At 38.3% G+C, this 72089-nt stretch overlaps 1 protein-coding gene across 2 annotated transcripts; it reads left to right on the plus strand.

Moving 5' to 3' along the window:
- Positions 1 to 19743: 19743 nt before the first annotated feature.
- LOC145768466 (nuclear pore complex protein Nup98-Nup96-like) lies at positions 19744 to 57903 on the plus strand. 2 transcript variants are annotated; one of them, XM_082579962.1, is made up of 36 exons: positions 19744 to 19936; positions 20816 to 20920; positions 25917 to 26153; positions 28892 to 29107; positions 29607 to 29710; positions 29938 to 30111; positions 30546 to 30653; positions 31081 to 31234; positions 31694 to 31837; positions 39455 to 39612; positions 39994 to 40068; positions 40517 to 40728; positions 41220 to 41516; positions 41841 to 41925; positions 42697 to 42984; positions 43593 to 43731; positions 43805 to 43943; positions 44151 to 44328; positions 46326 to 46496; positions 47484 to 47651; positions 47751 to 47845; positions 48239 to 48328; positions 48801 to 48887; positions 49287 to 49457; positions 49586 to 49756; positions 50034 to 50377; positions 51417 to 51695; positions 51849 to 52006; positions 52171 to 52311; positions 52729 to 52871; positions 52954 to 53178; positions 54050 to 54116; positions 54937 to 55108; positions 55526 to 55680; positions 55856 to 55979; positions 56344 to 57903. In XM_082579962.1, the coding sequence occupies exons 1-36, from the start codon at positions 19894 to 19896 to the stop codon at positions 56589 to 56591; spliced, it is 5865 nt and encodes a 1954-aa protein (XP_082436088.1). In that variant the 5' UTR covers positions 19744 to 19893; the 3' UTR covers positions 56592 to 57903. The 2 variants fall into 2 exon arrangements, with proteins under 2 accessions (XP_082436088.1, XP_082436089.1); XM_082579963.1 differs by lacking the exons at positions 19744 to 19936; positions 20816 to 20920; positions 25917 to 26153; positions 28892 to 29107; positions 29607 to 29710 and having other exon boundaries at positions 30072 to 30111; positions 30465 to 30653.
- Positions 57904 to 72089: the final 14186 nt, after the last annotated feature.

The raw sequence follows: 72089 nt of genomic DNA on the forward strand, positions 1-72089 counted from the left end.
ACAAAAATGAAATAAGGTTTTGGTGGTATTGATGCATTTGTTGCAACTTATGTTTTTTTATGCGTCGTGCGGGTCATTCTGACCGGATGCAACCTATTCCGTTCTCTGAAAAGATTGAGAAAAAATAAAACAAAGCCGATGTCGCTAATCAGTTTCTGCAAACATTTTAAAATTTTCCCTTTTAGTTAATCATTGACTTTTTATGGGCTACCACAAATAAGTGTGATTAACCCAAACTCTAACCCTACTGTAATCTTAATACGATATCTCTAACCCAAAAGTGAGGTTCGGTTTATCAACTATTATTTCAAGATACTTAGCATGGTCAACTGTTTCGACAACTCTGATCAGCGTCTTCGGCACTTCTGTATATTTTTCTCTCGATCTTTTCAGGGAACAGAGTAGGTTGTATATATCCGGTATTATGCATTTTAACATTTTTTGCATATCATCTAACTTGGCTTCAGAGTAAACTGTAAAACTATGGCTGATAAAGTCATTGGCAATGCGGAAAAGTTTGAAAATATGCAGACATAATTTTTTCAAAGGACTTATTTTTAAAAATTTAAATGATTGATAAGTGTTATCTTCTCAATAAATATACTATCTTTGCACACAATTATATGCAAATTTGATTGAATTTAGCCTGTAGTGTAAGCCTAACTTTAGTTTTACCTTTCATAAAATTTTAAAAAAAAATCCTTTGCACCAGTGTTGTCAGGTTGTTTTATGAGTTTCAGTGCAACTTTCAAAGTCTAGTTGACATTTTGCATGTTGGCAGTGGCAAAAAGGGAGTACAAAATAATTGTATAAACATAGTCAATCTATGTTTTTTAAGTAAAACTCAGACAAGCAGCTTCCTTTACTATTTAGCTTGCAAACAATTTTGCCTTGAATCAAATTCAAAGCTTGCATGATGAATTATTGAGATGTGTATTGAAGGCTGCCATGATTCTAAGCTGCCTTGTTTCAGACATTTTTGTATTCAAACACAACAGTGATTTTTGTCACAAGATTTTATTTTAACCTTCATCTTATTTTTGTTGAAGCTGCCATAACCAATAAATCTGGCAACCTTCGTTTTGTCACTTCTATTCTGGTAGTAACTTCTGGGTCTGCTACTATTCGGCGAGTCCGATTCGGCGAGTCCGATTCGACTAGTCCGATTCGGCGAGTTCCCTATTCGGCGAGAGCCTTTTTCGGCGAGTGCCCTATTCGGCGAGTTTTTGAAATTTGTGAAAGGAAATTATCGGATACCGTAGCGTAATTACAATTGCCGTTTTTACATCGTTTTAACGTCGCTAAACGTTGAAATCGTGCAGAAAGGAATAAAAATTAAATGTTTAAACTATTAAATTACAATTCGTCATGTCAGTTCAGTTGTTTTTATTTCTGACCATCATATGAAAAACAATACACGTCAACATAGCAAAGGCGTAGAAAAAGGTAGAAGCGACAAAACACGAACGTTGAAACGTGCTTGTGACCGAAGTAAGTTATTGAGTTGAAAGAAACATACGCGCCGACTTCCAGGGGGCGGCGCCCCCCGTAAATTTATGGTTGAAGGGCAACAAAAATGGTGATGACAAGTGGTGTTTCAAAGATAAAACACTTCGTGAAAGAGATTTAGATAATTTAAACGGTCTTAAAGAATGCCGAAAGCAAGAAAAGCCTACGTTGCTCTTGCCCGCAAAACAGCAGCTGATCGCATGGCTTTCTCATACGGTATGGAAGTTTCAAAGTAGATGGTAGAGTAACTTGCACTGCTGGAATAGTCACGTAACTATTCACTGCAATATTAAGTAAACCAGCTAAATTAGACGCGCTATTTTCAACGAGGCCTTCCCGCTGTGAGACAATTATGATTCAACAGAACGCATTGTTTTCTTCGCAATGTGTGAGAATTAAATCGAAAACCGATAAAAGAAAAGGTGTTTAATGGTCTTGGTCGCAGATATTGCCTGCATTAACGACGTCTCTTACCGCTATTATCACCTAGCTAACCTGACATCATTGTTTTATGCGGCCGCTAAGGTTTGACATCGACTTCAACGATCATGGAATGTTACGTGAAAATAATAACGATTATATCCTACACGCAAAAATAAAAAAATGATCTCCTCTTTCTGTTTTGTCTCGTGAGCTTTGCATATTGCTCAACAAGTGCATAAAGTTTAGAATTGACAAGAAATCATTGAATTTGAAAATTAAGTTTGAATCACTGCAAATAAACGTATTCAAAAGTTTTACTTAGGCCGACGCGATTTCACACTTACGTAATCTACATCGACAATGATTTTTAGTGCGTTCATTTTGAAAATTGCCGAGCTGGAGACAACAGCTTGTCCCGTGTTAGTTGAACTTGTCTTTTTGAGGTGAAAATCACTTGCGAACATCTCGACCTTTACTCGAGTCTAGGCCACGCTCGAGTATAGCCTACTGTATTCAATAAAAGACTATAAAGACTTTCGATAAAAAACAGAAGAGAAAACACTTCGCAGTTGTTAACGCTTTGAAAGTAATTAGCGAAACGAGGTTAATAAAACTGATAGCGGGTTTTCACTCTGCTTGAGATCATGATTTTTTGCGTTTTATTTCGATAACTTCACTGTCTTGATCGTTGTTATTCACTCGCACGAAAAGGAAATGAATCGGCTTGTTTTCCAACAGTTCCAATTATGAGCTAACAATATCAAAATTTTTACGACTAGGCGTACTGCATGCGTAAAACTAATCCTTTCAAGCAGCGCTTCTAATAAATTCAGTTTGGGACCTATTTGTTCATATAAACAAGACACTAAGCTTAATCAAAGACTATTTTAATTGAGTAAAATAGCGTTATGGTTATGACGTCATCACCTTTCTCGCCCCCCAAGGTTTTTTGAAAAGTCGGCGCCTATGGAAAGAAATTTGGCACGGTCGCAACTAGAGATGTAAATGCAAAAAAAACGAACCGTTTTTTTTAAAAAAAAACGTGTTTTTTTTCAAAAAAAACTTGAGCCAAAAAAAACACTCGTTTTTTGGTTTTTTTTGTTTTTTTTGTTTTTTTTCATATTTTTCTGAAAAAGTTGCAATTTTTTTGCAATTTACAGCTTAGTTTCATTATAGTGCTCTTGAAAAACATTAAATTACTAAAAATAGTTTTATTGGTGTGCTGAAATTCCTAAGTGTTTGTGTTTGGCAGCATATGTTCTTGCATAGTCCTATGAGGACCTATGTTGTTTCGCTTTCTTCTTCATTCTCTGGCATGTTTGTGGCAGTAGACCTGACAAACATTGAATTAATGAAATTTGATACATGACATAATGTAGATGAGTTAATTTCTTTTTCCTTTTATGGAAGTTAGCTTATGATGTTAGTATACTGTGGTACTGGTTATTCTTGTACACACACAATGGGTTGACGAAATTTTGACAAAACAAGGTGGCAGTATTCAGTACACACATTTACCTTGTTTGTGGACGTGGTAATTTACTAATGCAAGCTATTGCCAATAGCTTGTTTAAACATGTTTTGTAACTGATAGCTTGCCAACGATGTATATGCTTTATAAATGTTGAAACAGAAGTATTCTTTTCGTGTGTTGTAAGATCTTGGATTGGACACTTCGTCATTGATGCTTCTTGCAGATTATTTGGGACATATAATGCAAGAGACCTTATCACTGATATTTTTAGCTGTCAAAAGTTAGTGCATTTGTCAGAAAAGGTTTAGGTTAATGTTCCTTTCAAATGCCCACCACCCATGTTGACTATTGCTAGTAACTACCATTCTACCAACCTTGAATGAAGAAATTTTTCCTTTAAAGTGGAGTTTTTCAGCACTGCTCAGTGTTCACATAGTGAATAAATGCTTTATAATGCTTTTCCTGACAAGAATAAAGTTTTACCCATATTCCCACAATGCAGGATAAAGATACAAAACAAACATCAAAGATGAAAACTTATTTTATTTGAGAACTAGGCCTACTGTTTTTTGAGATAAAAAGAAATTGACCTCTTGTCGTTACGCACCAATAAAACCATGATGCAAACTTTAATTTTTTTTATTGGGCAGAGGAAAGATTGACGAAAAGTTAGGCAAAAACAAAAAAAGTGCTAAAGTCTCAAAGTTCTGCAAACTAGTTCAAATTGGATGGATTAAGTGCAACCAATAACCATACTTCTTTTAAACATGTCTATGACAGCACAATGGTGTGATTAAGGGAAAACAAACATGACTATGACGTCACAAAGGATTATTGAATCTCTTCAGGGAAAATAAAAAAACATCAAAACGTTTCCATCTTTCACTACATTTAAATGTGATTTGGGCTAAAAGTTGGGACTTTAGCACTACACTGCTTTTGCCAAACTTGTCATCAATCTTTCTTCTACCCAATTATTTTTTTTTTTAATTTACGCACCATGGTTTTATTGGTGCGTAACGACAAGAGGTTAATTTCTTTTTAGCTCAAAAAGTAGTAGCCAAAACTTGTTTTAATATTCATAAACAGATAGCCCACCCCATAAAACATGGGGGTAGAGCTAAAACTTATGTAAATATGTTGAGCGGTTCTTGAGATATGGCCGTTTTTCTATTGCTCCTTATCTATAAAGCCACTTAGTGGCTAAGGTTATTTCACTTATAACTCGAGAACCGCTTGTGTGATTTTCATCACGTTTGCACCAAATGCACATCAACTGGAACAATCTCTTGACGTTGTACTGGTAATGGTGTGCTGGTGAAAAGTGCCTTTGTGAAGTAGAGAAACAGGACCCTGACCACCTGGTCCTAACGTAACATGCCCATTAACCAAAATCCCAGGTGGCTTCGAAACTGTACACGAGTGTGGTACTGCATTTAACAACTGGCTGAACCAAATTACAGACAATACTTGAGATGTGCCAACCATAGGACACTGTGTTACTATTTGAGACGATGAGAAACCTTTATGGCTCGTGTGTTGAGACTTGAGAGACATATTGTCTCATTTGAAAGATGTTATACGAGTTATGAGACTATTTTTTTGTTGAAAGAGACGCTATTGCAATGAGTTCACCCTAATTGCTGCATATTGTGACATTTAATAAAAAAATAGGTAAAAAAAACAAAAAAAACGAATAAAAAACAAAAAAAACGATAAAAAACAAAAAAAACGAGCTCGTTTTTTTTAAAAACAAAAAAAACCGTTTTTTTACATCTCTAGTCGCAACACCTTCAGAAAAATTTAAGATATGAAGGGAAAATAAAATGAAGAAAATGTTACAAAAAAAAATAAAATAAATTTTGTTTATGTCTATAAGTTAGTACTTTTGAATAGTTAAAATGATTAGTTTGGATCAACAAATGTGTGGCCTACAGCTTGGATTGAAAGGAAATTATCGGGTACCGTAGCCTAGTTATCCCGACCAGCAAAAATTTGTTCCAAGAACACAGTTCATTTTTACATTGTAGTAACAGAATGAAAAGGCTAACCAAATGTGTGGCCTATCGTGTTAACGTCGCTAAACGTTGAAATCGAGTAGAAAAGGGAGCTTTTGCTGACTAGGATACTTTGAAACTGAGAAACATTCACAGAAGCCTTTCGATTTGTTCCAAGAACCCAGTTAGCCTAACAGTTCATTTTTACATTGTAGTAACAGAATAAAAAGGCTAACCAAATGTGTGGCCTACTGTAGGCCGCCTACAGCTTGGATTGAAAGGAAATTATCGGGTGCCGTAGCCCAGTTATCCCGACCAGCAAAAATTGCCGTTTTTACATCGTTTTAACGTCGCTAAATGTTGAAATCGTGTAGAAAAGAGAACTTTGCTGACTAGGATACGTTGAAGCTGAGAAACATTCACAGAAGCCTTTCGAATTGTTCCAAGAACCCATTTAGCATAACATTTCATTTGTACATTGATTCAACGTCTGGATACATTATCTTAAAAATGCAACGTATCGTAGGGCTTCTGTGAATGTTTTTCAGTTTCAACGTATCCTAGTCAGCAAAGTTTTCTTTTCTACACGATTTCAACGTTTAGCGACGTTAAAACGATAGGCCACACATTTGGTTAGCCTTTTTATTCTGTTACTGCAATGTAAAAATGAACTGTTAGGCTAACTGGGTTCTTGGAACAAATTTTTGCTGGTCGGGATAACTAGGCTACGGTACCCGATAATTTCCTTTCAATCTAAGCTGTAGGTCACACATTTGTTGATCCAAACTAATCATTTTAACTATTCAAAAGTACTAACTTATAGACATAAACATGATTTTTTTTGTAACATTGTCTTTGTTTTATTTACCCTTCATATCTTAAATTTTTCCGAAGGTGTTGCGACCGTGCCAAATTTCTTTCAACTCAATAACTTACTTCGGTCACAAGCACGTTTTAACTTCGCGTTTTGTCGCTTTTACATTTTTCTCGACCTTTGCTATGTTGACGTGTATTGTTTTTGATATGATGGTCAGAAATAAAACTAACTGAACTGATATGACGAATTTTAATTTAATAGTTCAAACATTTTATTTTTATTCCTTTCTGCACGATTTCAACGTTTAGCGACGTTAAAACGATGTAAAAACGGCAATTGTAATTAGGCTACGGTACCCGATAATTTCCTTTTAAAAATTTCAAAAACTCGCCGAATAGGGCACTCGCCGAAAAAGGCTCTCGCCGAATAGGGAACTCGCCGAATCGGACTAGTCGAATCGGACTCGCCGAATCGGACTCGCCGAAACGGGCCATTCCGGTAACTTCTGGACTGCGTATACATTAGGGTGTTTCATTTTTTCACCATTTTTGAAATTCAAAATGCCTGGGGTCCCATCTGGTGGTATTTGGGGAAAAAAGTTTACACCCCAAATTTTTTTCAATTATGACATCATATTGAGGTGGTCCACAAAGTTTGAAATTTTTAGGCCCCTCAAAATCTCGAAATTTGGCCGTATCTCCGGAACCGCTCATAGATCGACAAAATTAGTATCAAAATGCGCAGAAGGGTCGGTTTCCTATACCTGATGTAGAGAATATTAAGGTCTATCTGCTTCAGAAAAAAAGTTATTTCAAAAAATCTGATTTTCGGTCTATTTTCTCCTGATGAACAGAGATCAGGTGATCAAGATAAAAGTTTTTCTGTATTTTTCCACTCTTGGAAGCTGTTATTGCGTAATAATAGTGGGTAGTAAGGTTTCAGTACTGGGCTTGTCTAGTCTTGCTATCTGGTTAAGCAAAGCCCCATCTTGCATTGCTCCGGGACTCTTCTTGGCGCCGTCCACAAAAGAAATGACATGGGAAAGATATATTTCGTTCATGTGAAACATGCATTAAAGGGTATGAATATCATGACCAACTTCATCATTAAAATAATTGACCAGTCGAGTATTGACTCCGGACTTTTTTCCTGTGTTGAGAGCAGTCGTATCAGCCATGACTGAATATACTTGGGATAGGTGAACTCTGCAAGCCTACTGGATGATGGTGCCAAAAATCAGTTCTGCAGTGACCGACACACTTTTGGGGAAAGATTTAACAGCAAGCACACTTTCGTGCTTCATGCCATTATCATCAACAAGTTGACCCAAGAAAACGTATTGATCTATTTTATCGACAACGCGCCCATCATAACCTAACTGCATGGCAGAAGCTGAGTTGAGAAGGTTCTCACTTTCCATCAGAGATTTTTCTCTCATTTTTTTGTCGTTGGCGGTACACTGTCGAAGGTGATGCAGCATTGCAGCTACTGATCTTTTCCAAGAACCGACCTCATAAGATTTGACTGCTGGCGTACCGAAGTCATCCTACGATCAGCAAGTACACAACTTCTATCATTTATGGAAAAAGAATGTACTTTCTTGTACACTTTTCCCCAAGCAGCTGGTTTCAGAGGCTTGTATTCCTTATCATTTTCCCAATTCATGTCACCATCAGAGTCGCTTTCGCTACTGTGTAGACATCTAACTACTTCATTTCTTTTTCTCTGTTTCAAACATAGTAGTGCCGATGCTTTGGCAGATTGTATGCCAGAAGTGCTAGGTTTCTCTGTTTGCTAAGCACTGGAAGACCAGCTTTGTTCCATATGCCAACTACATCTTTCAGCAGTTCATCTTTTAAATGGGGTATTTTCTTCAAAAACTTAGGATTAGTTTCGGCTACTTTCTTCCTCAAGTAAAAATAGTGACTGACTATATCTGAATTCAGGGGAAGCACATTTCTCTCCAATTCCTTGAAGTTTTGCATCGACTTACTAATACCTGACCTGCCATAATGACACTTAATCTAAAGCAGGTGAGCAGCATACCTCTTCCTCAACGGTTACATTAATATTATAATATAAATATTATAATATAAATTATGATATATATATAATATATATAATATAAATATATAATTATAAATAGTAATACATTCAAATTACCATTTCATCTCTTGCAAAACGAACAAGGACTATTATTACGCAATAGCAGCTTCCAAGATGGAAAAATACAGAAAAGTTCTTACCTTGATCACCTGATCTCTGTTCATCAGGAGAAAATAGACCGAAAATCAGATTTTTTGAAATAACTTTTGTTTTGAAGCAGATAGACCTTAATATTCTCTACATCAGGTATAGGAAACCGACCCTTCTGCACATTTTGATACTAATTTTGTCGATCTATGATAGCGGTTCCGGAGATACGGCCAAATTTTGAGATTTTGAGGGCCCAAAAATTTCAAACCTCGTGGACCACCTCAATATGACGTCATAATTGAAAAAAAATTGGGTTGTAAACTTTTTACCCCAAATACCACCAGATGGGACCCCAGGCATTTTGAATTTCAAAAATGGTGTAAAAATGAAACACCCTTTACATGGTCTGAAAGTTACGATAACTTATGACCGCAGTAACTCCGGGTCTACTATTCGGTGAGTTCCTAACCTCCAACCCCTAACCCTAAAACGGCAATGATAATTAGGCTACGGTACCCGATAATTTTTAAAAAAAAATGAAAAAATCACCGAATAGTAGGGTGGTCCTAAAAACCGAACTTTAGAAAATGCAATGTGACACTACCCAAAACATCTCCAAATGACGGGTCTGCTACTATTTGGCGAGTGCCCTATTCAGCGAGAGCCCTTCTCGGCGAGTTCCTTATTCGGCGGTTTTTGAATTTTTTTTTAAAATTATTGGATACCGTAGCCTAATTATCATTGCCGCTTTTACATTGTTTTAACATCGCTAAACGTTGAAATAATACCCTAACCCCTAACTCCCAACCCCATTGGGTCTTATTTCAACGCTTAGCGACGTTAAAAACGATGTAAAAGCGGCAATGATAATTAGGCTACGGTACCCGATAATTTAAAAATAAAAATATTTCAAAAAATCGCCGAAAAGGGCTCTCGCCGAATAGGGCACTCGCCGAAACGGGCACTCGCCGAAATCGGCCATTTCGCCAAATGACCAAAAATGGACCCTGTAAAAATTTCAGAGAGATTGAACTTTGTTTAAAGGTGCCAGATTTACCTTGAAAATTCAAAGTTTTTTCCCTATGTGAACATATGGGAAGCTACAGTCTGTAAAGCCATACTTGACACACTGAAGTTGTAATTATCCAACTCTTGATATGGTAGTTGTAGGCAATGTCCTCTTTTAAACTGGGTTAATCTCTTTTTATCAGCATATGATGTTGTTCCATTTCACTGACCACCATTAGGCTACTTGGCTGCCATGTTGATAGTCTTAACTTGACCTGTTATCAGACGTGGTCAAATGGCCACGCCCTTCACTAATTTTGAAATTTTATATAGAAGGAATTTCCCTAAAACGCTGATATTTTATGACTTTTACTTTTATCATTTGAGCATCGTTTAATCCTAATTTGGTTATTTTTGGAACACTATGTGGTTCACAATAAGCATTTTGTCACAGGTTGTTCAGAAATTTTGTCTAAATTCCTAGATTTTGGCAATCCGCATCGAAATGACTCATCGCTTCTACTATTGTATACACAGTGGCCGCAGTCAACCGCGAGTCAAGTCATCAATGGGTCATTCCATGTCAAATCACCCAAAAAAATTGAAATTTTAAACACCACCTTCTCCGATTTTTATGGAATTTGGCACGTTTGTTGCATATGGGCAGAAACCCCCAAATTTAAAATTTTATCGCGATCGGACCATTTGTTCTGGACATATTGACCTTTGAACTTTTGACCTTTTCGACGAGGCGCCAAGTTATAAAATTCAATATCTCATTAACCACTTGACCAATACCCATGTGTGAGGTATCATATTAAAGGGAATTGACTCAGGAATTCATTTTTGACACTAAAATCTGAATTTAACTTTGTTTAGAAGTAATGACCTTTTCACCTATATTTTGACCTTGAATTTCACCTTGTGGAACAAGTTCGATTTTTATTTTGAAACACCCAAATTGTAGTCAAGGTAATGGACTATTACTTCTGTAAAAATCAGAACACTATTATTTTTCGTTTTTGAGATATGTGGATGTAAAAATTCTGTATTTGGTAAAAAAAATATTTTTTCGGTAAAAATTTTTGCAAATTCAAATATGGTATCTGAATGATTGCTAACTTGAAGTCTAGACTTCAGGACTGAATCACAAAATTGTCTCACAATAAATACATCAGAAAAGAGCAAGCAAGACATTAGATAGTGAGCACAAGAGTTTATGATCATTTTACCTCACTCAGAGCATGTAGTTAGACTTAGGAAAATTCACAAGCGCACAATTTGAGAAAGTAGTTACTGAAAAAACAGTTTTACTCTTCTGCAATGGAGGAATTAAGCGACCAATTTGGGCAAACTTTGGATATTTGCAATAAATCATATCTGCTCAGCATGTAGTTGCGCGATGATGAAGGAGTCAAAGATGGGGTATTAACTATGCACAGAATATCCTTTTCTGGTAGCCAACATCGATCTACTTGTAATGGCCACCGGAACTGAGTGGATGGTCCGTGTAGATGCATAAAAATGATTAGGAAATCACCAAACTCTTCAGATGCCTTCTCCACCATTCCTATCCAGGAAAACTCATCATACAACACACATAAGTTCGTTCCTTTATTATGAAAGGAACCTGCAACATTTCATCATTGCAAACCATAGGTTCAACATCTGAAATCGGAACCAGCTTAAGAGGAGTAGATTGAGAGCTGGATTTAAATGCTTTAAGAGTTGCCCTTGCAGAAACAAAGCGATGGTATTTGAGTGTACCTGGAAAGTGTACCTTTGAGTGTACCTATCTGTACCTTGAAAATGTACCTATCTGAGTGTACCTTTGAGTGTACCTCTTCTGAAATAGCTACTTCAGCCATGTCAACATGGAAAAAATAAATGCCAGAAACGTTGTGGAGGCACCATTCGAACATTGATGTAGCAGTTAAAATATGATCAGTGGAGGGTCTTTGGAGGCTTGCTTTACAAACAAGTCCTTTGACTGTACCTCCAATGCCATCGCAGGCACTCTTGCCATGCGAGGTGGCAAAAAAGTTCCATTCGCACTCTAGGTCAAAGTCTGCTTGGTGGTAACACAAATTGATAAAATTGTATTTATTCTTGTATTGACCACCGCACCCATCTGTAAAGTAGTGAATTTTTTCAACTTGTGGAATTTTAAGTTTCAGATAGGGGATTACATGCTTCAGAAAGTTTGCTAGGGCAACTTTTACAATAGCCTAGCCCATCATGTACGCTTCATTTTCAGTGGAACAGACACAACTTGCCATTAATTGATTTGTTGAGAAACTGAATGATTTCACAATGAGTTTTGGATTTTGATGTATCCTACACACACACACAGAGTGTGTCCCTGAAGTTCCAGCTAATACGCACCATTTTGGTCGAAGAACTGCAAATGTAGAAAACCCAACTTTGCTCAAACCAAACTGCATTTGAGTCTCATTGAAAACTGCTTGTAGCTCCTTCAAATTACATAGAACCAAATGTTTCTGGTGTTCTTCTTTTTCCCCATTTTTGTTACAAACACTTACTTTCTCCTTCGCTCCTGGACACATACGACTGTTGTCATCATTTCCATAAAAATGTATTATTTTATCCCAGAGTGTCAAATCCATAGCTTTTCCCTTCTTTCTGTCACATTGGCCTAATATTTCTATTTCATTTTTGACAGTCCTGCTCTTTTTAACCATGTAGTTTATTGCTTGAAATAGTTGCATTGTGCGCTCAATGGTGAACGGAGAGAGAGTCAGTAATTGATCACGTTCAGCGTAGGAATTACTTTGTTTGAATCTATTTATCAGCTCACCGAACATAGAATTGAAGAGTTGAAGATCGTGGTTTTCATTATCAGTCTCTGATTCTGATGATTCCAGTTGAGTTTCATAGAGCTTTTCCAGACCACGCCTTAGTTTGATTGTCACTCTTTTTAGCTTCTGTTTTCCTTTCAATTTTTTGCTTGATGGTGCCAAGCCTCCAGTTTTGACGGGTGTTTCATCGAGCCGAACTAATGCAGCATTTATGTTAGTGAAATAAGCGTTTTTTTCTGGTGAACTAAACTCTGTTGTACTCATCAGCTCACTGCTTTCGGTGTCAACTGATTCATCAATTGACCCTAAACATTATATATATATATGTTGCAGAGCGATCATCTCCAACAGCATGCTTAACATAACAGTTTCTTCCAAATTAACCTTTTCCAGTGATATATATTTCTCCGTAATTAAAGTAGTATATACCATAATTAATTTTAAAAATGGTTGATCTGATTGTTTTGCAAAAAAATTCGCACGTATGGCCTGCGCGCATCAACTGTAAAATGCTTGCACTGATTGTGAAATTGACGCAGATGCATGCGTGACGGCATTACGTCATACACGAAGAGAAATAAAGAGAAAATCAATTTACCACTGCTATGCAAATTGAAATTGTTTTAGAATTTTTGTCTTTTATTTTTTGGTCAATAACAACATTAACAACATGGCCATTTCTTTTTTTAGGTCACTGCAAAATCATTTTGGCCTAAGGTCGAAAAAACGAAAAGCTTAGATATCGCTTCACGCCTGTTTTTTTATTGGTCAGGACTTGAAATAAGTTTGGTCACTTTTTAAATGCAGTCTAGTAACTTTGAGTCATACTAAATTATACTGCAGTTCATGATGCTAATTGTAAAATAAAGAATATCAAGCTCCAAAAGCCTAAATTTTAAGTGACAACCAAAAAAAGGTTACTTTTCATGAAATACAGAATTTTTACATCCACATATCTCAAAAACAAAAAATAATAGTGTTCTGATTTTTACAGAAGTAATAGTCCATTACCTTGACTACAATTTGGGTGTTTCAAAATAAAAATCGAACTTGTTCCACTAGGTGAAATTCAAGGTTAAAATATAGGTGAAAAGGTCATTACTTCTAAACAAAGTTAAATTCAGATTTTAGTGTCAAAAATGAATTCCTGAGTCAATTCCCTTTAAAATGATACCTCACACATGGATATTGGTCAAGTGGTTAATGAGATATTGAGTTTTAAACTTTACCGTCTCGTCGAAAAGGTCAAAAGTTCAAAGGTCAATATCTCCAAAACCATTGGTTCAATCACGATAAAATTTTATATTTGGGGGTTTCTGCCCATATGCAACATACATGCCAAATTTCATCAAAATCGGAGAAGGTGGTGTTTAACCCATTGGGTGATTTGACATGGAATGACCCCAATCACACATTAAAACTAAGAACGAAACGCAATGGGACTTATACATAGGCGTCGATTTTTTCTTAGAAAAGAGGAATTCTGGGTGGGCGAGAGTTTTCAAACAGATTTCATGGAATGTGTTTTGTATATGTTTGCAAATTCGCAATGGTTCAGTCTTCGAAATTAGCATATTTTTACTTCGGCAAAAACGTTGCCGAGGCCAAACGGCAAAAGTTGAAATTGCCTCGGCAATTGCTGTGAACACTTAGTAGGAAAAGATTGTACTAAAACATGTAAAACGAGAAGCGAAAAATATACTAGAGTAGCCTAGTCTATCACGAACGCATTGTTTGATTTGTTGTGATGTAATAATACCAAAAGTAGTGATAAAGCGAGCAACGCGATACGCATGCTGTTTCGGTAATCCACGTTGAAAAAACTCACGGGGAGGGATATGTAAGTTAATTTTGGGTTGATTCAACGATCGAGTCAGCACAAATCGATTTAATTTTCCCGGCGGGTTATATTGCGTAACAACAATGCTCAATAAGAAATTTACGTTTGTTTTACATTAATTCGACATCTAGCGACGTTGAATTATCATAAAATAACGTTAATTGCTCAACCAGGTACAGGTAACATATCAAGAGCTCCCTGCGAGAAGATTGCCTCGATTTACGTAAGCTTATAAGCCAACATAATTTCGGCACAATTGGGACACTGCGAGCAACACAAAGTCTGTGATGAACTAGTCAGAATCGGTATCATCAGATGCTGTATCAGCTGGACGAGATAACGGAAAGGTGCAGGCGCAACAAGGAGTAGATGCTTACAATAATTTGACGTCTACTGGAGTTAAATCAATGCAAATAGGGTGATATTTTTATAAAAGATTCTCCCAGCTGGGCACGTGTCGAAGCGCCGGCGAAGTAGGAAGTAACCCAAATAAAACATCCAGCAATAGTAAGATTGAATCAACATCCTAGTCTGGTGTAGTCTAAGAAAATTAGTTTTTTCTTGTAATCTTGTGGTCCTTACAATCACCTCGGCAATTGCCGACGGTAATTTCAAAGAGTGTGGTTAGTCTTTCTCACAAAGACTGCGTTTAGCGTCGCTGCAGCAATTAAGCTTTAATAGGTTGGATGTTTTCTTTCTTGCGCCTTGCGATCTTATGAGCGCTGCTAAACTAAACAAGCTTCTTTTATGTTTTTCTTTGCGACCTAAAAAGCGCGTGACTCGTGACCTGTCATCTTTAAAGTGGCGCCTTCGGATTTGCCGCATTTTGATTTGTTAAAGCGATTGTTTCAGTACGTCTTTAGTTTGTATCGGTTATGTTATTGTCATGTTCATTATGATGTCATATTCACATTCCCTTACGCTGACCGGAAACTGAAGTTTGATTGTGACGTAACAAAAGTGAGACCATTCGGAGAAAAGATCAAACGTGGCTTTCTTTCACCAGGAATTGCCAGCTCTGGCAGTTGCCATAACAACAACAGTGCAGTGAGTACCCCTTTTTTTCAACGCAGCGTTGTTGCGGAATTGCTTTGTTCCGTCGGATACTTAGCGAGAGACATAGCGTAAAACAAGAAGTTGCGCTGCAGTTGGTTGGATAATCCAGCGTTTAAGAAAAACAGAAATAATTGTAACGAACACTTCATAAGTGTCATGAAAACAAGGTGGGCGAAACATATTTTGCCCACCCTCGTTTCACGGCAGGGTGGGCGTCGCCCACCCGGCCCACCCTATTTCGACGCCTATGGACTCATAGTACAATTTATCGTTTTATCTCAATCGAGGCAGTTTTTGTTGCGTCATTGCAAGGCAAGTAAAGTTGACCAGTTTTTACAAAGATAAGACGTGTTCATAACATGAAAAGCAAACTTTGGCAACTAGGAATGATCCGTTACTTTAGTTTAGTATTTACACTTTGCTACTTCTAAAAAGAAAAACAGAGCTAATCACAACCGAATCATCAACCACAGCTATCCACAAAGCGTTTTATACCATGTGTAGACGACATCAGAGGAACAGGTTATTCAAAAAAAAAAATAATAATCTCGGCAAAGTTCCTCATCATGCAACATGCCTTTTTGCACAAAGCACATGTTAAAACTATGTATGTTATTGCCATTCATGATATGTACAGTTGAGAAGGAGCGATCTTCCTGGTTTGTTTGTCAAGTTAGGAGCAACATAGTTTAAAGCGATTTGTTTTGAAAGTGTATGTAAAATCATGGTTCACAGCACCTTTAGCCAAATGTGCACCACAACATGACCTGGAGCTCTTGAAAAGGGTAAATGAGTATGAGCAACGTGATGCAGGTTTGTCACAAGAAGCCATGGAAACGTTTTCGAGGCACTTGGCCTGGCATTTTTTAATGATGCTGTTTTTGTTCCTCAAAAAAAAAAGCCATGGTTTCCGCGGTTAACTCATCAAAGCAGTACACTTTCAAAGCGTCTTTCTCGAGTGTCGGTACCAGATGATATTTCATCAAAAGATCTATCGCGCTTTGTCACATCAAACACCATGAGATTTTTCCAGATTTTCAACTTACCATGTGACTTTCTGAAGGTGGAAATCACATCATGGAATGTTGATGACAATTATAAGAAAGCGCAATCCATTGTTGGTGAGCTCCTTGTAATCAATGACTTTGCTGAAAGAGGTGTTGCTTTGATGCAAAATTTTAATAATGTATCAACGAAAGATAAAGAGCGAATTCAATACATTTTACAAGTTGTGGAACAGCACCAGCAGTCCAGCATGCTCTTCCGACTTGCAGCAAAAAAAAATCTTCAGAAAGTGTATCAGTCCACACCACAGACTGAATTGTATTATGTATAATATTTATCTTTGGAATCCACCAGTTAATCTTGTTGCGAGTTAAACTTTTAGTTTTCCAGTAATATACTTTGGAGTTATAATGATGCACGAAGCATAGTACTAGAAAATTATATCAGTGTTTCCTACTGCAGAGGTGGATGCATAGGCGCCGACTTTTATTTTTGCACGGGTGGCGGATAGCACAATATGGCAACCTAAAAACTTTCAAACTGCATGTTTATAAATCACACCTTTTAATAGGCTGTAAAACTACGTTTCGCTGAGGTCCAAAGTTAAAACTTAAATCCAGTCTCATTGTCTCACAACAATCACTCAAGTTTCAAATCATCATCTCAACCAACGCTTCAAGACAACTTTCTACTTTCACTTTACTACGCTGAAGAGATCTGAAGATCGAAACACTGGCCTTTGTCCGTAGTTACTTTTCTTAATGTCTTTTTAGACATTCTTTTTGAGTCAATAATACTTTTAAAGAAATAAAAAAGAGTCAAAAGGCATGTAAATTTCACTCTGTGTGGAGCTACATGTACTTGAGAGGTTAACTGTTATTTTTTTATTCACTTGCATGTTTTTGTTTGATTTTTACTAAGCGTGTTTCGTAGATGCAATTGTCTTTTCACACCTGATTTGTAGCTCGATAATTTACAAAGCAACTTTAAAACAAAGCACAGGAGGTATGTCGTGAATTTTATTGTTACGTTGCTGCTCTGACACTTAACATTTGGCAAAAGTATTTTTGCGAACAGCAGCTCTGTCAATCCAACTGTTAATCAACTGGTCAAGTTGTCATGGTAGATCGCAAGTAGGTTTTTATGCGCCTGAGTGCACTAAACGATTGCTCCGTCTCGCATGTGGTGGAAGGCAACGATAAGTATATTTTCACAATGCAGACCACGTTTGGAAGCATTAATGAAATTGTTTCATTGCTTGCAAATAGATCAAGCAGTTGCAAATCGGACAGAATGCTCTACCTTTGCATCTATCGTATTCTAGCCACGGGAATTTGCTCCCCACGAATTTTGATAGCTTCTCCCTTCAACAGCGATTATCCTGCTCGTGCTAACGCCTTTTGGCAGTGGCACACTTTCGTTTCGTTCAGGTGTTTGATCACTTTCATGCTGGCTGAAATCCTGACTAGACGCAACAAAAAGTGACTCAATGGAGGGCTGCAATTTTGAACGCTTTTTTGGTGGCATCTTTAAGCTGAATAAAACTGGAATGTCGGCGTCTCGGCGAAAACTTTTACTGGATGACTTTTCGTAAATTTTTCTATGATGTAACAAGCAACTCGTATGTCAGACCAATAAATTCCCGCCTCAGACTTTTACAGGACGACTTTTCGTAATTTTTTCTATGATGTAACAAGCAACTCCTATGTCAGGCCAATAAATCCTCGCCTCACAGTTTGTCACGTATTGACACGTAATATTACTGCATGAAGTAGATAACAAAGTAGAAATTAAAGCATGAAGTAGATGACAGTTGAAATCACTCCATTTGAAGTCGGAAAATAATTTAAAATGCAAAATCTTGAGTAATTGAAAAAGGTTGCTTATATTATTGGGAATTGGCAGGGGGTGTAGCTTTCCTCGAATAGAATCATGTAAACGTGTAAATTTGTACAACATTAAAACTGCTACTTTACTAAGTGAGGCATTCCATTATAATTCAACATATTTTAGAAAGAAATGTAACCACTAGGTTTCAAAAGGTGTTGGTTTTGATATATTTTGTTGTTTTAAAAATTTGAACTTGGGCAAAAAAAAATTTTGAAAATTGAACAAGCGGTTTTTGAGATATTGCGTTTTGAAATTTTGTTGTTGTCACTAGGTGGCGCTGTTGATGTTCCCAATGTTTTTTGGTTTTAGGTTTATATTTGGGGTGGAAAGTTGGTTGAAGTGTCTATTCCACCATTTTTCATGATGCAGATTTCAAAAATGGTCTCAATTTTAGTCTAAAAGCATTAGCTAAGGAGTTATGGGGCATTTCAAAAAATTTGGGGGACCAAATGCCAACCCTCAAATTGTCATGTGGGCAACGAAATATCCCAAAAATATTTATGTTCTTCAAAATTTCTTGCTTATACTTCATGATAGTATATATAATATTTTTTTATGAGACTTTTGTACTATGAGACTTCTTGTACTCTCATCCACCAGTGGGTGGATGAGAGTACAGTATTCTTACAGTATGAGAGTACAGTATTCTTACAGTATTTATCATTTTTCTCATGTTTAGTGTTCGTTCTGCCATGATGTGTTATGTCTTTTTAAAGTACAATTGCAAATGTTACGTTATCTTCGGTGGGTTTCGTAAATCGCTCAAGTTATTAAATTTTCACCTGTAATCTGGCACCAAATAGAAGTGTGTGCACTACAATTTTTTAAGTTTGAAATTTTTGCATACATTTGAGGACCACCCTACCAAATAGGGATCAGACTCACCGAAATGGGCAATTTCTGTAACTCCTGGTCTGTTGCACCAGTTCTGCTTTACCATACCAAAGTAGGTATGCACAAAATTCGTCCCACAATTTTTTTTATTGCCACCTCTGAAATAATTTAAATATAATTTTGTGCAGTTGCATCGTTTGTTCATGTTTGCATTTGCTCCTAGTGTTGACTAAAACTACGCCACAAATGTTATAAAGGGTCAAATAGCCCCGATTGACTTTGTACATATACAAAGAAATCATAAGATCAAGCAACGCTAATTCGCTTCTTGCGGTGTGCGCATGAACAACAAACTTAAAAGATAGCTTAACATCCTCTCTTTTAGCTCAGTGGTTACTTGTTACATGCTCCACTCTAAATCAAGTGGTGCTGTTTTGTGTGCTCTCCGGATATGTGCTTGAGCAATCGTATTTTAAGACTGCTCCTCATTCAGTGGCACCTAGTGGTAGTGGATAAAAGAATACTCTGGCAACATTTCAACAATTATCAGAAACTCAAGTCTGTCAATCTTGGCAACCGGGTCTGCATCAGTAGTTCAAAGTCTTTACAAGTATGCAGAACTGCTAGGATTAAGCTATCAAAAAAGCTTTTGTGGTCTGCGTACATAGATGAAATCAATCCTTCAGCGCTTTTAAAATTAAAAAATGTTTGTTGAAACTTCAATCAGCGATTCTTTTCAAATTCAATAATTTTGATGAATTATGTGATTTATATCAGAACTTTATTTTTACTGTAACTCTGTGTTTTTCCGATGTCATCTCTTTATCAGGAAACTGATTTGTCTAACTACATCTAGTTTTTTAGATATAAATGTGCAATCGTTTCTGTAAACGCGTTATGTGATGTTAGTGTGTCAGTTTTTATTGTTGTGTTGAAGTTGGAAAGTTGTATTGTCATCTGCGTTGTTGCGGATTGTCCTTGGATGAGCAGAGCATTGTGGTTTTAGAGTACACTCAGCATAAACCATGTTTAACCAGCAAAAAACAGGATTTGGAACTTCCAGCTTTGGTATGTTAGTTAGTAGCGTATATATTTACGATAATAATTTTCATTGTTTGTAATTTTATTTATATATTTATGATGTGATTTTTACTTTGCCACATCCAATGAGATGAAGAATTGGAGTAAATGCAATTGCTGCAAGGAAAGAATCAGTCACCCCCACTAGTAGGGACAAAACCGAATTTGCATGATGAATTGATGATAATATTACTTTTATAACTCAATGTGCAAACAAGTAAAATGAAACTATAGCAAGACCTCTGAGATTAATTCAATTTGGTATGTGTGCTTGACCAATGCACTTTAAGGTCAGCTCTCTGTTCGGCAACTTCTAGTGAATAAAATCATTCACAACTTTTAACAACACACCAAAACTTGACTAAGTCGAGCTCACTGATTCATTGATTCAAAGCCTTTATAAATATGTAAGACTGTGAGGATTAAGCATCTTAAGCTTTCTCAAGCCAAGAAAAAAGTCTTACAATCGTCAATCATTCATTACACAGTCATCTTCCAAATGAAGATTTGTGACCTAAATGAGTATTACATTGGATGTACGGAATTACATGGATGTAGTATTACATGTAGTAGTATTACATGAATGCTTTGTTTTTAAAAAATTATTAACGAGATTTGTATGAAAATGTAATTATTGAATATGAAGAATCGTGATATGAAAGCACACAGCTAATTAATATGTAACTACTGTAGATATTTATGAATATAGCAATGCACTATGAAGCTAGAATCAACAAATTATAGTCTGCATTCAATACACTGGAATCAGAATGTTGACTGCAAGTCAATGTTTTTGTGTGCGGTAACTCTGCAGTACTGGTACAGTGTTTCATGTAAATTATTTTTATGTGTGATATTATATTTTAGGAGCTACCAGTGGTGGCTTGTTTGGCAACAAGACTAGCACTACTGGGGGAGGATTATTTGGTAATACTGGTGGGACAAGTACATTTGGTGCTACTTCTACATCAGGTACCTACTGTAGTAATTCAAAGTTTGCCTGAACCCGATCTGGAAAACATACGATTATAACGTGTTGCAAGGCAGAGGACTCTGGTTGCAGCATGGTATTCTATACCTATATATACAGTCCTCGAAATTAGCTTCCATCTACAACGGCAAAAACATTGCCGTCGCCAAATCAACAAACCTTAGACTGCGGTGGCAATTGCTGTATGCTTTAATCAAACAAAATTTTATGCGCTTCATCGTGTCACACGGCGGTAGCCCAGAGCATCACACAAGCTATTTTATGCGCTGGCAAAAGTTTGCATCCTTATAAATACTGCTTTAATAGTTATGCAAAAGTTACTCTTTCATCGAATGCTTATTGTTTACGGGTGTCATTGCGAATATAAATCATGGCAAAGGAAGATACATTTAAAAAGTGGAATTTACCTGCTATAGGTTATCTAATGGCCCGTTTCGGCTAGTCCGATTCAGCTAGTCCGATTCGGCTAGTCCCTATTCGGCCACAGTCCGATTCGGCTAGTCCGATTCGACGAGTTCCCTATTCGGCTACAGTTTTGAATTGTATTTTGTATTCTATTCCACAATATCGTTTCTTTTGCATTCCGACAAAGAAAAGTAAATTGAAATGAAATTTAGCGCAAAATGTTTGAACTATTAAATTGAAATGTTTGCTCACATAAAATCGACATGTATCCTACGTCACCGTCTGTATGCAAACTTAGAATATATTAGAATCCTCAACTGTTATGAATGATACAAAATTCCAGATCCAACGACGCCTTCTGTTTATTTAGAGAATGTTGTATTTATTCCACAGTATCGTTTCTTTTATAGATGAAATCATCAAAGCTTTAGATGAGTGGGGTTTATTCCAGGTCATGTAACGCCTAAACCCAGGTTTATTCTAAACTGCCACTTAGGTTTTAACTTCATCTTTTATGTCAAGTGCTATTTGGCAACTGTCTTTTTTTTGTTGACACGTTTTCGCTGAGACTTTATCTCATTAACCTCTATTGTTAATCATGAAAAATGTTGTTTTGATGTAAAACACTTATTTTGAACGAACCCAGACAACAAAATTTGTCATTTTTACATTGATTCAACGTCTGCAGACGATGTAAAAATGACAGAGTTTTTCGTCTGGGAAGGCACTCAAAGGTAAACACTGGATAAAATCCAAGAATGCAAAAGAAACGATATTGTGGAATAAAATACTTTATACAATTCAAAACTGTAGCCGAATAGGACACTAGCCGAATTGGACTGTAGCCGAATCGGACTAGCCGAATAGTAGCAGACCCCGTTATCAAACTTATGAACAGAAGGAAAAGTTAGTGTGGTATTTTGCAAAATTTGTAAAGAATTTTATGACGGAAACAGATCGGAATTAGAAAAGCTATGGGGTCAAGTTAAAAAACTGGTACGAAATTGGATAAATGGTTCTTCGGCAGTAAAGAAAAGTAATGCTTCCGATCATGTGGCATCGCGCGTTCATGAACGTGCAGTTTTGTGTTTTCAAGTATTCCAGTGACACGCGACAACCTCATCCTCCGATACAGCATCTGATGATTCCGATTCTGACTAGTCCTTTATCCAACAGACTTTGTGTTGCTCGCAGTATCCCAATTGTGCCGAAATTATGTTAGTGTAAACGTATATCGAGGCAATCTTCTCTCAGGGAGCGATTAATTTGTTAACGATACCTGGTTGAGCAATTAACATTATTCTATGATAATTTAGCGTCGCTAGATGTTGAATTAATGTAAAACAAACTTAAATTTCTTATTGGGCAATTGGGCATTGTTGTTATGCAATATAACCCGGTTATGCGTCTATTCAAAGCCGATAATTCAAAGTGGTAAATTCAAAGCCGATAATTCAAAGATAACAATTCAAAGCGGTCGATTGAAAGCCGATAATTCAAAGACGACAATTCCAAGCGGTCAATTGAAAGCCGGCAGTTCAAAGTTGACGATAATTAATCCGCTTGATTGGAAAAGTCAATAATTGAAATTAATTAATCTTATTGTGATGTGATAAGAGTGCGAGCTCGTACTGTACTCAAAAGTCCATCGTTTTGCAATGCTGAAGTTAGTCAGAAGTCGAACAAGGAGTAGTATGGATGTTTCTTTCACGAAAACGGAAAGAGGAAGGAATAAAGCATGCCACTGCTACTGCTATAATCACGACAGGGATAGTAAGCTTGGTGAGGGGTTAAGCTTCTGGTTGTGTGAAGAGTATTGGAAGGAAAATAAGTGCAAAGCAAGAATGCATGTCTGCAATGAAAAGGCAGTGAAATTTGTTGGAGAACATAACCACGCTCCAAATGGTCAGCGTAAGCAGGTTTTGGACGTTTGTGCCCAGGTTAAATTGCAAGCAGCAACGTCTTACGCTACAACTCAGCAACTCATTACGGCGGCAACAGCAGATTTGCATCCAAATGCAGCAGCTCAAATTCCTGAGGAACGTGTTTTGAAACGCAGCATTCAGCGAGCCAGAAGGCAAGTACAAAATATTCCTGTGGAGCCGTCAAATGCTGAAGAACTGGTAATTCCATTAGAATTCAAGAAATTAGATGATGGTACTGTGTTTCTGCTTTATGATTCTGGGCCTGGAAATGATCGCATATGCATCTTCAGTACCCTGCGTAACCTTGAACTTCTCTCTCAGAGTCAAAGCTATTTCTCTGATGGAACGTTTAGCACAGCTCCAAGCCATCTCTTTCAACAGCTATATACCATCCATGCTATTGAATTAGGCACAATTGTACCTCTTGTCTATGCTCTTCTTCTGAACAAAGCTGCTCAAACCTATTGTCGACTTTTGCAGGCTATAAAAAACCTTCGACCTCAAATAAATCCAATGTCCTGGATGACAGACTTTGGGAAGGCTGCAATCAATGCCATTCAAGACAATTTTCCCGCAACTTAACTGACGGGCTGCTTTTTCCATTTACAGCAATGTGTTTGGCGTAAAATACAGCAATTTGGATTGGTAGCAGCTTATAAAGAAGATGATGGAAAGTTTGCAATGAGTGCGCGGAGCCTGGCAGCACTAGCTTTTGTACCAGAACAAGACGTTGAGAACGCATTACAAGCCCTAGTGATAGATGAAGAATTTGATCACCGAATTCAACCTGTAGCTGATTACTTTGAGGACACTTGGATTGGTCGACCAACTCGCCACGGGCATCGAAGACCTGCTGTGTTCCCAAATGAACTTTGGAATGTTTATCAGCGCACTTTGCGTGGAGAGCATCGTACCAACAATAGCATTGAAGGGTGGCATAGACGTTTTCAATCAACTGTCGGTTGCTTTCGTCCGTCCATCTTTCGCTGCATCAACGCTCTTAAGAAAGAGCAAAAACATAACGAAGTCCTAATGGAACTTCTTGTGGCAGGCCACAATCCTCCATCTCGAAAAAGGAAATATGAACAACTAATTGAACGGATCCTTCGCATTGTGCAACAGTATGATGCTCGAACAACGGCTCAGTATCTGCGTGGAATTACTCACAACTTTGGCATGTAGTTTTCTTGCGAACTATTTTCTGTTAGAATTGTCGGCTTTTGGTATGTAATTAAATTGAAACTGTTTTGTTATGAACTATTTTAGGTTTGAATTGTTGGCTTTTCTCTGTTTTGTTTTTTGTAGTTAATCTCAGCTTTGAATTATCGGCTTTTAATTGACGCCTTTGAATTTTCGTCTTTGAATTTTCGTCTTTGAATTGTCGTCTTTGAATCAACCGCTTTGAATTTTCGTCTTTGAATCATCAGCTTTGAATAAACGGCTTTGAATTTTCGGCTTTGGCTTTGAAATGATGTTCATTGTTCAACTATATTTTGTTTTGATCAACAATAACCTAAATGCTGGATTTGGAACAAAAACTATTCAATTTCTCTGTTTATTTTTGATATTTTAATCAGTTGGTTATTTTAATAATTGAGAGAATTCAAATTCTAAAAATAAGTTTCTGGTGAACCAAAAAATGCTTGGTAGAACAATGAACCATTTGCACAGCCAACTGAAGTACAAGAATTTATTCCAACAAATTTTTTTTCATGAAAAACATTTGCCATCAGTTTTGGCATAAAATTTGCGCAACATTTGCCCTCTCGTTGCATAGCACATAAGACGTTAGACGTAGCACGACATGTAATTAAGGTAGTAGTCTTAACGCTGTCTGATGTCTTGTTTTTAGCGGGGCTGAAACAAGAGAAAAATCCAAGATAAATATAATCTTTCGTATGAATTTTACAGGCAGCCATCTGTGGCTGCCTGACAGGTCGGTATTGGCGGCCATTAATGAAAGTTCAGGCGGCCATGGCCACCAGCTATTTTGAGGCCAGCATATCAAAATGGTCACAACTCACAACTGCTTTTATATTTCCTAAATAGCCCAGGTAGCCGACCATTCACTACATAAAAATATTTTTCTGGGTTTTGACCGGTTTAACCTAGTTTTCACCGGTTAAAACCAGGTTTAAACCGTTTAGTAATTAAAACCAGTTTTGACCACTTAGAGATCAACCCTGGGCAGCATTTACCACGACAATTGCCGCGTGCCGCCGCTAATTCCGAGAACTGTATGTGATGTACTCATAAATCTTTCTTGCCATATCTAAACATTATCATTCCATAATTTTTCTTGGAAGTTGTTGATTATAGATTTACATTTTAATAAAACTGCTTAATCTTCTGCCACACTTTCTGCACATATTATAAGTTTGAAGTTTCCAACTTGGTATCTTTAAAATCGAATTCAAGATCCATAAATGGCATGCTTTACCTCCAGCAGGTTTTTATAGTAAATGGAGATGTTGTATCTGAACAAGCTATGGGTGACATACTTTTACCTCAAGATTTAAACTTCCAGTGCATTGCTTGTTATTGTATCCAGCACTCGATGTTAACAATTTGCATATTACTTGTTAACTTTTACAACTTCTTTCATGGCAACCTGTCAACATACTTAGAGTAAGTCGTTTTGCTTTAGGTGGTTTTGGTGGCTTTGGAAGCTCAAACACTGCAAGTATTTTTGGTACACCTGCAGCTAAAACGACTGGCGGCGGGTTATTTGGCACTCCAACACAGAACACATTTGGTCCCTCAACTCAAAGCAATTTTGGAACTTCTAGTTTCTCCCAAAATCGTACTGGTGGTGGCTTGTTTGGGAGTAGCACCCCAGCAACAACTGCAGCAGGATTCGGAGGAAGTTTGTTTGGAACCTCAGGTTTGTTTTCTATTCAAACTGTGAGGAATTTCTGTTTTGTTTGCATCGAATTCTAGTGGTTGCTTCTCAGCAGCATCCAAGTAAAAGCAAAGCATTTATAAGCAATTTTTACAATGTAATTTTAAGTTATAAGTTATAAGCAATTTAACTAATGTAAAACTGAGTGACAGTACTGTTCGAAACAAAAATGTACATTTTTACATAAAACTTCTCTACGTTTGATTTCGTTGGAACATCCAAACAATTTCGTTCAAACACAATTCATTATAATTGTATTGTTACAGCATCTCACTTCCGTTTTTAGATTAGCCTGTTTGTACAGTAAAAAAGTGAAGAAAGTCCCATACTTGATTCAAGTGTCGGGTACTAAGCCTTCGACACTAAGGAGAGTAAGGTGGCCCTGGCCAGTTCCTTTCTCCCGGTCGCCTTTACTTCAGCAAATACGCCCACCCAATTTATTACACTATGGGTAGAGGTGAGCGGTGTTTTCAACAACCAGCTGAAGCCGGGAGTCGAACCAGGTTTGCAAGGTCTGCTACTGTTCGGCTAGTTCCCTATTCGGTTACAGTCCTATTCGGCTACAGTCTTTTTCGACGGACGACCTTCGAACATATCCAAGCATTTAAATGGTCAACTTCAATGACAACTAAGACATGTAACGCCGAAACCCAGGTTTATTCTAAACTGCCACCTAGGTTTTAACTTCATCTTTTATGTCAAACGCTATTTGGCCACTGTCTTATTTTCGTTGACACGTTTTCGCTGAGATTTTATCTCATTAACCTCTATTGTTAATCATGAAAAATGTTGTTTTGATGTAAAACACTTATTTTGAACAAACCCAGACAAAAAAAAGCGTCATTTTTGGGTCCACGTCTTTTAGGCGCAGACAGTTAGGCGCTGGTCAAATAGACGCGCACACTGTGGCGTCCGGATATTTAGGTGCGGGGCACTATGGCGCCTGTTCATTTAGGTGCTATTCCTTGTAAAGTCTGCAGATTGTATCAGCTCAGCTTTGGCAAAATCTAGTCGGGGTTTTGACTGAAAACTAAGTTACTCTTCACTCAAGCCTACCATTCGCTTGAATATAGGCTACGGTATATTTTTGACTGGTGTTTAGTGTGGTTATTATTTGACTTAACTAAAAGTGAACTCAGTCATGTTCGGAAACTGGAATAATTTATTGATAAAGCTGTCGCCGACGCAAACCTGGATCAACAAATAAATGCCAAACAAGCGTATTAAAAAAACAATATATTTTTCTGTTTGATATAACATTTTGTGTAAAAAGCATTGCCGGTTTAAGCAGCTTCACTCAAGGAAGCCATGACATATTTTTCTGTTCAATACAACATTTTGTGTGAAAAGCATTGCCGGATAAAGCAGCTTCACTCAATGAAGCCATGACTAACAACAAATAAATGCACGCGCATTAACAAAACAACATATTTTTCTGTTCAATATAACATTTTGTGTGAAAAGCATTGCCCTACCTGCCAAGCTGATACAATCTGCAGACTTTACTAGGAATAGTACCTAAGTGAACGGGCACCACAGTGCTCCGCACCTAAATATCCTGACGCCACAGTGTGCGTGCCTATTTGACCGGCGCCTAAAAGACTTGCTCCCTCATTTTTACATTGATTCAATGTCTGCAGACGTTGAATCAATGTAAAAATGAGGGATTTTGCCGTCTGGGAAGTGGGAAGGCACTCAAACGTAAACACTGGATAAAATGCAAGAATGCAAAAGAAACAATATTGTGGAACAAAATACAAAATTTTCTAAATAAACACAAGAATCTGACATACATCTCTCTGTTATCATTTTTAATGTAAAAATTCCTTTTGTGGTCCCTTTGTCTGGAACAAATCCAAACTGTGCTGTTGAAATTTCCGATTTTAGTTTTGGTCTCAATCTCATCATCATGATTCGGAGTAAGATCTTTGTTAGATGATTCACAAGGCTAATTGTTCTGTGGAGTGAGCATTCTGTTGCTCCGGTTTTCTTTGGTAAAGTTATGAATATGGAACGTACCATATCACTAGGGATGTTTTCGGTGTCATCAATATATATGATTTAGGGTTGGATGAGTCAACACCAATTAACTTAAACAATGATTAAAGTTAATTCGTTGTTGGTATGCACCAACAAAATTCTGTTCAAGATTAGTTGTTCAATGATTTAATCAGACTGTTGATGGTTTTTGCTCTGTAGCAATGAGTATTTCTTTGATTTTTTATGGGGTTCAGTACAGTTCAGTGGTAGAAAAAGGTACATACATTGTTTGTGCATGGTAATGGCAAAAAGCGTTATATTTGCTGATAAGTTATTTGGTAGAAAAGTAGGCTGAATGAAGACCGGTATTCACAAATTTGGGAGTAATTCTGGGCTGAACCAAATTAGGCTTAATAAGCAAGGAATACTTGTATCTTGCATTTTCTTGTTTCTAACATGTATTATATTGAATAACTTGTGCGTCCTCACAACAAGTGTCTAGCAAAAAAATGTGATGAAAATTCAACATGCTACTAGAAAACAAAAACCTCCAACACAAGGCAAAATATGCTCTATGAATGAAATAGAATTTTCGACAAATAGTCTCGCGGTGAAATGTCCTTGCGACAGGTCGGCCGCGCCAAAATGTCCTGATCCCGTACTTATATTGCAGTTGACCTCCTATTGCAATGCGTTTGTCTTTTGTTTCTTGCCAGTTAACGTATTTGTTTACTGTTCAGTCGGCGCGAACGCATTTGGACAGCAAGCGCAACAGCCAAATGGGACTGGCGCTGTCAAATTTGCGCCTACAACGGGAAGTGACACAGCCATGAAGAATGGCATCCAGCAAAGCATTAGTACGCGACATCAGTGCATCACTGCAATGAAAGAATATGAAGGAAAAATATTTGAAGAGTTACGGGTGGATGATTATCTTGCTGGAAGAAAAGGACCAAGTAAGTGTGTTATCTCATCTAGTAAACGCCTGGAACCGTGTAAAAAGAACATTTTTATTAGTTGTGACTTATGAGATGTCTTTATTACCATAGAGGAGTGACTCTAAAATGCTGTGTTCAAACTTATACTCAAGATGTCTAGGCGGGCTGAAGAAGTTTTTTGCGTAATTTAGAATACTGCATACACCACAGTTGATTTTCAAGTTTAAGGGATTCCTAAAAACTTCGGGCAACTCTACGTAAGTTGTTGAAATCATGTTTCTTCGTGGTTTGTCTGTTTTTCACACCACTTCATGTGTGAATTTTGGCTTAGTCTGCCACAATAACTTTTTCACACATCTCATATCATATAGAGATGGCCAAGCTGGATGTAAGATCGTTCTTCCTTTTCAATTCTAAAATACCCTACAGAGCGCCATGTCACAGAGTTTGGTAACTTTTGTTATACTTTGCCGTAAAATACAATAAAAAAACGGAAGAATTTGTTATTTTGTTTCAGGCGCCGGAACCAGTTTTGGAGGTGCAACATCTTCCTCTGCGACAGGCTTTACATTTGGACAAAAGTCCACTGCCTCTGGTGGATTGTTTGGTTCTACAGCCAAGGTTAGACCTAAGCCAATCGGCAATCGTGTGTATGTTCTATTTTTAAACATAATTTAAAACATTTTTTTTTATATAAAACTATTGATTACTGTTTCAGCTTTTTTTAAACACAAATCTTCACTTTAAATACGAATTTTGTTAAAGAATAGCCAAAGCTCAGTACATAATACTGTGTAGGACTGTAAGTGTAGGTGTCTACTTCTTCATGCGTTTCTTTGTCTTTTCAGCCTGCATTTGGTCAAGCATCCGGTGGTTTGTTTGGCAACACAAACACCTCCACAACCGGTGGATTATTCGGCGCCAATAAGTCATTTGGCACAACTACAACCGCAAGTGGTGGATTCAACTTTGGAACGTCAGCCGCAAGTGGTTCACTTTTTGGAAGCAGCGTTAACAAGCCTGTGAGAACTTGTGTTCGATGATCTTGTTGCTGAGTAGAAAATATATCCATCTTTCCGGTTCAGTTTCGACAGTTTGTTGTGCGGCGTCATTATTCATGCCTACAAGATAAACTTGAAAGAATTTTCGATAAATACACGGTGAATCGTAGCTATTCTTTCAATGTCAAATGATTCTGATGCTTTCTTCATTGTCCGCTGTTCTCTATTTCTTATGTTTCAGTACTTTTGCAGCGTAATTTACGGATAGGGCAATTTAAAATAATGACATCTTTGTGCATTAGCATGTGTCAAAGCATCGGCAAGCGAACTATCAACTGTAATATCTAAAACATTCATACAACGATACACAACAGGCTATTCTGCAATCGTAGTCCTTCGTGCACTGAAAGTGGTTGGCGATCGCCCGTGCTAATAGTTTACTAACATGTGGTTAGGGTGGAGGCATGTTTGGAAACACTACAACTTCTACTGGTAGCGGTCTATTTGGGAACACATCATCTACAGGTTTTGGAGCAAGCAACACGTTTGGAACCGGAGGAAGTGTGAGTTAAATGACTACCACTTAAAAATTTAAAAAAAAAAAGATTTTTGTTTACTTTAGTGGTAACTTTTATTGTTAGAAATCAGCCGTAAAACAGACATTTTCCTGATTGTAAAGTGTTATATGATGCAGATGCACACCTGTAGTCCTTAATTCACAAATTCACACTCTTTAGTTTGCAAACTATGCTCACTTCAACGTTCACAGACACATAGCATGCCTCCCGAACGATTGCGAGTCTGACATTGATAATAATCAGCTCACGTTTTCTTATAGTTGTTTTTGTCAAATATGAAATAGCAAATAGGCTGATGTTATCATGTGTTTTGAACAAAAAATATTCATCATTACAATAAACTGTATTAAAAAAAAAAGTGTTCTCGAAATACGTGTTAAAATTTTTTTTGACAAAAGTTTGATTTTTTTAGAATCTTTTTGGTGCTAACCAAACCACCGGATTTGGAGCAACCACGCAGGCTGGTACTGGGTTTGGCAACACTACTGGTGGTTTGTTTGGGTCTTCAACTTCAAAGCCTGCAACTGGACTGTTTGGTGCATCATCTGGATTTGGTCAGCAATCTGGTAACCTTTTATTTAGCAACTTTTACGCATTTAGCAACGGTTTGCATTGATGCAATAACAGTAGGTTTGTATATTTGGCAATTTGAAATTATCATAAGCCGCCAAGTAACTGAAGATCTCATAACCCTGCCGTGAGTGCCGTGGTCTAGTTGAAAATATTGTTATTTTTTAGTGGCGCATTACTTATTTTTCTGTTCAAACGTGCGAGTGCAAAAGTTTACGTGTAATTTTGATCATTTTGTTTCTTTATAATATATTTTTTGCAGAAGTTTTTGTATTGATTTGTAAAACTGTGAGTTTGAAGACAGTTTAATGCATATAGGTCGCCATTCTTTACAGTGACATAGCTACTAAGCTGTGTAACACAAGGTTTAATAAACAAAATTCTGCAAAGTTAGAAAGTTCATAAGATAGAATTCCCCCACAATTTTACTTACTTTATAGTCCCTTTTTTTGAAGGTTCATTGTTCGGCAAAGGTGGATTTGGTTCAACAAACACGACAAACACGACTGGTGCACTATTTGGAAATACTTTGAGCACCAGCAACACACAAAACAAAAGCCTTTTCAGTGGCTTCGGTGGCGCTACTGGAACTGCAGGAGGTTGGTAGCTGTTCAATTGCTTGGCTTGGTTTGACAGGTCTGCTACTATTCGGCTAGTCCGATTCGGCTAGTTTTGAGTTGTATTGTATTTTATTCCACAATCATAGGCGCCGACTTTTCAAAAAAACTTTAGGGGCGAGAAAGGTGATGACGTCATAACCATAACGCTATTTTACTCAATTAAAGTAGTCTTTAATTAAGCTTAATGTCTTGTTTATATTGACACCTACGTCGCAAACCGAATTTATTTGAACCGCTACTTGAAACGATTAGTTTTACGCATGCAGTACGCCTAGTCTTAAAAATTTTGATATTGTTAGCTCATAATTGGAACAGTTGGAAAACAACCCGCTATCGGTTTTATTAACCTCGTATCGCACGTTTTGCTAATTTCTTACCTTCACAGCGTTAACAACGGCGAAGTGTTTTCTCTTCTGTTTTTTTCAAACAGTCTTTTATCCAGGGATATCTAAAGAAGGGAATACGAAGGCTCAGAGCAATTGCTGATTCTCATGACACTAGAAGGGCGGTAGTTGGTACCGCGTTAAACATGCGGTTCTTTTTAAAATTGCTGAAAGTTTTGTAGTGCAGCTGGTACACTCAGCTACACAAGACAGTTAGCAAGTGTTATGTAGAACATATTTTGAATTAACAAGTAGCCTAATTATGAGCGTTCATTGAATATCCATACCAGGTGGTAATAGTGCAATGCAGGTTGTCATAACAAAGTTTATTAAATTATTATAGGTGGCAATTGTCATTTAAAGATAAATAGAAGCTAAATAGAAGCCCTTCTATTGTCAGACGTAATAAAAGCCTTCGTATCCCCTTCTCTAGATATCCCTGCTTTCATCGAATACTGTATATACTCGATTGATTGATTGATTGATTTTATTTCGTTGTAGGTAAATATAATACAATAAATACAGCAATAAAAAAGGAATTTCCAGCAACGGGAATCTGCGAAGAGACCATAGGTCTTCGAGTCAAGCAGATACCCCAGATTCTAATAGAAGTTCTAAAATTGCGATAAAAATAATTCAATAACGAAAATTGAGACAAGGTGTTGGAAGATGGTCACAGAGAAATATATTTAGTAGTCTATCGGTAGCATAAAGGTAATACCAAATTAATCGTGCTAATATTTGGCGATGAGTGAATATTTGTGTTGTTTTTTAAAAGAATAAAAGGACAATTTACGCAAGCTCGTTGGTAAGGAGTTCCAGACTTTCACTCCGGCATATTTAATGCTGCGCTGGAGTCGGGATGAGGCGTAACGTGGGACAAAATAACAATCATTGGAAGAGTGTCTAGTAAGACGTGCATTATACATGAGTTTGGTTTTTTCAAAGTAGTGTGCGAAAGGCAGAGGCAATACATCCATATCAAATTTAAACATGAATTTAGCAGTTTCGTGTTCGTACAAATCTTTAAGCTTGAGTATGTTAAGTTTCTTGTAGAAAGGTGTGACATGATCAGACCACCTGCCACCTGCTACTATTCTAACAGCCTTATTTTGTAAGGTGCTAAGCTTGTTCATTTGTGTCTTGCAGCATGAACCCCAAATCGTTATCCCATATACGATATGAGAATGTACCAGTGCGTAGTATGTAATAATGTTTTGTTTGGAAGAATGTATTTGAGTTTCGACAATATCCCTACAGATATAGAAAGTTTCTTGTGGAGCATATTAATGTGAGGTTCAAAATTTAGACCATTGTCAAAAATAATGCCAAGGTATTTGGCAAACTTAACTTGTTCGATCTGAACACAATTATAAAGTACATTGATATCTTCTGGGTAGCTGCATTTTTTAGGAGGGATCACAATGACATTTGATTTGGAAGGATTGATAACTAATTTATTGGCATTAATCCAGTTCTTGATGTTAAGTAATTCAGACGATATTTCCTTTTCTAAGTAGGTTGGATTAGGAGCGTTAATTACCAGGCAAGTATCGTCTGGTTACCAGGCAGGTATCGTCTGTAATCGTCTGAAACTCGAGTATAAGTCGAGATGTTCGCAAGTGAATTTCACCTCAAAAAGACAGGTTCAACCTATACACGGGACAAGCTATTGTCTCCAGCTTGGCAGTTTTCAAAATGAACGCATTTTTACTGCCGCAAAATCATTGTTGACGTAGATTACGGAGTTTGGAACGGCCTCGAGAAGTAAAAGTTTTGAATGCGTTTATTACCAGTGATTCGAACTTAAATTTCAAATTTAATGATTTCTTGTCAATTCTAAACTTTATGCACTTGTTGAGCAATATGCAAAGCTCACGAGAAAAACAGAAAGAGCTGTTAAGAAATCGATTTTTTATTTTTGTGTGTAGGATATAATCGTTCTTATTACGTAACATTCCATGATCGTTGAAGTCGATGTCAAACCTAAGCGGTCGCATAAAACAATGATGTCAGGTTAGCTATGTGATAATAGCGGTAAGAGACTTCGTTATTGCAGGCAATATCTGCGGCCAAGACCATTAAACACCTTTTCTTTTATCGGTTTTCAATTTAGTTCTCACACATTGCGAACAAAACAATGCGTTCTGTTGAATCATAATTGATCTCACAGCGGGAAGACCTGGTTGAAAATAGCGCGTCTAATTTAGCTGGTTTACTTAACATTGCAGTGAATAGTTACGTGACTATTCCAGCAGCGTAAGTTACTCTATCATCTACTTTGAAATTTTCATACCGTATGACAGGGCTACTCAACTGGCGGACTGCGTTCCGAATCTGGACCTTTTGGGTATTGGTGGACCTCGGGCTTCTGGAAGAATAACTTCATTGCAACATTTTAGGGCCTCTTTAAGCAGAATTCCATTAGGAAAAAGCAATTTTTTGTGATTTTCCAAAAAACTGGGGGCTTCGCCCCCAGACCTCCCGACGCTTTGCTGTCTTCTCTGATGTCCACACAGCTACAGTACAAAGAAACACAATACATTTTTTCCTTTTTTATTTCTTTGTTTGTGTCAGACAAAAATGTCGTGTTACATACTACCTGAAAAGTGTTTCTGTGCTCGTACTGGTTGTTTAATTTTCGTGGTTGCATGTGAAATATTCACCGGACCGCAGAAATATTCAACTTGTCAAAATGGACCTTTGCTAACATTAGTTGAGTAGCCCTGCCGTATGAGAAAGCCATGCGATCAGCTGCTGTTTTGCGGGCAAGAGCAACGTAGGCTATTTTTTGCTTTCGGCACTCTTTAAGTCCGTTTAAATGATCTAAATCTCTTTCGCGAAGTGTTTTATCTTTGAAACACAGAATCTATGCGAAGTGTTAGTGGTTAGGTCTAAACTAAACCCCACTCATCTAAAGCTTCGATAATTTCAACTATAAAAGAAACGATATTGTGGAATAAAATACAACATTCTCTAAATAAACAGAAGGCGTCGTTGGATTTGGAATGTTGTAATAGTTGAGGATTCTAAGTTATTCTAAGTTTGCATATAGACGGTGACGTAGGATAGATGTCGATTTTATGTGAGCAAACATTTCAATTTAATAGTTCAAACATTTTGCGCTAAATTTCATTTCAATTTATTTTTCTTTGTCGGAATGCAAAAGAAACGATTTTGTGGAATAAAATACAAAATACAATTCAAAACTGTAGCCGAATAGGAAACGAGCCATTCCGTGCTTTCACAGTGTTGTATAATATCCCAGACAGCAAAATCCGTCGTTTGCAGTCTGGAAGTGTGGTGCTTTTCAAAGCTACTTCTGGTCAACGGCCATCTTCCAAAAACCTGCAATCTTCCACAGCATAGATTCGCAATAAATGACTTTTCGATTTCTTAAGGGGGTTTCCATGCACTTAGTTGTTGCAGAGGTTGATGATAGTCACTCTCTTTCTCCTGTTACTGGGCGATATGAAGACTTGTGAACGTTCTTTTTATTATGTTACGAAAGTCAACTTTGGATGTGGTTTTCATCTTGTCAGCTCCAGCTCGTGTCCGATCATTGGTTTTGTTTTTAATTTGGCTTTGGATGATGATGGCAGATGTGGCTTTAGAGGCCCAGGCAAAAGCCACATTGTATGGAGGGGTGGAAAATGTGGTTGTTTTAGCTTTTCTTTTCTAATGTTTTGTTTTTCCTGAGCTTTATGTTTTTTGTTTTCTTCGAAAAATGCGGTGCCTTCCCTAGTTCTCTTCCTCCAGAGTGACCTGTTTAGGTCAGCCGCCAATGTGTGAAACCGGTGTAGCAGTCCAAGAGTTACTGCATGCCAAAAGTTACAAGAGTTGCCAAATATTTCATTTAAATTTTATTTAATTTTGTTTTAAAAAATAATTAAATTTTTAACCTCTCAAAAGGTCAGATTAATAATTATAAGTATTTTGTAATGTTAACTGAAAAGCTTGCATTAGTTTGAGAGCAATGAATTCATTACACTTAGTTAAAACAATTTTCGCTTTTCTATCGATTGTGAAAACGCCTGGCACCGCTGGTAACTTTTGGACTGACAGTAACTTCCAGACTGCAACACCGCAGAAGCAGTCCAAAAGTTACTGCTATTGTAAGTGGGTGTGCATTTTCGAAATTCTTTTGGGAAAACTTGTAAATGGACTGAAACTTCGCTTGGTCAGTAGATTAAACCCTCTGCAAGTGTGCGAAAGATGAATCCCAAGGATAAATATTCTCATCACGAAACCATAATCCTAGACTTTTAAGTTTCGTGCCACGTGTTTTCGATGGGAGTCCAACGGAAATTCATTGGAATCTCAAAGTGTTCAACACTTTCGTAAAAGCTAAAGCTTTCCCGCGTGTGACACTGTGATAGCCTACTCACTGAAGGTTGATGGCGTTTTGACTACCGGTTGGCCTATATGTAGCCTAAGTTACTTTATATTTCTTCAAAACGGTAATTATGAAAAGCCAGACCAAAAATAGGCTCAGTGCTTCATTCACTAGAAAACTTTGGTTTTAATTTTCATGAAATAGGCCTACATAAAATATAGTCAAAGACTATGTTCGTCAACTACGACTCAAGACCAGCGGCTAATAAGTCAGCCTTCAAATGCAAACTTTGCACGATATTGTTTGTTTGTTTGTTTATCTTTATCCTGCATTGCGGGAAAGCGGACTTGAGCGCTATACATCGGTGTACGCCTTCCGACATACACCTGACCCACGCTGCAGCCGACGGCAATGTCCGTTTCCGGTTGTCTACTCTACTTATGAATTAAATTTGGTACTACGCCTGTATGTATTTGGTACTATATTAAGGCCTGTATGTGTATAGCTTATTAAAAGCCACCGATTCACGTAGGCCTATAGCCACGATTTAAACTTTGAAATGTTTGTAGCGATGATCAATTAAATTAATTGTTTCAACAGAGCCATATAGCCTACAATGAGTCAATAAAACACTCATATTACTACATTGTGAATCGTAGGTTGCATTATAGCACAATCAGGATGACAGCAAAAGACTATAGGCTAAGTGGTCATCTAGTTAATCACCTCCCCATGCAAATTTATTTGCCAACGCACGTAAGGCACGGACACAAATTCAAATGGTATAATACAAACAAATCAGGTTAAAATGATAGCCTACGTAAATTGTTAGGTTACAAATTCAAATTTCATTCCAAAACAGCAACAATTTCTGGTACAAAACTCATCTTTTAACTTTCATCTTATTTTCGCTTCATTCCCAATTACGTTTCTGCTGTAAATCATGTTGTTAAGATGCAATGGTGGATAAGTCTTCAAGTTCAACATGTTTCCAATGTTGAAATCATTTATACAAATCTGCTGCAAGCGTCAAATCTGAAAACCCTGTTTTAGTAACTTCTGGACTGGCAGTAACTTTCAGACCGCGTATACACGCGGTCCAGAAGTTACGGTAACTTTCAGACCGCAGTAACTCCTGGACCGTTACACCGGTCTGCTGCTATTCGGATAAATCCCAGTTCGGAGAAAGCCTTTTTCGGAAAAAAGTCTTTTGAGTAACCTAATTAGGCCTACATCGAATCCGATTTGATATTTTTCCGCCGTAGGAAATGAAGAAAACGCAAAATAAAGTCAATGTTTTGTTTGCGACAACAGATTGTAGCCTCCTCATTAAAACGTACATTATTTTTGCAGTTGTGCACTGTATATTTATTTTTCTTTGTCGGAATGCAGTAGAAACGATATTGTGGAAATAAAATACAATGACATAAATAACCAACAAAAGGAAAAGGTGGTGGCAAAGCCGTAATGGTATAAGACATGCATGCAAAGATCCAATTCCAAATTGCCCATCTATATATACTTGTTTGTTACGCATGAATCATTACCACGATCGACATACCAGTGGCGAATCTGGCAATCACTTCCTTAAGACGTAATAAATTAATTTTATTAGCCCAGTCAAGATTGTGGCTGGTCGACAGCTTTACAAAATCAGAAGTTACCTACCTACTCTCCGCATATGAAGTATAAGTTTGTTTCCATTGTCAATCAACCTCGTCTTGAGCTACTTGGTCTAGCACTCATGCTTGTTGCAGTCGCTTTTTCCAGCTATGCTAATAACAAAAATACAACAACTTGAAAGCTACCTGATACAGTTTATTCTTCAAGAAAGAATACTAATTTTGACCAAGCATGTCACTGACTGCGTATTAGTACTGAATTACTTATTTGAGCACCAAAATTACTTATAAATGATTGATAATTTGTTTTGTAAAAATTTCTTGTTGACCAGTGTTATAGGTTAATTGGCTAAACTTTTGCATGGGTTTAGAAACATAAACACAAAAACCGCTTACCTGAATTGGATTCGTCGAAACGGGCCATTCCCTTGTGAAACTGGGCTGGAGGCTTCCAACTCTACCAAGCCTTCCCACGTTACCCGTGATATCATCACCATTGGGCTTTGTTTGGTTAAGGTTCAAATTGAGACACAAGCCCTCGCTTGTATTGTTGTTTAAGGTGTTTGTGACTACGCGAGGCCTACACAGTCACACACACTCTCAGCCACTTTTATGTCTACTGCGGTCCAATAAGATGGAAACGTGCAGCTTCAGGGAAACTGCTGTTCATCGAGGTCCGCCTTGCAGGATGCCTGCCCTTCAGACACTGCCCTCTTCCGCCAAAAAGATATTGGCGTTGAGGACTTTTACTTGTGTTCTATTAGCCCCAAGAGTTGCTAGGAATGGGCCTAGCTTTCAGTCGGGTTCACCTCTACACCACGTTGAAGCGTCTCCATACATAGACACTCCGATTTCGTAGCAACTTTCATTTATAACGTGGCTAAATGCGTTTTGGGAAAGTTATTTTACAATCATGAACTTTTTCATTTGAAGTGCAAACTACAAATGAAAATACCTTTGTTTTGCTCGTGTCTGATAAACCAACTCGGTAACTGGTGCGGCCATCTTGCTCTCCTTTTTGCTTAAAAAATGGAATTCATTCCGAAATTCCGTGGTCCACTAGTTGTCTGCAGCGACTCCTCCATTTCTCTTTATTGTTGGCATTTTCCAGTTCAACCTCACTGTGCCTTCCCATATTTTGTTTGGTATTTGTTTTTCTCGTTTGTACTTTGATAGGCTTTTTCTAAACTCGTCCGGTTCATATCATTCTTTTAAAACTTCTACTAAAGTGATGGCAAATTACCACTTTCTTCAGGGGGAAGTTCAGGATTTAACTTTAATGCCGGAGGGAGCGGCCTCGGATTTGGAACAGGGTTTGGTACTTCGTCGGCAGGGCAACAAGCAACGGCAGCCGGTGGTGCTACTGGCTTGACTCTTGGCGCGTCGAACCAACAAACTGCTGAGATGCTTCAGGTTCAAACTTTACCATTATTTTTTTAAAACTTTTTTGTCAGCAGTTTTTTTGCACAAATAATAAATATATTATGGAAAAAGGTTGTTTTTTAATTTTTGTTCACTGATCACCTCCAGCTATAATACATGGCGACTTTGTAATGTGAAAAAAATGTCATAGTCTATTATTCTGTATCAGTGGCTTTGTCTTATGGCTGAAAGCTATGTTAACCAAAGGTCGAGTCTGGTATTTTTGATCGACTACAGTGGTGGTCGTTATTGTGCTGTGCAGTGTGCACATAGAGTAGACATTATACAAATAAAAAAAACTTGCATAGACAACATCACTTCAACGTTGTTTTAACTAAAAATCCACCGTGCTCATAATGAAATTGCTTTTAGACGTTGCTAGCCGCTCCATTTGGGGACTCTCCCTTGTTCAAGAACAACTTGGCTGACCCAGGCAAACGCCAAGAGGTTCGTAGATACTTTAGAAATTGGCTGAGAGAAATCTCATTTGTGGCTGTTCTGAGGTTTGTTGATACAACAACATGTTTTGTCTCAAGTCATTTTTTTTTAATTCACTCGACACCTACTTTTGTAACAATGACTGAAAATTGGAACCTGTAGCATACGTATGATTATCACCCAAGTATTTTTTTGTTCTTAAAGTTTCACAATTACGCTGGTTCTTATATAAATGAAATAGGAAAGAAGAAACTCATCTTATGCAGTCAACAAGTCAGCTACCCCATTAGAAAGTTACAAAATGTTTTAGATATTATAATATACAATGAAAAAACATAATGATATGGAAGGAAAAAAAGTTTCACAAAGGTTTTTTTCACAGTTCCCACCGTTATAATTGCATTATTTTGTTGTGATTGCTCTTTTAACCATCATTTACGTAGTTCATGCAATGCAGGTTTTAAAGCCTACCAACCCCATCGCCCAGAAGGCTGCCTTACAATCCCCGCTGTACCGTGTCTCGCCGGGGTCAAAATCCAAGATCAAGCCGAAAGCTCGAACCAGCCAATCGGTTGATTCATCTGGTTTCCATGGGAAACCGCATCAATTGTTCGCTGGCCTGGAGCCCGAAGAAGAAGCTGACGTCAGCAATCGCAGTTTTGTTGGAAAGTAAGAACGTGAAATATTTTTCCGTGCAATTTGTCAACATCAAGCAAATTGACTAAAAAGCATGCCTGAATTAATACCCGATTATTACCCAAAATTCATTCTTTGACTGCTCTGGGCTGTGCACTATTTGACGCACAATGAAAATACACAAGTTGTTTCTTGTGGCAAAAGATGCAAATGGCTTTTTTCGCTATATGTGCACGAACTTTCGCCTTCCTCACATTGCTTTGAAGAAAAAATGTTAATAAATTTGTTGAAAAAGAAAAGTAGAAGATAAAATGGCGAAAGTAAGCGATAACAGTTTTTTAATTTTAACTTAATGGGTTGTTAACCTCTCTCTATGACCTCTCATTTCAGTAAAGCTGTGGTAATGCTCTCGGCTGGCCCAAAGCTTCAATAATTACTTGTCTGGTTGGAAAACACTTTTGCCCAGATTTTGTTTTGTTTACTTGCTGCGCTGTTTTAGCTTCCATGCATCAATATCTTTTCAGGTCAAGCGTTAAGAAGTTGACGATAAAAGTTACTCCAAACATCGGCTCTTATCCCACACCATCACCGGGATCGGTCTCTTCACTAGCGAGAGGTGGATCACGAAGAAGTTCTGATGCGTTAAAGACGGTCGAGTCCGCTGATCTTCATCGTGGCTCCACTGTCGTTGGTGGGGAGGAATCAGGAAATCTCCAAAAAAGTTCGAACACTTTAACTGGCGTGGAATCTGGTAAATTCCTACAAAACTCCAACGCGTCTGCCACAGCGACATCATCTGTGGCTAGAGCTTTCAACTCGAGGTGACGCGGTTTTGCAGTTGTATATTTTTGCTTGTGCAATTTAGTGTTGTGCTTAAAATAAATTTCAACAACGTAGCGACAATGTAAGATAATTTGACCTTTTTGGAAATCTATTTTTACTTTTGATACCTTGGTGTCATGCTAAATATATTTCTGATCGAGCTCTTAAAAATCTTTTATTGGTTTCATTTATTTCATGGCAGTTCGTACGGTTTACAACTGCTTCTTATTGCAATGATGCGTTTTTTACACATTTCTCAAGCGTTTTGCCAATAGCATATTTCCTTCATAGTGACGCTTAATGTACATTATTCTGTGTCACAGTGGCAGTGGTCTCGCTTCGAATGATCACGAAGTGCCCAACGGCAGCAAAGTCTCAATGGACGATGTTGTCGTTCAGGCTGGTGAGGTAGGCTCTTATATAAATTATCATGTATGCAACGACTTGTTTTTGTAAATTGAAAATACTTTTTATTGCAAGTATTTAGTATTGTGTGTATTTTTGAGATGTGCAATTTTTTTCCAACTTATAATATAAATAACATTGTGAGCATCAGACTTTTTCAAGTAGCTGACTTCTGTGGTGTATTTTCATCGCCTACTCACTTGTGAGGTTAGTGCATGCTTTAGCTAGGTGCGCTAAGCAGGAATTACAGAATTTTTCAATGAACCGCTTGTGTTGGATAAAATTTGGTTCGCCTTGAACTCAACTATTTTAATTTCATTGGCTGGTTTAGTTTAGTGGTGCGCTACTAACTCCAGCATTTATGCAATTTAATGCTGCTTTTTAAAGTAGTTACCGGGAAAGACAATATCTCAATTTTTCATGTTTTTCAAGTAAAAATCGTTAACCCTGCTTGATGAAGTTGTACCAGTTTTCGTGTAAATCCAAGATTTTCTCCATCCCACAAAACGTTTGACAGATTCAGGTCTAAACCTCACAAAGCTATATAAATAAATTTCAATTTGAAACGGATTCAAGAATGGAGTTTCAAAAAACGTGTTAAAAACACGGAGAAGACTGCATCTCTGCTTTGATTAGATGCTTTATCTTTTTGCATTCACGCACAAATTTACTTCTCAATATTATCAAATATAGTTTTTTGAATGCAACACCGTCTCATCCATATTGGCAGATGTATCAATCTTTACATGATATACAATGCTTATTGCTTGGCAGGTGGCGCAGAAGATGGATGATCAAAGTTCTGCCGCCATTCCGCCTGAACCCCGATACAATGACACGTTTAGCGACCTTGCCGTGCGAACTTCAAAGGCCACCTCGAGCAAGCTACCTGATGTTGCCCCGACGACAACGTCAATTCCGAAGGTTAATTCGTTGAATTCTTCCCTTTCATCGGCGATCTATCCAGGTTCATCTTCGTCAATACTTTCAACTGAGAAAACACTTGAGCTATTGGACGCCGAGGTCAATAAGAATGGAGTTGAAGAAAGCGCTCAAGATGAAGTGAGCCAATTGAATTATTCGATTTGTCGTCATCGTCCAAATTAATTTTGGTCCCCACTAGTGGGGAGTAGCAGATTTTTTTCCATGCTGCGATTGTCTTTTCTCTCTGTCCTTTTATCTCCTCCTTAGTCCGACCTTGCATCCCTCATCCTTCACATTTTTTTCGTGTTCTTTTTGACCATCCCTGTTTCCTTTTTCCATCCACCTTCAAACCTAAAGCCTCTGAGAAAAATTTCATTCTCCCTCTTTTCTTTAGCTCATGCCCATGCAATATTTATTGTTTATGAAAACTGTCTTGCTAGCTGATTGATAGTGCAAGAAGTTTAGAGTAATACAAAGAAATTTTTGACCTTATAGCTAACCCGACAATCTCGTCACAGTGGTTAATGTTTTTTCACTTAATCGCATAATGAAGTAATTAGATTTCAATATGAACATGAAGCAAACAATCGTTATGATTTATCAGACTCTGCCCATATTTTTTTTTAATGCACGTAAAATTCACACAACACCATGGCATTTAAGTACTTTTTGAATACTAGACTGCAATGAAGAACTGTTATGAACTCTCTAAAACTCGACATCAATGAATGTGCTTTCATTTCAAGGGTACCCCCGAGCCTCACCCTGCTGGTATCATTCTGAGGAGAACTGGATATTATACTATACCTGATATGGAGGACCTTGCTAACATGCTGGACGATAACATGCGGTGTAAGATCACTGACTTCACCATTGGACGCCGAGGTGATTAATTACCACAATTTGTATCGCACTGAAGTCTACTGTGATCAACTTATCTGTACTCAACATATCGCAGGTTATGGTTCCGTGTTCTTTGAGGGCGAAGTGGACATCACCGGTATGAACCTCGACCATTTGGTTCATATTCGACGGAAAGAAGTCACTGTTTATCCGGACGACGACGAAAAACCACCACTTGGTGTGGGCCTCAACAGGTGACGATAAATCGTAAAAGTAGTTTGTTTTTTCCGTTTCAAGGAAGCAAGATTTTCGCTTGTTTAAACCCGACATGTCAAAAACAATTTATTCAATAGCTTTACACCAAATACAAACTGATTGGTCCAGTCTGACAGGAATAAAATACAGCATTAAAATCCGCGAAATTTTGTTCTATTTTATGTTTGTAACCCCCTCCCTTTCAGACCTGCCGAAATCACCTTGGATTGTGTGTGGCCGATCGACAAAGCGACGCGAGATCCAGTCACCGACTCCGATCGTCTGCAGAGATTGGGCTGGGAGTCTAAACTGGAGTTGATAACCGCTAAGATGGGCGCTCGGTTTGTGGATTACCGTCCAGATACAGGCTCATGGGTGTTTCAGGTTCGTTACACCACAAGTTGTCTTGTTGTGGTTGTGCAATCGCGAACACGTTTAGTTGGCTGCTACTCGTTTACATTGCTGCTCTGCTTCCTATACAAACGCACGAAAATATTTCTTGTCCACAAACTTTAACAATAATAACAACGTTTTTTTTAAATATTCATTCTTCGGAAATTCTTATTTCAATGCCACAGCTAGGGGTGTTCAATTTCGATTTTCGATTCGATTTCGATTAAGGTGATATTCGAAATTCGTTTTTCGTATCGGACATATTCGAAATTATAGCCGCCTTTTCGGCTGAACGAGGTTGAAAGTAAGGCGAGTGGCGCGAAAGCTGTCTTGTCGGATTTTGCAAGGGAAAAAAGACTTCGACACATGCGCATCGTCTATCACGTAACTATCACATCACACGCTCTCGCGGGTCCAACGGCCAGTCCTGCACCAGGGATGCCAGGTTGGCATTTTTAATGCCAAATTTCACAAATTTCTCTCAAGAATGAAGATAGCGAGGTTGTGCAATAGCAGAAAGTGTAGGCTGAGCTTTGTCGCAGTTTTATCCATTTTTTACCGAATCCATAGGCGCCTAAGCCGTGTCGTGGGAGCAGGGCCGTTGCCAGACCGCAGAGCAAGGGGTAGCCATACCGCAGAGCAAAAGGGGGGGGGGCAACTTTTTTTAGGGGGGGGGCGAAAAAATTGATATGGGCAAAATTATTATTATTGCAGCTGTTGCCCGAGAATGTTAAGATTTTGCCAAGGGGGGGCGAAATTTTTTTCAGGGGGGCGAGGCCCCCCTGGCTACGAGCCTGCGTGGGGGCCAGGCCCCTACGCATATTTCTGTGTGAGGGCAACTTTTTATGCTGTATTGATACATAAAACAATAGATGAACTAGCGATCGGCAGTAGGAAAACACTTTTTGAATGCAAACCGCAACAGCTTCGCGATAAATAATTACTAGAACGAGTCGCGATGCTACAATCCAACACCAGACAACAAAATCTGTGATTTTTATATTGATTTAATGTCGGCAAACGTTGAATCAATGTAAAAATGACTGATTTTGCTGCCTGGGACATAGCAAAAATCAACCATTTTGTGTCGATTCAATGTCATCAGATGTTGAATGCACCCAAAAACAACATAATTTGCTACGTAGACGGAGCGTGCGTTTAGCTTTATGCGCTTGCAAACATACTCGATGTCACTTTCGAGTCAAATCTGCACTCTGCAGTAAAATGTTGCGGCAGTGAATCGCTCGCTGTGAAAATGAACTTGAAGTGTTTGGGATCCCAGCAACCTCGGCTCCAGCGGAGCGATCATTTTCAAAAGCTGGCCTGGCCGTCATGAAGCTGAGTACCCGACTGACCGGTGACCATGTCGATCAGCTTGTGTTCATAAACACCAACATGGGCCTGGAGCTGTAGACGTTATTTTGTGTTCTTTTTTCGCAAGTTTTCATGGCTTTTGTTTGCGTTTTCTAGCGAATTTTCATGTCGTTTCTTTCAATAAAATCACATTTTGCAGTTTGGTGAATAGTTGTGATATTCGAAATCGAAATTCGGAAATCGAAAATAAATTGAATTTCGAATTTCGGATATTCAAATAATCGAAATTGAACACCCCTAGCCACAGCTTGTGTTAGTTATAAACTCATTTTGAGAGCTATGAGTGATTGATTTCGAATTAACATACAGCTAGGATTTTATATGTGGTGTTGGCTTTTTGAAACTTCCACTTTTTGAACTGATTTTTGTATCAAAGTTTGTGCGATATCTGGTGAAGTTACAGACTTTGCATAAGGAGTTTTGGAAACATTGACAATGTTGATTTATCATATTTTATACACGTAATAAATTGAACATTAAAGTTAATGTGCTTTAAACCGTGCTAATTGCAATCTCGTGTATATTTTCCGATAAGTAATCGAACGTAAAAACAGATTTTCAACTGTTCCTGTCAGAGTTCATAATTTGCTTCATTCATGCGTTGGCTTCATCAGGTGAATCACTTTTCGAAGTATGGTCTGCCGGAGAGTGACGATGAAGCTGAGATAGACGTCGACCAACCACGTGAGCTTCTGGAACAATCCAAGCAGGGTGTCATTGTTGCAAAGAAGACACCACTGTGGTCTACTCGCGTCAACTCTGACCTTGCTTCGAAAGCTACAAAGGTAACACGTGGAAGAATGTCATAACCTTGCAACTAGAAGGAAAGATCCCAAGCATAAGTTTTGTCAGTTGGTTAGTTTGCTTGTATGTAGAGACAGTAGTTCACGATCAATCGCCCCACAGAAGATTGTTTCATTGAAGTATTGGTTACTGCAAGTTGAAATGGCACTAAGCTTCCTCTTCCACCTTGGTGTGCTCCATTGACATTCTTGCACAGATCACCAAGCACGCCTATTAGGGTTTTTATATTTCATCATTTTCGATTTTTAAAAAGCCTGTGGTCTGATTGAGGGGTTTTGGATAAAACCTGACACCCAAAATTTTAGCGCGTTATGACGTCTTGGGAGATATGGGGCACGACTTTTTAAATGTCGAATACCCCTATTTTCGTATTACGAAAACTACTTATCGTAGAGTGTCAAAAAATGGTGTCAAAATGTGTCAGAAAGTGTCAAAAATTGGTGTCAAAATGTGCAGAAGAGACTGCTTTTTTTATGACCAGTTTTAAGAGTTGGAAGTGTTTCTTCAGTGAGTGACGAATGTTGTATTCTTGCTGATCGTCGAAAGATGTCTATGCGTCAACAATCAGATCAATTGCTGTTTGTCATTAATCGACGTCGTATATCTGCATCAACGGCATCAATTTATCACTTAGCAGAAGTCGAACGGCTGGCACGAATAAGTGCCCTTCCTTCATTCCGTACGGATGCTCATTCGAAAAAAAGATAAATATTGTTAGTGATATAATAATCATTCTTTCAAGCTCTTCAACCAAGTCACACTTGAACTTGTGGTCGATCCATGTCTTCCAAGCAATAACATATCTTTTGCGATATTTTTCATCATTCCCTTCGTATTGTCCAATTCACGCAAAACTGAATATTTGTGGTCGTGAAATCATTAAAAAGGAAAGCATTCAAAGGGTCTTACTCATATCTTGTAGTGTCTGATTTATCTTAGCGTTTGCGTTCATCTTTTTTTCTGTTCAGTCGCAGATTGCTCTCGGTGCCAAGTTAGCAGCATCTGATGGTGCTGGCATATTGGCCGACGACGGGGATGCCGATGGTGAATATGGCGGAGACAAGCACGACCTCCCACTGGAGAAGGAATCGATGTCGCTGTTCCACAAAATCGGCTTGAAGCCGCAAAGGCTTCAGGTTCGCCGTAGCATATATTAAATTTCTGCTGCCATATTAGGCTGATGTTATTTTCTAATTTTGTAATGATAATAACAATGCTAATTAATTATTTATTAGTCGATGAAGGCTTCTTTCTTCGCTGATGACGAAGGCGACCATGAACCTGCCAGTATGCGGCTGTCGTCATCAATCCCGCCACCAACTCTCCCGAGGTAATTTGTTCTTGCTGTGTTTTCAAATAGAAGAGTGGTGTAGCAGCATTAGTGCTAGTGATCAGTGTCGATTCAATTTGCGTTTGCCGAAAGAAAACGGAAAGAAACATTTGCCGATATCGGTCTGTGATTGAACAGATTAATGTTTGCAGCTATATAATGGACATTGAACAACCAAGTGCATATTGACAATACAATGAGTGTCGGTAGAGTAGTCCTTTTTGAGCTTACTCCATATAATTTGGTAGACTATTAGTATTAACCGCCACAGTATTGACTTATTCCACAAAAGTTGCTCTTTTTACATGTTTTCAACGTCGCCAGAAGCAATTTTTGCGGACTGGGAAGTTTCATAACGTTTTGCTTGCTGTATTTACTTGATATTCGTTTCAGCATTACTGACCTGGTTACGACCGACGTTCAACCAAGCGCAACTCCGCCACAGAAGTCATTCAGTGCTACCTCCCTCTCTCCAACGTCAAGGTTTGTCAGAAGCTCGAGTGAAGAACACCCTATGTATTTTGAGCTCCGTTCTCATATCATTTAAGGGGACACTCCTGATTGGTGTTACGCTTGACAGCACTTGGCATACCGTTTTCAACAGCAAAATGGGATCGGTGCACCTCCTAGCTAATTCACGTATTTTTTTGAAATGGATCTACTTGCAACGCTGCTATTTATCTGTTTTAAAAATACCTATTTGCAATTCGCTAAGTTTCTAGTGAACTATCACTGGTATGCTATTTTGTGTTCCTCGTCAGAAACTAGTCTTTCATCTTACAATAAAATTAATTATTTTCTTTCCCGCGGTTTGAAATTTTTAGTCTACTACTAAAGTTTACCCATCTTAGGGAAATCGTAGCATGGTTTGAAGTTAGTTTTCAATATAACGGAGGACTCAAAAATTACTTTGTTTAACTTTACCATACATGCATTGCAACCCAATTTGCTTCAGGAAAGTACTGTCCGTGAAAACAAAGCGATTGAAGAAGATCCCATCAGCTGACATGATAGCGCCAATCCAAGTGCCGGTGTCACTTAGGTCAGTATCTTCATGTGTTGAATATTTGTGTGAATGGACGGTTCAATTTACGCTATCTTTTGCTTGCATATACAATTATACATTATACAAATTTATACAGTCAATGTCTCGGTGACAATAAGGGAGACTCTGTGACCACCTCAGGTCAGAGTTAGACATACCTATGGCATTGCTTAAAATGTGCAAAGCCGTAAATGTAGAAACTAAACTGATCTTCAGCAAACGTTTTGAAAATGATACTGCTTTAGAAAGGTTTTTTGAACATGTGGCTAGTTCTTGCATTCTGAGCTCTGTAATTTTTGCCAGGATGACGAAACATTCCAACCATTTCGCTTCTAGGCTTGAAAAACTAAAGTTTGATTTTGCTGATTTGTCACACGTTGTCTCTTTCTTGCATAGGACGGTCAACCGAGTTTCAGAGGAATCACTTGCAAGTGTGCACCCCTCACCGCACCCCAGAATGGATGGTGTTGCACCGTCTATGCCACGTCGGAGGAGAATGCCAACGAAATGTGCTCCCCGTCGCTCTCTTGCTCTGCAGCCGCCCACCCTGCAAGCCAGCTCTGCTAGGTAGGACCAGATGTACAGTACACTACAGAGTGTATTCAATAATTTTAGTAAGACATTTTGATTGTGTTGGTTTTGTTTCTTATGTTTACTTGTGTTGCTCTCTCAACTTGTGACTCCTTTGTTTGCAGATTGCCATGTGATGCTGCTCAGTTTCTAGGAAGATCTTTTCGTGTGGGGTGGGGACCTGGATGGACGTTGGTGCACAGCGGGGTCCAGATCGCTAACTCCTCCTCGTCGGGAAAACTTGAAGAAACATCTGGCAATTATAGCATTTTTGCAGGAAATAAAGTGACAACATGGTAAAGTGTGTAAAAGAGTTGTGCGCTAGTAGTTTTAGCGAATGTTATTGGGTTGGTTAAACATTTTAAGATGAAGATGTATTGCTTCACTAATAATGCATGGTGAACTAGGTATATATTAATCGTACATTCGTACATGCCTTGCCATTATCGATTTCCTTTGCCCATTAGAATTGGTTATCTGAACAATAGCCGTGAATATCACATTCTTCAAGCAAGTTTGTTTGTTGTGGAATTCCTACGTTACTTGAGCTGATATTTTTTATATGTTTTACAGCCATTCAACCCGGAATTTTAGCGTTTGTATCGAAAAATTAAAATCAGCTCCTCACATTCCTGAATCGTCCTCTGAGTCCGGTGTTTCCCATGACATCATTGGTGATTTGATGTACCTGACTGCTGCGTTACGTCATAGTGATGTATTGCGAGGATCTGGAGACGTTCAGATGGACACCAGTGACGTATCTTCTCAAACCACGAACGCCACCACAATATCGAGCCCAACTGCCCAGCCAGTGCTACCTTTATTTCAACCTGCAAGCGGAGTTGCTCTGTTGGATGATTATGCGGATGTTGCAAAGAAGGCATGGGAGGCGGTGGATGTCTCTCATCCCGATTCAGGTACGCCAGATTTCATTTCGGTTACCATTCTTTTTGTTACGTATGATTTCAAAAAAAAAAGATGCCTGTCATGTCGCTTGTCAAACCCACCACTCCATAGTTGGCCACCAAGTCAAACTCTCCACTTCATAATTACTGTCATGTACCAGTTTGTACCACGTGCCACAGTGGCCAGTTTAGCACTTAAATTCAGGTAAAGACACTCTTTATATGGTTGGTACACCATGTTTGTAGAAGCTGGTTCACATGACCGTATCTGTTATTTCATTGTGGTGGTATTTATTGGCCGTGTTGTTTTTGATATTGAATACAGTTATCCGGACCAACGCAAAGCGCCTAGCTTGATTGTTTGACGTGGTTGAACTTTCGAAACGCCGTCACGGTTGATCATCATCATCAGTCGTCATCTCCGCCTGCGGCAGATTGCGCATCAACATGGCTTATTTGCTTCCAAGAGTGGCGATTTTGAGCCAACTTGCCCAGTGTCGTCAAGTTGAGTCCGGTCCATGATTGAATGTTGTCTTGCCATCGTTTTGGTTGTCTGCCACGTTTTCTTTTTCCTTCTACTTTGCCTTCTGTGCAAACTTTGCTGATTCCGAATTTTGATCTTTTGGTGTGGCCGAACAGTTTTAAAACTTTTGATTTTATTATTGCTGCAATTGGATGTAGTTTTGTCATAGTTAGAAGATCTTCTATTTTCGTGTGATCAAGTAATCTTTTGTTGGTCATGCTTCTCATGATGTGATCACATCTCAAGGTTGACCATACAAAACCCGAATCAAAATATATAGCACAAACAACGATAATATTATTAGCCTAATTGATTGTGAGAATCTTTATTTTCGGACCGAAGAAGCTTCCTCGAGAGCTTAATTTTGGCAGTTTTACATAGCCTAGCCTACTTGTGTAGAGGCTTGAACCACTGACGCAGACTCGAACAACGGGTCGATGTGGTTCGTTGGATCGGCGGTCCGTTACGTGTGCCAACCCGGGTTTGAGCTGTTTGGGAAAAAAAGTTTAATCAATTGTTTTTTGCCAGGCTATGCTCACTTGTGTCACTTGGTGTTTGGATTATGTCATGCTTTATGGGGACGATCTGACATTGGTGATGGCTCAGGAGAGGAGCAAGAGGAAGTGTCCTATCCACAGCACATGATCCGGAAGAAATTGTTCTCCCGCTGGCTTATTGACGCTGTTGAGGCCGATGTTTCTGTGGCACAACGGCCACCTTACCAGGGTGACGACTCGCTTGAAAAAATTTATTATTACATCACAGAAGGACGACTGGATAAGGCGGTAAAATGTGCCTCAACATCTGGTGAGTAACATGGAATTTTTTATTTGATATTCACTGTTCGTTTACTCTATAAAATATAAAGTTTTCTGGCCAACATTTATGGTGGTAAGAACTTTGCTCCTTTTAATCTTGTCCATATGTTATTCAACCCTGACACTGTTCGATCTACATCAGGTAACACTCGTTTGGCTTGCCTGTTGTCCACCTCATCAAGTTGTGTTTCGACTCCTGTAGCTGCAACCAAGCAGCTGGTCGAGTGGTTGGAAATGGAAGCCGACAGATACGTTCCCGACGCGCTACTTAAGCTTTACGCCTTGCTGGCTGCCAAACCGGTGAGCTACCGTCAAGTTGCTTATCTGTTAGGCTTACGAAATTTTTTGCAAAGTATGGAACCCGAAGTAACAAGTCGTGGAGGTCTGGCCACGTCTTTTCATTGAGTCAAAGAAATCCACGGCTGCTCCTGGCTTAAATTTCGATTCTTGAATAATATTTTCAGGTTTGGCTCTCGAGCAAAGGTTCAATCAACACATGCGCCGGTTTAGACTGGAAGCGTAGTCTGTTGCTTCACCTGGCGTTTGTATCGAAACCTGTCGCTCCAATCGTGGAAGCTGTACGACTGTACCATAATGCGTGGAAGGTAGTTGCTGATCGTTCCATACATCCAGCTGTTGATGAGTTAATTTGTGATTAAACATGAGATCTACAATTACGTATTTCCTCAATGTGTTGCTAAATGGTAATTACCAATATGTTATTAACATTATAAAAAGAGTTTAATAGCTGCCCAAAAAGTCAAGTAGAGCGAGTTAATGCTAATATAGTCTCGACTCCCGAAAACTATGAACGGTCTGTTTCACCCGTGATAGGGTCCTGAAGAGGTTCTGAAAAACATGTAAAAACGAAATCATTAACACTTCAAAAAGTTCTAGTTGAAGACAGGGTTAAACTAATTTTCTTTTAAAGTTTTTGTGCGACTTGAAGCTAAGGTTTTTTGGAGGGTAATTTATATTTACTGTAATTATCTTTTATGTGAATTGGATTTTTATTTATTCAGGTTGACAATAAGGTCCAGGCTTATTGTTCCAGTCCTGTACCTTCTTATGTAGAACGCACCAGGTCTGTAGTTTGTCCCGATGAGAAAGACGAATGCGCTGTTCGGGACGTCTGCTACCACCTCATACAATTATATTGCAAAAGGTGAAATTTGGTTTTCACAAGCGTCGCATTTCTCCTAACTGTTTTGTGATTCATGTTACGTAATCTAATTTCCACCAATTAGGTCGCACCGGTTGGAGGTGACTCTGTGTCCGTCGTCATCCGTTCCCCACCCGCTGGATTACCGCGTGGCGTGGCACACATGGAGAGCGCTCTACTCGGCCGGCTATCGTTGCAATCTAAAGCAAAGTTGGACCACCTACCTGCACGTATCCTACGCGGCGCAGTTAGAAGCGCACGGTCTGTGGCATCAAGCCGCCTTTGTGCTCATGCACATCACCAACAACAGGTACAATGCCTTGCTAAAGAGTTTTAATAATAATAATCGTGTTTTTATTTGCGCCCATTGCGATAACATACTGTACAGTACACTGCGATCACCGATGAGATACAACAGACTACAGGAAGCAGCGAAGTGACATATAGTCTTCGAGTCAGCTGCTCCCCTTAGTTTGGCTTGCCATTAAGTGTCTTTGCCGAGACACAGCCGCGTGCTCTTGAGCGGTGTCGAACCCACGTCATTTCGAATGTCGCGCAGACGTTCTCACCACTCGACTACGCAGCCGACGCACACGTTTTACTCAATACACGATTGATGCTGTGACCAATGACAGCGGGATGGGCATGGAAGAGCTGAAGGAGGTTGTAAGGAATTGAGAGCTATGGAGGGAGAAGGTTTATAGATTGATCGAGAGTTGAAACCGACTGAACGCATGATCATGCTGACACGGTTGATCTAATAAAAAAAAAAATAGAGCCCTAAATGTTGAATCTAATCTTACGTGCAACAAATGTTTTGATCACTAAGTTGTTTTCATCTTCAGTGCTTTAAATTGAATTTAGTTTAATTTTTAAGTTTCGTTTAGTTTTCGAACCACTTGTTAAACATGAGTTTAGTTTCATCAGAGATGGATTCATCGCTCTGAGTTCTTCGATTCGATTAACCAGGCGTTCCAACCATTTTGCTCCTAACCCGATTTGACCTGTCTGCATTACAAACGTAATTGCGTTTTTACTTGACCAGCGACTCGGTCGATGGCGATTATGTGTTAGTTACTGAGTTTCTTTGCAAAATGATGCGAAGTGTGTTTACCAGACTGCAGTGCTTGGTTTGTGAACCATTAAATAAAATACTGTACATAACTTGCCAATATTTGCAGGGATCGCGAGGTGGCTGTGAAGAGCTTGCTTTCCCGCCATGTTTATTCCGGAAGTGACGTTGATCAGGTAGGTTACCAGAATGCAGTCAAGCAGCCAAAGTCCAGCTTGTCACAAGCTGCTTGTGTGTGTTTATTTTGTTTATAACCGATTAATATTAGTGTTACAAAGAATAATTTAATGTGAATTGACATTGTAAACAACTAAATTATTTTTTGTAGTACAAGGGATCGTTTTTGACGCTTATTATAAATGAATGTAAATGTCAGATTATTAGAAATTAAGTAGGCCCAATTTTTAAGAGAACATGATCCCTGTGAATAAGAACGAATACTTCAATGCTGCTATGAAACTAAGTCTTGATTTCACAAAAGCTTTCACTGTTACCAGATTCTATTTGAATTTTTAGCCAAACTTAATTTAGTTTATTTGCTTGGTCACAGTTGCCCAAAACTATATACAACAATGCTCTAAGACTGTCTCAACTCAGGCCAACAACTCTGACTGCTATCAATACTAACAAGTCAGCCTGTAATCAAATCTAAAAGCTCCCACGTTGACAAAGCCCTTGTATTCAGGTCATTTAAATGGTGTAAAAATAGACAGCGTTCCCTGGCTGGGTCAGTCGGCCAGTTCTGTTGCCATTATACAAGCATTCGTTTTTGCGCCAACCATGCCATGTTCAGACCTGCATTGCAACTGATGCTTATCTATTGGAAGGCTTTTGTACGAGTGGTCAAATGGGTGTTGGGTGAGGTGCTCGGCTACTTGCCTTCCACCCACACGAACCTGCTTCGACACCGGCTGAGTTAGACTTAAACACCATATAGTATTTTAACTGTACCACAATGGTCAACCAGATTAACTTCATGATGACTTTCCTTTATAGGCTCAGGAGCGGTTTGTCGTTGAACAATTGGGAATTCCCAACGGGTGGTTGCATGAATCTCGTGCTCTCCATGCAAAGTCGCTCAATAATAAAGAAGCTCTGGCGCGGCACCTCTTGACATCCGGCCACTGGGCGATCGGTCATGACGTGTTCATGAAAGACGTTGCTGCAGGTGCCGAGATTTGACCTGAAACTTTGGTTTTGTTAAATCATTGGGGCAATGCCTCAGAGTTTATTTTGTGTGTTTCAAGATAGTTGCGCGATGCCTAGATGCTAAAAATACGTAAAGCTACGTAGTCTTCTGGTAAAGTGAGTCTCATTTTGTACTTTCATGACCACTGTTTCAAGCATTTTTTTAAGTTTACTTTTCCAGTCTGATAATTTTCCTTCGTAGTTGTTTATCGCTTGAGTTTGAAAATGTAATAAACCTGTCGATTCTTCAACCGTTGTTATTGCACTGCAGACTAATGTTAATACATACTTGTAATCTGGACTTTTGTGCAAACCTGCTACCTCATTGGACCAGGATATCTGAAGCAGGCACAGTCGATATGCTAACACAGTGACCACAATAGCTACTACCTCGCAGACGCGTTGATTCACGAGCGATACGAATGCTTGTGTGACCTTCTGGGTATGATATCGGACTGTGAAGGCAACCGCTCCATACCGGGATGGGAGGAAGAAGGAAAAGTCTATCTTGACTATCTTGATCTGACTCGTCGTATACAGAAACTTGAAGAGGTGACAAAGAATAAATAATCCAGTTTTGCCACTACTTGACTGACTGAGCCGTAAACTTTTGACTTCACGAATAGTTACGCTCAAAAATTCAATTTTTAAGTAGTTCTTTGATAAAAACTTGCAGTTCGAGCAGTCTTTTGTTGTTGATTTTTAACACAAGTTTCAATGCCCGCAGGATGATGTTAGTGCAGCTGAGATTGAAGCAGCTTTGGAAGATCTGCGACCCCAGGTGACGTCACTTTGCCAACGAGTCGCTGACTTGAACTGCCTCAATGCGAAGGATAGTCTTGCCAGAGCTGGTAAGGATATTTGTTTTGTGAGCACTATTCATCGTTTCCATCATTCATGTTGAATTGATTCTGTAAACAGAAGTGAAGTATGAATATAGGTGAATAAAGGACAACGAAGGTGTACAAATGGAGCGATTTTAATGTTGTGCTAATGTAGCTGTAACTGCGTTTTTAGCCTTTTAGCTGCTCAAGTACAAGAAGTTGTTAGTTTTCAACGTTTTAAGTTTACTAGTTTTTCCATGATGTGATCCCAGTCAGCAAAAGTTGCAATTTTTACATAGTTTGACGTTGAAACGATGAAAAGTTTTGCTGACTGGAACGACAGCAGCTCATCCAAAACTCATCATCATCAAAACCATCCGTATATTTGCAGAAATGGCCAAACAAGTTCTCAACCTCTACAATGTGATGTATGCTTTGCTCAAGCAAGAAGACATGCCGTCTCCGTTTGATAAAAAACACCAAAGAACTTATTCCAACTCCTACTCGGCTCCTCCTGACATTGTGGCTGTTCAAGCAACTAAACTTCATCTTCCCGAAGATTACGCAATTGAAGATCTTTCAAAGATAGTTCAGAATCATTTCATTGAGTTGTATTCTCTAAGGAAGACGAACGATTAGTTGCTCGATCGTCGTTTTACGTTTGTTCTCCATTGTATTCGCAGCCGCGACAACATGCCCACGCGAACCCTGCCATTACATTTACATCATCCGTCGATTGGTGTTTATGGTTTTAGTTTCAATTGTACCGGATTGACAATTCACGTTCCTGTGTGGCATACCCAGCCACGGCAGTTCAAGTAACGGATGCAAAATTTTCTAACACAGGTTGTCTTAGCCTGTAAATTTATTGTTGTCACAGCTAAAACCAATGCACTCAATACCGCGCAGACAATGAACTGGTTTGATGAACGCTCAACATAGATTGATAAATAGTTATTGCATAAACTGCATTGGAATTCTTTTCAATCGCACGTATGGTGAGGCATGTGGCGAGACAGCCTCTGGTTGTGGTGCAGCTGACGCGTCTTCCGCTCGGCAAGATGACGTGTTGGTGCTCGGGGGAGTGTCTTGAGCAAAAAACTTAAATCGTTGAAAAATACGTTATTTGCTTCTGCGGAATTGGCCTGAATTTGTTGCTTCTACCGACAACACATCAAGACACTAAACTAACCTTCCTGGAAGAGTGGACTCTGGGGAGAACATCTGCACTGGAGGTTGTCAACATCCCCATGACTACAGGTCGCCGTGGCAACGCAGAGACTCTGTTTCACTTTGTCTCGTGACAAGTGACGTAATATTGACGTGTAGAAATTTAGTCGATGCTTGATTGAGCATTACCGATCAATGTCGCCGCAAGTGACAGGTATACTTGTTTTCCGTTGAAGTTACTACAAGTTATTTACATCGCATCAACGTTGAGGATTGTCATACTCTTCCCTTAATTGTTGCTGCACAGACAGTCAACTGTAATGTTTCGGCAATTTTTTTATTGGCTACTATGCTTTGTTTTTGGTGTCAGTATAGACATAATAAGCTGTAACCCACAGCCGGAAACTATCGTTAGTGTAACATTAACTCAACGTTGCAGAGCGATGCTTTAGTGTTTTGTAGGCTACCTTAGGTCGTCATCAAATAAAAATGGTCATTGGTCATGCTTGAACGGTTTCCAGTGTGACTTCACTGGTTGTATTCTAACAATTATTTAGCCTATGATTAATTATTGTTGTTTTCAAACATTTCGTGTTATTCCGTCACAATAAACGCTAACTGCGATTTTTTTCCTAACTTGTCAATTTTCTTGGAAAGTTTTTCGCTCTGTGCGTTTCAAAACTACCGCAAAAGTTTTAACGTGCAGTTAAAAAAAGGAAATTTAGCATATTCTACGTTTATTTGCTTTTAAATCGATGATGATATCACCTGTGTTTGGTGCTCTGGGTAAGATTTTCTTTAAAACTCGTGTACAATACATACGTTGTCAGCAAGGAACAGTGCAATGTCGGGACCACTCGCGTCGCTAAAATTGATTGTAATGTAGGCAGTTGTAGGTTTACGGGACAAGCGAAATAATTGCAAAAAAAGTCTTCGCTTTTTTTTTGGGATTTTTGAAATATTGCTGCCAGTTGTAGCTAGCAGAAAACTTTACTATGCTCCATTTACCAATGAGTCCGAAATTGGCAAAGCAGGCCTCTAAGCTTTATTTTTCCGACGACGAAGCGTGGCCTACCAGAGCTTCTTCCTGGCAGCTAAAATCAAAAAAAAAATTAATAATAATCGCGTTTTTACGTTCAGTCGGATAAGAACCAGGTCCTGGAACGTATTTACGGTTGTGTTTAAATGCACTGGTTTTTTTTAAGTTTATAGGCCTACTCAGCCTTTTTGCGAAACTTTTACGAGCAAGATTTCTCGTCGGCGTGTGAGACTTTGCCTTGTTTGTAAAAAAAAGGTTGCGAACATAACCGAAGGAGATGGGAGGCGGTCGCTTCACCGCTGAAAAAAGGACGTTGCAAGTTTGGGGCAAATTAATCTTACCATGACGTTTCGACGTTTCATCAATTTAACAACTTAGGGAACGTTCAAGTATTACGTAACGCTTTTTTTCCGAATTTTTGACCTCCCCCATGTAACGCCAACGTAACGCTTTTTCAATCTCCCCCTCCCCCATGTAACGCTTTTTCACTACGAATTCAGCACAAAAAACTACCATTCCGTACTCGAAAGCGTTACGTAACGTTTTGCTTGAACCCCCTCGAAGGCGTTACGTAATATTTGAACGTTCCCTTACCAATATTTTTCCAATGAATGTAATAGAATATTAAGTCGGCTAGGCGTGGAAGGGAGGTAACGTGGTCGTGGTAACTAATCAAATTCTTCTAAAGTTCGTAGTAGCCTACACTGCTTGATTACGCTTCTGAGTTCACCTCAGCACCTAAAGGTGAATGACAGAAGACAGGAACTTCAAAGGCGATAATGTGAAACATTACTTGATGTTGAAGTATAATACTGCAGAACCCTCTCAGCAGGCCTGGATTAACCATTGTGCTAAAGCACAGGGGCCCCGCAGACAAAGGGCCCCACTTTTCCTAAAAATGAAATAAATAAAATAACAAAATTTTCCTGAATATGTGCCAGATAATAAAGAATGACAAAGTTGAAGCTGCTTTCCCTAATGTAGAAACAATTCTTAGATTGTTTTTTTGTATCATGGTCACTAACTGTTCTGGAGAAAGATCATTCTCTAAGCTGAAAAGAATCAAAAACGTACTTCGGTCTACAATGACACAAGAGCGGTTGGCTAATCAGCATAGAGTGTGATAAATTGCGACTTCTTAATTTTGATGCTATCCTTACAGACTTTGCAGCAAAGAAAGCCAGAAAAAAGTCGTTCGACTGAATTTTATGTTAGTTTTCTAAACCCTATTGGTAGTTAGTAGTGAATGAAAGAGCAGTTTAGAATAGAAATTCAGAATAATCTTTCATTGCAATTTGCAGTGTAGTGTGCAGTAGGCCTACAGTAGCCTACTAACAGTGGTCCCTTGCTACAATGTTTTCCCTTGCACGGTTTCGTTGATTTAATGTGTGTGATTTTGCATCCATTATAACGTAAACATTGTTGACTTAATTTGCACATGCTTATTTAATCATTGATCACGTGCGATTTCAAAGTTATCTAACCTACCTAAGCTCGGTTTCCTCTGCAAGCGAAACCAGTTTACTTCCATTACGCTCCACGTAAGCTGGTAAGGGCCCCATAAAATTCATTAGCACAGGGGCCCCATATGACCTTAATCCGGGCCTGCCTCTCAGTAATTTCGGGATATTTAAAGACACTCCATATTTATCTTTTGCAGTTTTTCGAGTTACTTTCATTACGGTAGGCTACCTGTTCGTTAGCTGTCGTGTCGTTGAGTCTTCCTCATTTTTCTTTTATTTCATTAGAAAAAAGAATAGCCTATATCCTTACATAACGGCTTGATTTCTAAGATGCTTTGTATTTCGCATTTGGGTTGCAAAAGCAGAAAGTTATTGGTCAAAATTTGTAAATTATAGTCAAAATTCAAGTTTTTAAGTCAAAAAACTGGTTGCCCTACTTATTATTGATGTTAACTAACATGTAGGCTGCATTTCTTCACCAGTAAGATTTAAAAGCCTGCTGGGTAGCCTACTCGTAACTTTATGAGTTTTTTTTCTCAATATCCCACTAATATAAGTTTCTTAGTTGTTTGTAAAAATCATTTGGACAAATCGATTCTTACCATAAGTTTTCAACATTCTACCAGTATAGTAACTTTATAGTGTTGCATTTTGTATGAAATACATTAACATTTTTCTTTAAATGTAGCATCGACCAGTGTTGTACGTGTCAATAAAATAAATTGACGGCGTCAGCGCGAATTGCCTAAAAACTTTACGGCGAAAAGTAGCCTACTGCGTATTGCGTAAGCTCTTAAAGAAATTGATGGCGTCAGCGCTATTTCAGCTAGGAACTTACAAAACGGAAGTAGGCCTGTTGCAACCAAGTTTAGGCGAACAATGGCTATAAATAAAGAGCAGGTTTTATGTTTTGAGACTGTATTGTAATTAGCTGCTTAGCTTATTAGTTATTTACTTGTCCTACAAACACAATTAGCATTTCAAAACGTTTGTCTGACAATCTGCTGCGTTTGGGATGCATAATGTCCTTTCCAAGTGAAAACATGCGTTCCACAGTAGCGCTGAATGGTATTGGTGTGTTGTATTTCAAGAACAAGTCTTGAAAACGTTTACTCGGAAAGGTATCACTGTTGCAAGCATGCTGTGATGGTTTAGCATATATAAATCTTTTAACGAGGTCCACTGCACCAACATTGCTGTTTTCAAGGGTATAGAGCTCTTGAAATAATGTATCTTCATTCTTCAACCTCTGCGATGACATTCATTGATTTTCCTCTTTCTCTCTTTGATCCCTTGTTCTCGATACTGCTCACGATATGAGTGCTCACCATTTCGCGAACTTCTTCCGCTGGTATATTCCAAGTAGCCATTCCAACCAACGCGAAAACAGGTAATTCGAATGAGTCGCGATAGCCAGAATACATCGTAAACCTCAGATTGTGAAACGAGATTTTCCATGAAAACAAAAAATGACGCATAGCGCTTGACGCTTAAAATCGGCGAAATAGTTGACGCGCTATCACTTCCGTCAACTAAAAAATAAATTGACGGCGCTAGCCTCAGCGTCAACAAAAAGTTGACGGCGTCAACGTACAACACTGGCATCGACAATATTGAAAACTATGTAGCCTATTTGGGCAGAATGTTCAGTTTCGATTCAGTATCTGCAGAAACTAAATGTAAAATAATGCTTTTGGTAACAAAAGTGGTGTTATGTGGCCTCACAATAATATTGTTGATTTTTAAAGTTTATAACAAATTCTTAACTTGTTTGGCCACATCTAAAAATGATAAGCTATCTTTATAGCATTTAAGTTTTGTCAGCGTAGCATAACTCATGGTAAGATTGATTTATCCAATAACTGGATATGTTTGCCCAAATATGTTTACAAACAACTACATTAGTAGGGATAAATCAACCTTACCATGAGTTATGCTACGCTAACAAAACTTAAATAGCCTACTATAAAGATAGCTTAAAATTTTTAGATCTGGCCAAACAAGTTAAGAATTTGTTACAAACTTTAAAAATCAACAATTGTGAGGCCACATAACACCACTTTTGTGAGCAGTTGATCCTGGCAATTAAACCAACCAAGGTAGATGAGATTGAGCATTTGTATTCTTTGGATAACCTTGACAGCGAAGTAATTCTCTGGAGGTCTTCTCTGACTTCTTAAGTCAACCAGGAAAGTTTACAACAACTTCTGAGTGCTAAATATAATCCAAGCGTACACCGTGCAATCCAAGTTATCCTGGCCTTGCCAGCAACAACAATAAAGGCTGAAAGGTCTTTTTCATGCATGAAGAGGGTCAAGACCTGGCTACTTTCAACAATGACTTCCGATCGCCTCTCAGATTTGTGTGTGCTTCATTGCCATTGCAAAAGGATCAGAGAGGAGAAGATCAATCGAGTTGTTACGAATATGGCTGGCGGGAGGCGACGAATAGACTTTTCATCGCAATGTTGTCATTTTCTGATCATGTCATAAATTGCTTTTGCTTTATGTTTAAAATTACTTTTTGAATCTCTCAGAAGTCGATTTTATAGCGTATTAACAAAGCCAGGGAATGATTTTAAACCATCTTTTTTTTGCTGTAGCCTATATATTTGGATGGTTTTTATCAAAAATGTTGATTGGTTTCACCAGTCGATTTTTTTTCTGCGCTTTCAACGTAATATGTAACTTATTGGTGTTTGTGCTGGGCGTTCTGAAATGTGGTAGGCCTAGCGGTAGCCTACCTAATTTGGTTTGCATTTTTTTCCATAACTCTTTTTATATGGACTGTGCGTCTGAATTGAACAACCAATTGATTTGCAAAAGCTAGCAGCTTACTTTGCCTACTAATCCAATCAACCCTTATAAGTTTTTGTGTCTATAGGCTTCTAGATCTTTTACGTCCGTCCCGATAGCTCAGTTTGACTTCTCAGTCAATTAAATTCACGGATAGTTCTACTAGTGAAATGATATATGTATGAACACGCTTGAAGGACTCCAACAAATGGTTCACCACTTCAAGCAATTAATCAAAGTAACAGTAAACAGCAATAGATTCCAACGCTTGCGGCTTTTGATCGAGTTTAACGTGATCCACTCACAGCTTCTCATACGATTCTAATTTCAATCAGAAATTAGGCTATATTAGCATCAACTTTGCTTTACTCGTATTCAATACTTCAACTCTCGATTAACAATAATCTTTGCGTCTATTAACAACTGCTACTACTACAACAATGATCTCTCATCACCAACTCATCATAATAATCAACTCATCATAATACAACTCATAATCAACTCGTAATAATAATAATCCATCAATTCACACCACTATTTATAGCAGGTTTAAAGAAGCTTCTAGATAGTCACGTAGGCGTAGAAGGTTATAGAAAACACGTTACATAATAAAGATTTCGCAATCACAGATCTACTAATAAACATCCTTATGACGTCATGAGAAACGTCACTCGGCAATTGTGAAAAACAACAGAACATTCCAGATTTGTTCTGAAAGAATGTCCCGAATGCTCTGGAAACACATTACATAATAGAGACCTGCAATCAAAGGTTACTTCAGGTCAATAACCGATAATAACACATCGCACCAGAATTTTACAATCAAAACAACACGCTCGTTGAAGACACAAAGCAGTCCATCGCGAGGCCTTGCACATTGATTGTGACAGATATGATGGTCAGAAATAAAAAAAACTGAACTGAACATTAGATGGGATTTCAGATTTTGATCCAAATAAACTATTGGTAAGCAGTATGCTCTTAACCGATTTTGTCTATTTGTTATTTAACGGGTCCAACGGTCAACCTATTTTGTCCCTTGAACACTTCGTACCCTGGAAAGATCGAGAGAAAAAATTAAAAAAAGCCAAAGTCGCTAATCGCAGTTTCCGCAAACATTTAAAAATTTCCCCCTGAAAAGATCGAGAGATAAAATAGAACAATTTAGCCGAAGAAGCTGATCGCAATTTCCGCAAACAAACAAACAGAAAAGATCGACAGAAAAAAATAGAACAAAACCGAAGTCGCTGATCAGATAGGTTGGGTCCAAAGGATGCAACCTAATTCGTACCGTGAACAATTCGTACCGTCAGTTCGTACCTTGGAAAGATCAAGAGAAAAAATTAAGAAAAGCTGAAGTCGCTGATCGCAGTTTCCGCAAACAAACAAACCCTTAGGATCATTACCAGAAAATTTAAAATGTTTGTGGAAACTTTGATCAACCCTAATCCTTTTAAAATGTTTTCGGAAACTGCGATCAGCGACTTCAGCAAACTCTTAGGATCATTACCGGAAATTTTAAAATGTTTGCGAAAACTGCGGAAAAACAGAAACAGCTATCAGCAACTTCGGCTTTGTTCTATTTTTGTCTCTCAATCTTTTCAGTTTGTTTGTTTGCGGAAACACCCTATCCCTTTTAAAATGTTTTCGGAAACTCCGATCAACTCTAACCCATATTTTCAAATGTTTGCGGAAACTGCGATCAGCGACTTCGGCAAACTCTTAGGATCGTTACTGGAAATTATAAAATGTTTGCGGAAAAACGGAAAATGCGATCAGCGATGTTCTATTTTTTCTCTTGATCTTTTCACTTTGTTTGTTTGCGGAATGCGGATACCGATACAATTCAATTTATTTTTCTTTGTCGTAAAACAACAGCAATGATAAAGTTACCAACAGTTTACGGGAATAAAACCAATAAAAGGAACTGGATCCATACCAAAAGGAAAAGGGACACCTAACCGCAGTGTTGTACGGTACGTTAACGTTTGACGGCGTCAACTTTTTTTTGACGCTGAGGCTAGCGCTGTCAGTTTATTTTTTAGTTGACGGAAGTGATAGCGCGTCAACTATTTTGCCGATTTTAAGCGTCAAGCGCTATGCGTCATTTTTTGTTTTCATGGAAAATCTCGTTTCACAATCAGAGTTTCATGATGTATTCTGGCCAGCGCGGCTCATCCGTATTACCGGCTTTTGCGTTGGTTAGAATGGCTACCTGCAATGAATGCCACCGATGTCGTCCCCTGGACATGTCGTCCCCCCGATGTCGTCCCCTGCCGATGTCGTCCCACGTCGATGTCGTCCCTGTTGCCAGATGTTCAACTTTTTTTGTCCATTTAAATGTAGGTAAAAATTATGGTTTTTCGAAACGAACTTATTCAAATCGAAACGAAATTTTTGCTACCTTTTTCTTTTGTTGGTTTTGTTCCTGTACTCTATTGTTAAATTTATCATTACTGTTTTACTCGTTACAATATTGTTCAACTTATCATCACTTATACAAAGAAAAATAAAACTGAATTGAAAACAAAAAAATCTTTCTTGCCCTGTTTTGATTCCTCATGAATTTCGCATTGCTTTCTTGTCCGAAGAACATGGATTTCATGTTCTTGCAATCAACACTGTGGCGTAGCTAAAGGGGGGGGACAGACCGCCCCGGGCGGCACGTCTGGGGGTGGCACTTTAAAACTACGTTTTTTGATTTTAATCTGATAAAAAAACGCATTTCATTTTCACATACTTTTTCTTGAAGGGGTGGCAAAATCTGAATCCGCCCCGGGCGGCACATTTCCAAGCTACGCCACTGAATCAACACTCAATTTCTTTTCATGAACATTTATTTTCACATCGCTAACGTAGCCCACTGCAAATTGGTTCGTTGGTTTTGAATCTTTATCCTCGGACTGACAAAGCCTTGATTGGTTATTCCTGGTACCGTAGTTACGCGTAGCCTACTTGCAGTGGCTCTTGACGCAGGGCCGGTCACCGAGATTGGCCGAGTGAAGTTTTCCGATTGTTGATGTGTTGTTGCCGAGAAATTATTCCATTCACTAGGGCCTGCTGAATGGAGAGCAGTCTTGAAATGCGTTGCTCAAGCGCACATCCCGAGCGTCGAGCTTGCGCCGCGTGATCTTGAGCCGGCGCATAACTGAGCTAAAGGGCGGACAATAAATAAACGCAATAAATGGCGAAAGTAAACATATCTAACCTACGACAAAAAACACAGAAACAGCTAGCAAAAACATTAACTATGACATGCAACAAGTGTGGTCCTACGTTATCTGGTAATGTAGATTAGAGATGTGCTCAACTGTTACTTTTTAATAAGTAGCCTACTTTGAAAATCTGAACTGCTACTTTGAAAGCTAAAACCATAAAAACAGAAAAAAGCTAGGCTAGAGTAGGCTAAACCTCAGTTAACGTGTGACTAAAAAAAACAATTGTGTAAACCAGGGTGGTCCAAGACTGCAAACATGAAGGGCCACATTAGGGTCTGAGAAAAACTCCACGGGCCGCATAGTGAGAAATGATAACGCGTTGTTGAAAGTAGAAACGTTGTTAAATAAAAGCTTAACTAGGTTGCGATTTTGAAATTATTTTCTATAGATTTCGATCTGTTTTAGCTATATTCTTACTGTTAGGCTTGACTGGGCTATTTTATGTCTTGATTATCATTCAAAGCATATATTTTTTGCATTTGGCCTATTGCATGATAGCAAATCCAAGCAAAGAACATAGCGCTTCTGCTTAACAATAATGTTAAAAAAAGGTGCCACGTTACTGCACTGCATCGATGGTTCGCATTTGTTTTCTATATAGTCTATACTGCTTTGTGCTTTCTATATAGTCCGCCTTGTTCGCAAGTCAACATAGGCCTAGGACTAGCCTACTTAGAAAACAAAGCTAACTGTTGTAAGCGGACAGGTATTAGCTTGAAATTTATGCTATAGGCTAGGTCAAGATATAAACACATAATGACTGCAAACTAATTTTAGAATTTGCTCTTCTTCATTTCTGTGATGGTAATTTTCCATTGATAACGTATTTTCAGACACACAATTAAACGGAAGTGAACAGAATTACAAGCCACATTTTTACGACTTCGTTCCCCTAGAGGCCGTAGCACTGCAGTGGTGTAGCTTACCTAGGGTATGGCAGGCATGGCTCGAGCCTTGGGCGCAAAAATCGGTTGGTAAAAAATAAAATTTGTGAGGAGTTATACTTTCTTCAAAATCTAATTTGCGCCCAACAAACATCAAAAAGGGTCACTCTTTACTGTAGCCATTGTCAAACAATGGACGTTGAAAAAGCAACATTGTGCCTCTCCTGGCTCACTTTACATTCAGTCAGCAACAATTGGAATCAATCAATCAATGGTTTATTTGTCAGTAACAGGAACATAGTACAGTAGGCCTACATGTTGGAAATATGCAAGTAATATACACAATGCAAAAGTTACACAAGTTTCCATACCGACAGGGAGACAACGAGACGACCTAGTCATTTGCCACCCTACGGAAATGACGATTTTGCCATTTAAAAATTGGAAGTTTAGTAAAGTCGCTAAGCAGCGATTAGTTAAAGCTTAGAAGTAGCTCCAGTAGGCTGTCTTTAAATGTAGCAAACCTAGCAAACCTCGCAAACCTAGCAAACGTAGCAAACCTCGCAAACCTCGCAAACGTAGCAGACCTCGCAAACCTAGCAAACCTCGCAAACCACAAGGTTGCCAGATGGTATTTTTTTTTATTTTATTTTTTTTTTATTTTATTTTTTTTTTATTTCTTGGCGTTTTATTTATCGAGTGCATTTTTTTTTAAAACCCTTTTGATTATGTTATTTGTTTAGTGTTGATGTCTTATTTTTATCAGTAAAAAGATATTAAAATCTCTGCTTTGTTGGTTATGGTTAGTTTTGATATAAATACGTTTAAAGCAATGCCTTTGCGATCAACATTTGTGAGATGTTGAAACTTGAAAGGTAATATTAACGCAATTTATATTTGGTAGTCAGACATTCGAAAATCAGTACTTAATCCCTTAGACCATGGTTGGGTAAGTTCACTAATCAGTGGTTCTCTAAAAACCGGGCTGCAGACGATAAATAAAACTTAACTTTTGCAGGTGACCGTAGTTTCTGGGCTACGCCGTGTGACACAAAGGAAGAAGTTCCTAATGACAAGTTTTTGTGTGTGTTTAGAATGTAAGGAATATTTTGTAAACGAAACCGGTTTTTCCAAAAGTTTTGGTCATTTAAAGTGTGTTTAAAATGCCTATATGCTTTGGCTCCTTTTTGGGCTACGGTACTTGCAAAAAAAATTGGTTTGAAATGTGTTTTTAGCTGGGTAATTTTGTGGAATCTGGCAACTTTACAAAGTTTGCTTCTTTAAATATAGCAAACCCGCAAATCTTGAGAAAGGTTTCTACAATTGATGGCCGATGAGGTTTTCAACTGTTCATAGTTTGCACCAAATAGATAGGCCTAGACTACAGGCAACCTTACCATTACTTGCTGCTAGTCTAAATCTATCTTCTTTGGGGAGACTATGAAGCCTATTGCGGTAGGCTTTCAAATGCAGAAACCTTCTCAAGCTTTGCGAGGAATTCGGAGTTTGCGACATTTAAAGACGCCCGCTGAGAAAACCTCATAACACAAAAAATATTTTCCCGTAATTGTACAAATGTACAAACCTTGTGAGGTTTGCGAGGTTTGCTACATTTAAAGAAGCAAACCTTGCAGAGTTGCCAGATTCCACAAAATTACCCAACCAAAACACGTTTCAAACCAATCCCAAAAACAAACCATTTTTTTGCAAGTAGCCCAAAAAAGAGCCAAAGCATATAGGTATTTTAAACACACTTCAAATGACCAAACCTTGGAAAAACCGGTTTCATTCACAAAATATCCTTTACTTTCTAAACACACACAAAAACTTGTCATTAGGCACTTATTCGTTTTGTGTCACACTGCGTAGCCCAGGGCTGGAACTACGGTCGTCTGCAAAAGTTAAGTTTTATTTATCGTCTGCAGCCCGGTTTTTAGAAAACCAGTAATTAGTGAACGCACCCAAGCATGGTCCAACTAAGGGATGGAGTACTGATTCCCGAATGTCTGACTACCAAATATAAATTGCGTTAATATTAACTTGCAATAGGCTACCTCACAAATGTTGATCGCAAAGGCATTGGTTTAAATGTATTTATATCAAAACTAACCATAACCAACAAAGCAGAGATTTTGATATCTTTTTATAGATGAGAATAGAACTTCTGCAACATCAACACTAAACAAGTAACTTGTTCAAAAGGGTTTTAAAAAACATGCACCCGATAAATAAAGAGCCAAGAAATTTAAAAGAATACAATAAAAAATACCATCTGGCAACCTTGTGGTTTGCGAGGTTTGCTACGTTTGCTAGGTTTGCGACGTTTGCGAGGTTTGCTAGGTTTGCTACGTTTGCTAGGTTTGCGAGGTTTGCTAGGTTTGCTACATTTAAAGACAGCCCTCCAGTACTTACTTATTCATTTTTATAAGAATTTATAAATCCAATCTGTTGTATGACTTCAATTTGTCCTGACCAGAGCACTCAGTCTGTTCTAGGAAGAAATTAGCATTGAAGTATTATTGAGCCTATAAGCATCATTATGTGAAATTTTGAGACCAAGAATTATGGGTGCTGGTTTAGCATCGGCCGCCTTGGTCAGTGACGTCATTAAAATGTGTGACGTCAACTACTTTTAAAAAGGGTGCAAAAACGCGGAACAGAAGTAAAAGCGGAAAGGCTATTGATTTTTTAATATTTGTAGTGAATAGTGCCTCCTAGCTTTCTCATTTCTGCTCGGACTTTAACAATTTTCCTATCGTTGGAAAGCATAATGCCTCATCTACCCGAATGGATTAATTGTCAGTCTAAAGTAGGCATTACATTTATGTAGCGCTAACTTAAACTTTACTATTTTGTACCAATTCTCCGCAATTCATTTTTTACAATAAAAATACCAAACCAACACAAATTAAAAGATTATGTCTTGGTTTATTCATATGTTAACTTTCACATTTATATCTAATCCACAAAACGAGCAATCGTTGTTCAAACGTAACCGCTCGACGAAGCTTTTTTCCAATGCATTTTTCAAGGCGATTCGATCGTGGTTCAGTAGCCTATAAGCCGCCCACTGTTTGCAGTGATCGATGAATACTGCCTCCACCAAATGTGTTGTAGCTTTCTCATTTCTGCTCGGACTTTAACAGTTTTACTATCGTTGGAAAGCACGATACTGCATCTATCCGATTAAATTGGTTGCAAGTTTAAAGTATGCATTACATTGACCTAGCGCTAACTTAAACTTTACTATTTTGTACCAATTCTTAGCAATTCATTTTTTACAATAAAAGTACCAAACCAACACAAATTAAAAGAGTATGTCTTGGTTTATTCATATGTTAACTTTCACATTTATATCTAATCAACAAAACGAGCAATCGTTGTTCAAACGTAACCGCTCGACGAAGCTTTTTTCCAATGCATTTTTCAAATCGATTCGATCGTGGTTCAGTATGAGCCGCCCACAGTTTGCTGTGATCGATGAATACTGCCTCCACCAAATATGCTGTAGCTTTCTCATTTCTGCTCGGATTCTAACAATTTTACTATCGTTGGATGGTATTATGCTTCATCTACCCGAATGGATTAATTGCCAATCCAAAGTAGGCATTATATGTATGTAGCGTTAACTTAAACTTTACTATTTTGTACCAACTCTCCGCAATTCATTTTTTACAATAAAAATACCAAACCAACACAAATTAAAAGAGTATGTCTTGGTTTATTCATATGTTAACTTTCACATTTATATCTAATACACAAAACGAGCAATCGTTGTTCAAACGTAACCGCTCGACGAAGCTTTTTTCCAATGCATTTTTCAAATCGATTCGATCGTGGTTCAGTATGAGCCGCCCACAGTTTGCTGTGATCGATGAATACTGCCTCCACCAAATATGCTGTAGCTTTCTCATTTCTGCTCGGACTTTAACAGTTTTACCATCGTTGGAAAGCACGATACTGCATCTATCCGAATTAATTGGTTGCAAGTTTTAAGTAGGCATTATATTGATCTAGCGCTAACTTAAACTTTACTATTTTGTACCAATTCTAAGCAATTCAATTTTTTACAATAAAAATACCAAACCAACACAAATTAAAAGAGTATGTCTTGGTTTATTCATATGTTAACTTTCACATTTATATCTAATCAACAAAACGAGCAATCGTTGTTCAAACGTAACCGCTCGACGAAGCTTCTTTCCAATTCATTTTTCAAGGCGATTCGATTGTGGTTCAATATAAGCCGCCCACAGTTTGCTGTGATCGATGAATACTGCCTCCACCAAATATGCTGTAGCTTTCTTATTTCTGCTCGGATTTTAATAATTTTACTATCGTTGGATGGCATTATGCTTCATCTACCCGAATGGATTAATTGCCAGTCTAAAGTAGGCATTACATTTATGTAGCGTTAACTTAAACTTTACTATTTTGTACCAATTCTTAGCAATTCATTTTTTACAATAAAAGTACCAAACCAACACAAATTAAAAGAGTATGTCTTGGTTTATTCATATGTTAACTTTCACATTTATACCTAATCCACAAAACGAGCAATCGTTTTTCAAACGTAACCGCTCGACGAAGCTTTTTTCCAATGCATTTTTCAAGGCGATTCGATCGTGGTTCAGTATGAGCCGCCCACAGTTTGCTGTGATCGATGAATACTGCCTCCACCAAATATGCTGTAGCTTTCTCATTTCTGCTCGGATTCTAACAATTTTACTATCGTTGGATGGTATTATGCTTCATCTACCCGAATGGATTAATTGCCAATCCAAAGTAGGCATTATATTTATGTAGCGTTAACTTAAAGTTTACTATTTTGTACCAACTCTCCGCAATTCATTTTTTACAATAAAAATACCAAACCAACACAAATTAAAAGAGTATGTCTTGGTTTATTCATATGTTAACTTTCACATTTATATCTAATCCACAAAACGAGCAATCGTTTTTCAAACGTAACCGCTCGACGAAGCTTTTTTCCAATGCATTTTTCAAATCGATTCGATCGTGGTTCAGTATGAGCCGCCCACGGTTTCATGTGATCGATGAATACTGCCTCCACCAAATATGCTGTAGCTTTCTTATTTCTGCTCGGATTTTAATAATTTTACTATCGTTGGATGGCATTATGCTTCATCTACCCGAATGGATTAATTGCCAATCCAAAGTAGGCATTATATTTATGTAGCGTTAACTTAAAGTTTACTATTTTGTACCAACTCTCCGCAATTCATTTTTTACAATAAAAATACCAAACCAACACAAATTAAAAGAGTATGTCTTGGTTTATTCATATGTTAACTTTCACATTTATATCTAATCAACAAAACGAGCAATCGTTGTTCAAACGTAACCGCTCGACGAAGCTTTTTTCCAATGCATTTTTCAAGGCGATTCGATCGTGGTTCAGTATAAGCCGCCCACAGTTTGCTGTGATCGATGAATACTGCCTCCACCAAATATGCTGTAGCTTTCTCATTTCTGCTCGGATTCTAACAATTTTACTATCGTTGGATGGCATTATGCTTCATCTACCCGAATGGATTAATTGCCAAT

The sequence above is a fragment of the Aplidium turbinatum genome, chromosome 4, assembly GCF_918807975.1.
Source record: "Aplidium turbinatum chromosome 4, kaAplTurb1.1, whole genome shotgun sequence".
In the NCBI taxonomy this organism is placed as follows: Eukaryota; Metazoa; Chordata; class Ascidiacea; order Aplousobranchia; family Polyclinidae; genus Aplidium; species Aplidium turbinatum.

Bases quoted from the DNA above. Each gene is read 5' to 3' on its own strand.
- LOC145768466 (XM_082579962.1), top strand. From the start codon at position 19,894: ATGTTTAACCAGCAAAAAACAGGATTTGGAACTTCCAGCTTTG. The intron at 43,944-44,150 runs GTGACGATAAAT...CCTCCCTTTCAG, and splicing joins CTTGGTGTGGGCCTCAACAG to ACCTGCCGAAATCACCTTGG. The intron at 50,378-51,416 runs GTACGCCAGATT...GTTTTTTGCCAG, and splicing joins TGTCTCTCATCCCGATTCAG to GCTATGCTCACTTGTGTCAC.